This window comes from Erpetoichthys calabaricus, chromosome 8 (genome assembly GCF_900747795.2).
Source record: "Erpetoichthys calabaricus chromosome 8, fErpCal1.3, whole genome shotgun sequence".
Lineage (NCBI taxonomy): Eukaryota > Metazoa > Chordata > Cladistia > Polypteriformes > Polypteridae > Erpetoichthys > Erpetoichthys calabaricus.
Window position 1 is genome coordinate 106,279,905 of NC_041401.2, and position 72,089 is coordinate 106,351,993.

At 38.1% G+C, this 72,089-nt stretch overlaps 1 protein-coding gene across 2 annotated transcripts; it reads left to right on the top strand.

Moving 5' to 3' along the window:
• The first annotated feature begins 35,644 nt into the window (after positions 1-35,644).
• LOC127529002 (PWWP domain-containing DNA repair factor 3A-like) lies at positions 35,645-36,461 on the top strand. 2 transcript variants are annotated; one of them, XM_051931222.1, is made up of 3 exons: positions 35,645-35,837; positions 35,922-36,010; positions 36,339-36,461. In XM_051931222.1, exons 1-3 carry the CDS (start codon positions 35,706-35,708, stop codon positions 36,400-36,402), a joined length of 285 nt encoding a protein of 94 aa, XP_051787182.1. In that variant the 5' UTR covers positions 35,645-35,705; the 3' UTR covers positions 36,403-36,461. The 2 variants fall into 2 exon arrangements, with proteins under 2 accessions (XP_051787182.1, XP_051787183.1); XM_051931223.1 differs by having other exon boundaries at positions 35,943-36,010.
• Positions 36,462-72,089: the final 35,628 nt, after the last annotated feature.

Below are 72,089 nucleotides of genomic sequence, written 5' to 3' on the forward strand. Positions count from 1 at the left end.
ATAAAATCTCAAGGCATTATAATGTTTTAAGGAATTGGTGGATGCAAAGAAAAAGCAAACTCAGATAAAACACCTGTCCACTACTGTCCACTTTCACACTAAAGCACACACCCACACTTACACACTCAAGATTAAGTGTGAGATACCAAAAAATCTAACATGCAGATTTTTGAAATGAGGAAGTAACCCAGTTATCTAAAGAAAAGTGACACAAGCACAGGGAGAATGTGCACACTCCACACTCAAGATCAAAACTTGCTCTCTGGGTGAGGTGGCGGCATTAACTGCCAATCTACTTTAAAAAAGAATGTGTGTCTGTGTTTCTGTCTATGTGTCTGTCTGGTCACTATGTCTCTGTCATTCTACAAGATGGTACATCAGAAACATTCGTAGTAATAAAACGGATTGCATTTGTCATTCCAACAGATGGCACATCACAAACATTAACACATTAGCAAATGGCATATAATAAAGACATATGCAGTGCATTTGTCATATCAATGGATAAGGAATCACAAACATTAGCACTCCTCTTACAAATCCCATACAAAATGGCATATAACATAGACCATATCCATTGCATGGTGAACGGCACATATTAATGCTAAAGACTACGTTGATTACTTAGATTTCTATTCATTTCAGCTAGTATCCCCATAAAATGTGTCCCATTTTGCAGTAGTTTGCCTGCATGCCTTGTACATAGAAGAATAATGTGATAGATTCTCTAAGCAGATATATGACTGCAGCATGATACGGAATAAGACACCTGCATCATGTACTGTCACGTATATGTTATACCATTAAATGGAATTAAGTTATCATTCCTGTTAATGTATTACAATTTACAATTTAAAAAAAATGTAATATAGATACTGTATAAGTGGGGGCAAGAGTTCAAGGGGCACATTAACATCCATCCATTAATCAATACATTCCTCTGCATTAATCTGCTTCAGGTTTATCTGCAAAGCATTCTACAGGCACATGTCTAACTGCTTGCTTCTTGGTTGTAACATTTATAAGTCGTATATTTTGTTAAAGCTGATGTACCCAACGTCTATGTTGGACTCCCCTACATTTAATAAGTCTAACCTATTTCCAGTGCTTTTGTAATATTCACATTTAGCGTTCCTATTATCTTTGTGTCAAAATAACCTGCTTTTGAGTTTAACAGCAGGGAAACCCCTAAAAATCACTTTGCAACTCTCCTTAGTGTAATAATTGTACTTTTGACCAAATTTTCAAATTTTAGATTTTGATAACGGTAGTACACAATCAGGCAACAAAGATTGCAATATATTAGACCATTTAGAAAGTAATTTAAGCCATTATAAATAATTTAAACCAAACATAAAACATAATAAAGAAGCAGAAGGCTTTTTTTGTCTTTTCTCCATGTACAAAAATGAATGTATAGTACACCCAGACACTTCTTTAAACTACATTTTCCCTTTAAGAAATGCTCCATTTACTTTCCCTCAACTGACACTGAAGAGATAGAATCTGAACAAGAAGATAATATAGAATACAACCTAGGGGCTGACTCTTTTTCAGATAATGAAGAGATCCTTGGAGACAGAGAAAAGGAAACATTATTGTCCAAAAATCAGTAAATAACCAAATAATCATCACCATCAGGTCAAGGTGGCAGCATAATATTGTGAGAACCTACTGTGTTAGCAATTTACACAAGCATGAAGAAGTGTAGAATAGGATGGATTATTTACACCTACATATATATACTTGGGCCTGTTAATTTTAGCTGGAGTAAATATAGTAGGTCCAAAGGAGAGGTAACTTACAGCCTCAGAATGCTAAAACTGCAAGGCCAATTTTTCATGCCACAACATCTGAGGAGATATTTCACACTTTCTCCTGTATCAACAGATCTCACAACTGATATCTGAGACCAAATGGCAGCAATCAGAAATGTTTGGGACAAGTGTGTGTGTAGAGCGGTTGCCTTGCCTGTACAACCCTAGGCCTGAAGTTATAGTGCATTAACAAGTTTCACTGTTTTCATTCAGATGTAAATTATAATTATCATGTCTCTTACTATTGGTTTTGTTGGTTTTTGCTGTACAATATAACATTTTTGTGTCAAAACTGAAAGAAAACAACCTCTTATACAGTATATAAAAACAATTATTGGCCAAGTTACTCACAAATGGCAAGCTTTTTTAATGCAAAATTGATTTTGTATTGTCACACACGTGCACATAGGAGACAGCTAAAGGGCTCAAAAGAAGGTAGTTCTTTTACCTCAAAACAGGGGATGACAGAGTGCACTAATCCTTTCTCTTTTGTTCCTGAAGATCAAATGTGGGAAATCCCACCTGGACTCGATGATGTCACTTCTGGTTTTGGGACCGATGACATCACTTCCGGTTCTGGGCCTGATGACATCACTTCCGGTTCCTGTCCAGATGATATAATTTAACTTGCCTGACTTTAAAAACCACCATATTCCTTCTACCAATGAATTCTATTTTGGACTTGTATCTGTAAACAACCTCGTATTTATCTCATTTTTTGACTGTTTTGCAGCCATACTTCAAATATGCGGGGGGCTGTCCCAAACTTTTTTCTGTGTCAAGGCATACTCTTACCACAGTATATAAAAGGTTAAAAAAGAGAGCTTATAAGTGGAAAATGGGGCAGGTAATTTTTTTACTCTATGACACTGGATGTATTCAGATTTTATAAATGTGGCACACTCACCACAAAAACGACAGGTTTTATTTATTTAAAAATATTCTTGTTGGTTGCGTTCATGTGAATTGTTTACTTGTGCTTCAATATTAAAATCTGATTTAATTTATATCATGTTGTTGCAAGCATCTCTTGTTCAGGGATTGCATCAAATGTTTGGTGATATATATTGTTTTTTAATTGAAAATGTGTAAAATGGCAGCTTAAACTTAAATTGTAAATGAAGATGCTAAATATCAACTTGGCTTTTTAAGCTGGTTGTTTGGCACCTCATATTTAAATTAAAGTGGTGCAAAGACATCGAGGCAGTTTCTGCTCCTGGAAATCATTTTACAATAAACATATTTTGTATATGTTATGCAATAATTTATCTATGCTTGTTTTGCTGAATTATTGTCATTTTCTGACTTTTATTGGGCAGCACGGTGGCGCAGTGGTAGCGCTGCTGCCTCGCAGTTAGGAGACCCGGGTTCGCTTCCCGGGTCCTCCCTGTGTGGAGTTTGCATGTTCTCCCCGTGTCTGCGTGGGTTTCCTCCGGGCGCTCCGGTTTCCTCCCACAGTCCAAAGACGTGCAGGTTAGGTGGATTGGCGATTCTAAATTGGCCCTCGTGTGTGCTTGGTGTGTGGGTGTGTTTGTGTGTGTCCTGCGGTAGGTTGGCACCCTGCCCGGGATTGGTTCCTGCCTTGTGCCCTGTGTTGGCTGGGATTTGCTCCAGCAGACCCCCGTGGCCCTGTGTTTGGATTCAGCGGGTTGGAAAATGGATGGATGGATGGATGACTTTTATTTTTCAATCAAAAGTGACCACAGAATATGTGGATATGGTTTAAAAACAAAAATTGACCATTCAGTCAGCAGACCATTTCCAGTAACTAGTAATGGCAATAATGATGATAGATCATTTTTAACTTATGATTTATTCATTCTGGGTAATCTGCTCTAACATGTTAATCAGATTAGAAATTTTCTTTGCTTTAACTGGTGTTATGAATATTGCACTTACTTCTAAAACTCGTAACACATATATCAATTTTATAGCAGCATTTAGCCTTACACCAGAAGTGCACACAAGACTGTTAACATATGTTAGAAGTTGATTATGATTACCAATTATCTATATTGTAGGATTTTAAACATACAAATGCATATACTGTACATTCATTATATTTGACTTTTTATTGGGTTAGATTTAGAGTTAGGGTTAGCTGGTGCTTTATCACAGGTAATCGTAAATTTGTAACAATTAAGAATTTCATTCTTGTATAAAATAACCTCATATATGTTTTATTTTAAAACACCAATTTCTCTCTGTAAAAAAAAAATCAGCTTGTTTGCTCAGTTTCTTCAGCTAGTAGTGTTGACTCCTTAAGATTTGCTGTCCCCTGTCTTTTAGTGTATTTTGCAGACTTAGCAAGTTTACTTAATGTGGCAGAATCAGTACTGTTAAAATAAATTAGTGGCAGTAATGATCCTAACACAGACCCCTAAGGGACTCACTAATGACCTCACCCTATGTTGTGCATTTTTCCCTTATCTGAACACTGTTTCCTGTCTATTAACTGACTCACAATCCAATTACTGATGCTACCAGAATGCCTATAGCTACTGGCTTATCAATTTATTTTTTTTAAATTGAACTGCATTATACACCTCATGGGATTTCTTATTTTTCATTTTGTCCAGTATCTATTATGCAGAATTGTCCTTTACTAAATACATGTTGGGTGTCCTTTATAATATTAATGAATTACAAAGAGTTGAAGCTAAGCACCAAACTGATGTAACCCTTGACTAAAGATTACAAAGAATGTCACTTCAATTATAGGCATCCCAGCATAATATTCAAATTAGTTGTTACTTAATGTAATAGGGCTTCAGTAAGGCATCAGCTTAATAAAGTAAGCAGCACTTTAAGAACACCACAGCAAATACTAAAAAAAATATGCAATAGTGACATACTCCAGCTAAATTTTGGAAATATGCAAACAGAAAATATCAAAATGAGCACTACAAGCCAAGCAAATGTAGAATATAAAATGACAAAGAAAGGTACACTATATTACAGTAGTAATGGACAAAGTAAATGTGCAGGATAAACTGTGTGGAAGAAATTTATGAATACAGACACCCCCCCAACTGGAATGCCCCGATTTAAGCAATAAAACAGAGGCAAGAGAAAGCGTCAATCATTATTCTTTATCTAAATCTCTGAAGAGGCAAAAAGCATCATATCAGTGTTTTTACAAAGGAAAAAGTGTCATCTGCGATCTGTTTATACAATCCATTGATTAGGTCACTATTCTTGAAAAGGAATTCATTACAAATTCAGAAAACTTTTAACATGATTGGTTACACCTAGTTGCTAACAGTACAAGGCAGATGTTGATACCTTAGATGACCACAATTTGATTGATAGTTCTGTTTGTTTAGGATGTATATGACTTTTTAAATGTATTATTTTTATTCTTATTTTAGGAGATGTGTGAATTTCACAAAGAAGAGAAAAGAACAATGGCCTATATATATTATGATCCAGCTGGGTACAAGACAGGAAACAGTATTATAGAAGAAAGGTTATGCCATAAATATAGCACTTCTCTTAAGGGGTTATATAAAGGACAAGAAATACATTTTATCATAGTGAATAATAAAATAACATGTCAGCTTTTAAGCATAAGCTCAGAAGGATATGAGACTCAGACACATGCCAGGTGCACATTGGACCAGGGTTCAAATTAAAATCTTACAACTGATCAATTATAGTCTTTTACAAGGCTTAAATCGACATTTAGAATAATACACAACTTGATATTGACTGAACTATTTGGTTGAAAAGCAGGAACTGTTGACTCTTGCAAATGATGGAACAGCTTTTAAAAGGCAGAGAGAAGCACTGGTTATTCAGCCTGCAAGACAGAGAGAGCATAATGAAGAAAAGGAAGGAGTTACAAAGCTGACTGTCTTCCAAGAGTTGTTGAACTGTTTTGAACGGTACAAAACCAGAATCAAGAAATGTCAATTGTCCAAGAGAGTTATGTGATGTAAGTTGCATAAATAAGTACCTTAGTGTCAAAAATATTTTTTATACACTGGAAGCAGAAATCTGAAGATTAATTAGCTGAAAAATGAAAGTATAACATATGAGGAGGACTTAGGACTTGAGTCTAATCCCAATCAGACAGTGCATTGAAACAATTAAAAGGGTTAAAACATATCAAAGAAGGCAATGCTGAAGCTGTAACTCTCGTGAGACCCCCTCCGGAATACTGTGTGATCTACCTTATTACAAAAAGGGTATAATAGCAATGGACAACATCCAAAGAACAGCTTGGAAACTATTTCCATGACTGAAGCTTTAAAATGAGTTATCGAACAAGAATACATATATTGTACTTTGGAGACCTTTAGGTCTTAACTCGACTTTATTTTGAAAGAGTTAATTAATCAGATATTTATGAGCTATGTATCTTTGAATGGTGAACATATCTAATGTTCTTTTCCTCTGACAGAAGTTGTACACAAGCCTCCTGAGCAATAATGCAGTCACAAAGCAATGCCACAAACGAAACAAAAAAACAAAAAAAAAGACTGTGGCCCCTCTGGGTCTTACTACTCAGATATGTGTGCCACTCCTTCAGGTAGGTGACTACGCCATTTCTCCACCTCTACCACAGAGCACCCTTTAAACATGCTGCATGGTTAGGTTCTGTACCACACCATGGAATGTCTTCACATAAAAATCCTAACCAGAACAAATTACCCTCTAGAAACCCATGTAATATCTTTACATTGAGTTTACATGCGGTTTGAAAGTTCTAAAGGCCATTTTACAACTCTCTCTTATAAAAGATGAGCCTGCACATTTCTTCATCTGGTTCATTTTCTTTGAAATACTAATGCTCTTTGCAAATATATGCGTTACAAATCTCAAATTTAGGCTTTAATATTCAGCTTTTCTTCTAATCAAGCTCTTTCTAGTTGAAACGTGGTGGCCTGGGTTCATTTCAGTAATTTACTGTCAGTCCTCCATTGTCTTTTTCTTTTAACAGTGCCACTGACATGTTGACTCTTGGGGTATTTCTTTCTTCTGTATTTACTCTTCTTACTGCCCTCAGTGGCACTTGCCTGGCCACATTATCTCAAGCACCTCTTCTTGAAAACCTTGCTCTTCTGGTCAGTCAGACTTTACTGTAGGAACCTTACTTAGTGTGTCTTTTTCTGAAAGCCCTTGTAGTGCTACCTGATGCAACAATCACATGTAAAACAAATTAATGCAATTTTTACATTAATGCTAATTTATAATTTAACAACAGATTAGCTTTATGAAAGGTCTAAATAGTATCAAACTTTTCTTCTGACATATATACATTAGAAATAACGTGCTGTACATGGCAGTATTAGTTTTAACAATAGAAGTAAACCTGCATTTCATCTGTATTTTTATATCAGTATCCAGTTTTAGAAGAATCTTGCTTAAATAACTGCATGGCCAATAGAGACTTCCAATACAATAGTGTTGCGAAGTAGAAGTAAAACATGGAAGGCTGTAAAGGTAACATAACAACCATACACTAAGCAGCGTAGCAATGCTATAATAAAACTTTTGCTTAATCATGTTTAGAAATAATCAGATGCATCTGGAATAAATGCTGCATGTTGATCTGAGACAGCAGCATCCCTTTCAGACAAAAGTCTACTAAACCTTAAGTGATATTCATGCCTTCTTACCTACATGGTGGCGAAATATCGTGGGTTATCATTCTTTCCTTTAGGGATGCACCGATACCGAAACGGGTATCTGGTATCGGCCTTGATACCACATTTTCTAAAGTACTCGTACTCGTACTCGTTAAAAGTCCCCCGATACCAGGGACCGATACCACGGTCTGAGAAATGTCTATGTTTGAGCGGCATGTAAGGGATTAATCACAGGTGCCGAGTGCCCGCCCCCAGGCCCCGGCTGCAGCTCAGAGCGGGGAGAAGGCGAGGCGAGACATGTCAGCCGTGTGGAACTATTTCAAAGTGAATGAAGACGACAAAACAAAGGTGGACTGCAAATTGTGCTCAGCGAAATTGTCCAGAGGAGGCTCAAAAGGTAGCGCATTTAACACAAGTAATTTAATCAAGCACCTAAAATCCCAACACGACAACGAGTACAAAGAGTTTACCCACGCTTCTAAACCAACACAACCCACGCTGCAGCAAACTCTTGCAAGACGAGAGAAAATGTCCAGAGACAATCCACGTGCTGTGAAAATAACACAGGCAATTATCGAGTACATTGCATTGAGTGACCAGCCACTCTCGGAGGTAGAAAATGTGGGATTCCTGCGTCTCCTCCATGTTCTGGAGCCCAGATATGATGTCCCAAGCCGTCGCTACATGACTGACACGGAGCTGCCTAAACTACACGACTCCGTGAAAAAACATATCCACAGCCTACTGCAAGCCTCCTCTGCGTTTAGTTTCACCATGGATATTTGGACAAGCAGTGTTAGCCCCGTGTCGCTAATTAGCCTAACCTCCCAGTGGATAGACGAGAGTTTCCTGTTTTTTTTGTTAAATTATATGACTAAAGCTGTTACCTGTAAATTTAAATCATGTTTTTATTAAATATTCGGTATCGGCAAGTACTCGGTATCGGCGAGTACTGAAATGCAAGTACTCGTACTCGTACTCGTTTTCCAAAAAAGTGGTATCGGTGCATCCCTACTTTCCTTGATTGTATTTCCGCATAGTTAGTTTATATCAGCAATGGCTACTACAGAAACATGAATCCATTTTTAAAGAGGCAGAAGACATGTTGCAGAACTGTGATAAGGATAAGTTGAAACAATTCAAAGAGCAGGTGATCTCAACCCAGGCCTATTTTATAAGGAAAATGTGGCATCACACATGGACATATCTGGGGCCTCATGCATAACGCCGTGCATAGAATTCACACTAAAACATGGTGTACAGACAAAAGCGGAAATGTGCGTACACACAAAAAAATTCAGATGCATAAATCTGTGTGTATGCCAATTTCCATGTTCTTCTGCTACATAAATCCCGGTCAGCATGAAAAGTAATGCGCATGCACACGCCTGCTGCCACTCCCCAACTCCTCCCAGAATTACACCTGTTTGAATATGCAAATCAAAATAAATAGCCCTTAAGCTTCGAATCCTGTGAAAAGACAATGGCAAAAGCATGAGGGAAAATAGAAGAATTTCAGCGAATACCAAGTGGGGGCAAGGAAAAATTTACTATTTGTTGGTTTAAACAATGGTATAAACAACAAAAGGAAGTTGATCGACTGACAGAGTGTCGGAGAAACTTGAAAGCTCAAATTCACCAATTCACACAGTGCCTGAAATAAAAAAAAAGTTGTCAGATATCAAAGTCGCCATGAAAAGGCGAGTCATAGCCCAACATCTGAGAGTCATATGGAAGCTTATTAGGGCACAGAGAAAAGAAAAAAAATAGGCACACAGTTGGAAAAAAAGCTGGAAATGTCAACTTTAATCTTGACATTTCCACTTTAATCGGGTAGTTTATTTTGTCATTAAAGTAGAACATCACAAACCTCATCTTAAAATTGTTTAATTTACTAGTTTCTAAAATACCATCGTAAATAAAGTAGCACGTTAAACATGGGGACACGGTGGTGCAGTGATAAGTGATGAGCTGGCGCCCTGTCCAGAGATTTTTCCTGCCTCCCGCAAGATGCTTGCTGCACCGTGTGCGACCTTCAATGAAATAATTTATTGCAGCAGTACTGCCTGTACTAACCCCCAATTCCTGTCCTTCTTTTTCCTTCTCCAAGTAACCAATTGCCACACAATCAGCTCTGTAATAGATGTCAAGCCTTCTGTAAGCTTAGAACGCCAATTCTTCAAAATTTTTAAGGAACATTGAAATATCTTCATAGTATATGTTTAATTATTCTATTCATCTATCCATCCAGTGTCGTGCCAGCCCCAGCAATAATACAGCGCGAACAAGGAACAATCCCTGAACGGGGCGCCATCTCATTGCCAGCACTGCGACACCATATCCTCACATGTTTAATTATCAACAATGTAGATTATTTAAATGATGTTAACATTTTATCTGTATAATGTAATAAACATATTTTGATGCATTTCATCTTAAAAATGATATTGTCATCATATGTAAATACACGCTTTATAAAGTGGCTCAAGCTGTGCAATAGCATAACTGTAGTGCAAGTTTACAGTAAGATAGTGTACATATAAGTACACACAGTTCTACCAGGAGCACATGATGGACTGACTGAGTGCACTTATAGTTCTTGGGATGAAACTGTTTCTTAACCGCGAGGTCCCTAAAAGAAAGGCTCTGAAGCATTTGCTGTATGAGAGCAGTTCAAATAGACTGTGCTCATGGCTGAGGCAGCGTGTGCTAGATGCTGTATACTGATAATTCTCCTTCTGATCAGCTGCTGTGATTCCATACTCAGATACAGTGATATAAATACTCAGAGTGGTGCAGTGAGAGTAACAACGCTAAAGTAGCTATGGTATTTGGCCATTCCGTGGACCATTCTACTGTATTTTTACAAGCTAATTACAATCAGATGCCTTAAACTAATAAACAATATACAGTTAATTTCAGTGTATTTGATAAAACTACATCAGGGACGTGGATCTAAAAAAGAAAGGGAAACCACATTGGAACAATAGCACTGCTTTGATGCTGGGTGCTGCCAGGTTGCAAAACGGAGCGGAGAACTTGCATACAGCAGGGATTGAGCTAGCATGAAAATGTTTATATACATCGTGATGTGAGCGTAGAGACGGGCGTACGCAACATTTTTGTGCGTACGCACCGTTTATACATGAGGCCCCTGGACACATCCATGGTAGTAAGACCATGTCATAACAAACTTTCCAAAGAAAATAGAGGTAGATCACCATCAAAAGAAAATAACATTAAAAGCGAAATAATAAAATGCGTAACAAACTGGAAATTGAAGTCCACCAGCTGTTCAATTTAACAGAATCTGTTTTTGACATGCTGCATATATGTTGTTTAAAAGCAAACAATAATAAATGTTCAGAAATATACATAATACAGTGCTTTCTGTGTGTTTTGAGATTGCCTAAGGCTTTGTTGAAGTCTGTCAAACATTTAGTTCATGTAAGAACAATTTAAAAGTATTTTGTGTTTTATCTGTTCACCCTGCTTCTGACTCCTTCTGATCTCTTATCCCCAGTGTTCTAGCACAAACTGACCATACCCTGAAGGCTAAAAAGTCTTAAATATGAAGATCAAAGAGTTGCAGATCATATTTATGACAAAGATAAAATATAAAATCAGTACCAATTCAGAACAGCACTAATTCCAGCTTTTGCTGCTGGCATATGCCAAAGTTAAGTAAAACATTTTACTTGAATGAACTACCTTAGACAAATCAACACTGAAATTATACTTTACTCTGACATTTCAGTTTTGTCATATAGAATTCTTATGAATTCTAACAAAATACAGGTATAGTTTTATTGTTACATTAAATATTGTTACTTTTTTTTACCTTTACTTTTGTGAAGAAAATATCCACTTTGGGCATTTGTCACTTTACATTCCAGGTTTATTTGTAGCAGAAAATAGTTCTCCATTGACAAAATTTCAAAAAGACAAGTTCATTTACTCCCTGGTAACTTTGAATTATGAAAGTAAAAAAGACCTCCTAAGGAGCAATCTATTACAATGGCCAAGATGTATAATTCCATAAACAGTGCCACTGGTGTCTCTTGTCACACCACAACTGGAATCTTGCTTAATGGTTTACTGAATGAAATGACTTTGGTTTAATGCTACCAGCAAGAACAAAATCAAAATTATATCATTAAATAATCATAACCAAGCTTGAAACTAAAGAAACACATTTGTGCTTAATGTACATTGTCACAATTAACTAGTTAACAATACAACTAGAAAACAAAACAAAAATATTACAATAACAAGATGATTCTATATTCTGATTTTTGTTATTTTAGTTTTTCTTATTTTGTAATTACATTAAATCCCACACACTGAAATGCTGGTATAATTGTTTTTATGACTGTATGCACTGATTGTGGCGGTTGGGGAACATATAATAGCAGAAGTGCTAGAACATTTTCATTACAAAATAAAAACTAAAATATCTCCTTGCTATATAATGTTAAAATAAGACATGACTGTAGGCATTTTGACCTTCTGAAGAAGATACAATGTTCTATAAAGCACAAGGTAAAAAACTTTTAATGAAACATGATTTGAAACTGTAAGTGTTAAATGATCTGTTCAGGTCCTGAAACAAATACTTGAGAAACTTAACAAAACAAACTAATGATGCATAGACACTTGTGAGATGTATTGTGAATTGTACCACTAAGCAAATGTTTTTCTTGCTACATACACTTCTGTAAGTGGCATCATTTGTATTTTTGATAACAGTTCACATGAACCATACACACTTTAATTATGTAGTACTAATAGTTCAACAGGCCCTTTTAAAATTCTTTAACCTTATGTGTTTATTGGTGATGTTTATGCTCTGAGTGTCACTGAGCTCTAACCTTACTTTATTAAAAATTGCCTTCAACTAATTTTTTTTTTCTCTACCATTTCTTGTATGTTATAACATTCATAATGCTTACATCTTACACTGATCCTTGCAATCCGCTAAATCTTGGAACTCATTCAGTACCTAGGGTTGAGCTTACAGATTCCCATGTTTCACTGACAATATTACAATTTTTGCAATAATCAGATGTTCTATGATGAAATATATGCTTCAGCCAACTATAGGTAGGCATATTATTTATTTTGCTTCTGTATAAATTAAACGTAATCCTGTATTATGTAAACTCTCATAGTACTCACCTCTCCAGTTGACTCACAATGATAAGATGATGATTGTTTCTTATGTGTGTATGCTAAGCAATGTATACAAATGATTATAGAGACAGTGGAGAAATATATGCAATACCACAATGGATTTACTATTGCAAAGAATTTAGTAGTGTCTGTAAATCTGCAGGGTAGATAAGTCAGCACACTTTCACAAGAAATTCAATCTACTAATGCTTTCAGCTATCATTGCAGTATCTTACATAATTTTCCAATTGAGTTCTGATGAAATGACTAAAAGGATCATAGTATAGACATTTTATCATACAAATTTCATGGTTAGTGTCCAGAGTTTTGTTTGAAATTCTGTGCCTCATTGTAAGTGTGGACTAGATTTTGGAGGCAAAACCAATCTTAAGCAATTTGTGAGCAAGCAGATCAAACAAGGCTTTTGTAAACAGCACAATGATGAATCACCACTTTTAAGATCGACACAATAATTAAGTGTGACATGTATAAATTAACATGTGCATACAGAGATTTTCGTAGTTGGTAGTTGTAGTTTGTTCATAGTGGTATTTACGTTTTATGAAACAGGAAGATTGTTAGAATTACAATTATTTGGCTAAATTCTGATGAGTAGCTTAGACTGCTGTTGTTTATGAACTAGAGGAGCTGACTTGTTTGTTTTCTTCATCCCTCAATTGTTCCTCAGTGTTAGTGTATGAAACAACTGAAAAAACAAAAGATATTTTTATGCTCTTATTGTATAATATGCAGGCTGCTACTTCATACCCATGGACTGCTTGTTATTTACTTCATGTAATAACTCTTAAATCTTTTTGAATATGGAAAATTCATTCAGTTTGCAAATTATTTAGTAAACAATGTAAATTTTGGGTGATGAAATACATTTTTCAATGAAAAATAGATGAGAATAAAGACTTTTATTACAATACAACATTTTGGTTGAGCCCTGATCACATACTGTGGTGTTTAATACATTGTGATGGCCCAACATATTACAAAAGGTGTTTTTTAAATAAAAATGTTTAATTAAAATTAAACTTGGACATCTCTATGTATACATAAAATCCAACATCTGTCTGTTTGTCTGTCCGCTTTTCATGAGAGAACTACTTAACGGATGTAGATCTGGTTTTTTTCTAGAATTTGCTTGAATGTTCCAGTTGATTTTGCGACTTCTGTCATCACACTTAGTATCATAGTTAGCTTACAGGAGTGATTTATTTGTGCAAATCTGAGACAGAGGCTGCGGGCTGAGGGAAGGGAGAAGTGTGACGGCAGGAGTGGGAGCCCTAATCACTCACGTGTGGCCTCCATTTGAATATGTCAACCTCTGGCAACGTTTTGGAGTGTACCTTGCCTCTGCTTAGCTAGGAATACCTGTTTGTTTATTGATTTTTAAAGTTTGTCTTTTTTCACTACTACGTGAGTGGAGCCACAGGGGACAGCTAGTACTGATTAAAAAGTATATCATAGAGCATCTGTGTTTGTACTGCTAATATTGTGTGTTGTAATTGTTTTTAATGTGCACATTCCTAAACATCAGTCTTAAAACTTGTTGAAATCTGATTAATTTAGTGACATATTACCATTGTGAAGCTTTATTATTCTCCTGTTATTAAGCATGTTCATAAGCAGTGTTCAAAGTGTATTTATTTTCAAAAGTTGGAACAGATGAGTTAGTTATGCTTTAACTGGATTTTGTGTATTTTGCTTTGACCTAGTGAAATATAACAGTTCTAGCAGAATTAGAAAATTCTCAACACTATCTGTCTGTTTTGTTAATCAAATTTGTTTTTTTAAGTATAATGTCAAGATGTGTAGGAACAGCGGAATTGTGAAATCATTGCTTAGCTCAACAGTAGATGAGTGCATGTCACATTCATAGGTTTAGTTCTTTAATAATAATATGGAGTATCTGCAGATGGATATGTGGATATGTGAAAAGCTGGAAGTGACTTCATTAATTAATAAGCCTTGCAGCTCTAACTCAGACCCAGAGCAAAAAGTATGTAGAAGACCTAAAGTTTTACCGTACTGGTTTTTTTTGACCAAGTTTAAATGTAAGCATTGTAACTTTTGTATGTTTTTTGAAAGAGCTGTGAATGACATAGGTATGTAATACTACATTCCTTTATTTAGCAAGCTTTCAGCTCAGATTCCTAATATAGTGATCAAATACATTTTCAGGGGTCCTCTACATAATAATTAAGAATTGAAGAACAGATAATTGTTTTGGGAGTATGATATCACTTTGTAGTAGTATTATTAAGAATTATTTTAATTCTTGTTTTTTCAGCTTTAAGATGATAGCAGTGTTAAGATAATATGTCTTTAGTAAGTAGATCATACAGATGTTCAGGTAGATCCTACATTTGAAAGTTTTTTCAAGTAATGTATTTTAAGACTTTAAAATTATAGTTATGTATGGACTATGAGAGAACTTTGATATGTTTATTAAAGGTTTAGAACTAGTTTGAACTTGCTGATTGAGCAGAACTACATGCACAGTGAAAGCTGTTCAGCATACATACATACATATTGCACAAGCACCAAATATGTCAAATAAATGGTGACCACTGCCAGATTTGAATGTCAGTAACATGGCTTTGATCCGAACAGCTCACAATTATTCAGTAAAAGGAGATGAATGGACCATTTCATGAACTCAACCACTTTAGACCAGCTTTAAAAGATCAGACAATGAGTTAACCACAGCATGCAGCAGGAAGAACTGAGTCAGTAAATAATCTGTATTCCATGAGTCACCTAAACTATGTACAGCAGCTTAACTGCAAGAACTGAGAATCATCTAAATGTCTTTGCACACTGGGCGCTTGGGTCAACACCTTCTGTAACAGTTGCTGAATATTCAGGTTGTGTGATGTGATTATCACACTCACATTGTTTCCTTCCCCTTTTGGCATATTAAGTAATATTAAAGGTTATAGTGACTGAATAAAGTATTGAATCCTATTGCCCTGCTTGACTTGTTCCTCTGTTCTGCCAACTCAGGATAGATAATAACTGAAAAAGTCACTTGATTGCTTATACTCTATCGTTGTGCTATATTTTTCATTATTTTGCAAAGATACTGCCAACTGCCTCTGGATTAATAATGCATGTGTGTGCTTTAGTAAGACAGAATATTGAGCAAGCATGTAGCATCTAACAGATGTTATAAGCATCCATCCATCCATCCATCCATCCATCACTCTTCCTAACACACTTATCCAGGGCAGGGTTGCTGTACAGTTGCAGCCTGTTCTAACAAGCATCGGACACAAGTCAGAAGCAACACCCAGACAGAGCGCCAGTCTATCGAAGAGAAACCACACACACACACACATTAGGGAAAACTTTGGCAATGCCAATATACCTACGTTTAAACAGCCTGAAGTTTGATAAGCTCAGTACAAATGTTTTAACATAGTTAAATGAGTGGAATCATTTCTACCTCACAGTGCCAGGTATTAAATGGCATCTACATGTTTTCCCCTTCCATTTACAGATTGATTGGTATTTGTGTCAGTGAATTTACTTACTCAAAAATATTGTGCTGAATTGTTTATTACCATATCTTCAACAAAAGTAACTAAGTTTAAAAAAGAAAAAAAGATAATTGGTTTGTGGCAGTTAAATTGGATCTTTCGCACACTGTGCCTTTTTCATTTTCTGATTTTTTTTTTTGTTTGTTTTTGGATCTTGTGTGCACAGAAAATGTCATAGAAAAATTGGATCGGCTGTTTCAAAAATCTAGCAGTGTAATCTGTTCAATTCATATCTATTGTTATGTGTACTAATCATTCATATGATCTTTTCACTACGCTTCCACTTGGTGTGCGTCTCACTTCATAGTCTATGTAAAGCACCAACACAAAAAGTAAAGGAACAGTTGGCATTGGGTTGTCATAACTCCACCCACAAAGGCCACTGCAAGCAGACAAATGAGCCAGAAATTCATCTGTGATAAAATAATTCTTGTTAGCTTCCTTACATTATCAACAGGATGCCTCAGAAGTGGCAAGTTCTCTTAAATCAAAACCTATGGCGTTTCAAAGTGGTATATTTGGTAAGTTTTACAGCCTTTTCATTAATCAATGGATCCTTGTAAGCTGCAAGAACAGGTAATGTATTTCTAAAATTTATACACCACGATCATGAAGAAATAACTTCGAAAAATACCGAACTGTTCCATCAAGAGAAATATCTTTTTTGTTTTTTTAAGTGTTAAGTTCATAAAACGAGAGAATTCTTAACTGGCAATGAAAAGCCTAAAAGCACTTTAAATTGCTACTAAGAAATTACAGTCCTAAACAGAGGTTTAAGTGAAATAAAGTGAAAATAAAAAGGACATGATTAAAAGTTAAAAGGAGTCATAAAGCATCTAAGTTACACTGTAAGGCAATTCAGTCACTTTGATGTAACCTTCAAAGATAAGTCTGGTCTTCTTGCAATTATTCAGCACTTTAAAATGATTTTTAAAAGGTATAAGGATTTATTTCAAGTAACTATAAATAGCATCTGATCAAGTATTATAATACATATAAAATTTCATTTTGAAATATGCTAATAGTATATTTTTGTTTAACATTTCAAATATATTTATTAATATTAAATGATGATGAAGTTTGTGATCTTCTCCTTGTACAACCATCAACTTTACTTATTCTGCTTACTCTGTCTCATAATATTAAAATACTTGTTTGTCTAAATAACTTTGGAGTCTCTAATTTGAACTTTACATTATTCCTTGTGATATGGACATCAAAAGTGTGCAATTGTAATCCATGGTGTATCCTGACACATCGTTAATTTATGATGTAAAGAATATCCATTCCAGACTTTTTCTCTTAGGTCTATATGAATGCATAAACTGAACTTCTATGTTGGTACATTAATTCTGTATAAACACTTCTCTGCAGCTTATGGTTTGAGAAAGGCAGAGGCCCAAATTATGTAATAATATCTAATATCCATCCATCCATCCTTTCTTGCTACATTTAAAATATTATTAGTATAAAATTTCATTTGGAACATATCTGAAAATGCATTAAAAGTCATACTAAACTATTTTCTGTTATGGTTCTGGACTTCAAATTTCTGGTGCTGTTTGGAACTTTTAAAAATATAGTTTTGTAAATATTAAGATATATTTTCTTTCAAAGTTGAACTACTCAGCGACCAAGGAGAAATACTGTGTGAGCAGTGAATCTGAAAAGATTGATGCAAAAAGCTACGTAATACAATGTGCATAGCATAAAGTTTGAGTGTTTGATGATTGATTATGTATTAAGTCTACAGCCTAGTTCACATGCTGTAACATTATCTCTTTAATATAAAAGCATAAAATCAATTTAAACTTTAGTTCTTCACACTCATCTGATGCATGTCATTTTTACCCACAAGACTCTTAGTAATCAAGGTGTCTAGACAATTGGCTGCATGCCTTCCTGTATCTGATTAAAAAGCTGTCAGTTATTAATACAAAGAGCGTTAAAAATGTAAATTGCCTTTTTATGTTTCATAAACTCACACTTGTTTATAACTTAGCGTCCGTTTGCAGCCCCCTAAGACATTAATGAAATCAAGAAAGCAACTTGCAACACCTCTAAAGTCATAAATGATTAAAACAATACAGTTGACTGATTAATTACTGATTAATCAGCAAAAAATATGACAAGTGAAATGGAAGGTGGTTAAAAGTGCAGAAAACACTTGAAATCCAATGAATGGATACACTAAACGTTTAAACAGCATAATGATTAAAGCGACAAATGTACAATCAGAGCCACTATTGGGGCTATAATGAATTCCTGGATTTCAGTTAATACATTTTCTTTCTTTGATGAAAGCTAAGGTAAAGCTAAATCTTGCATTTTTATTCACAGTCAATTTCCACCTATTGTCACTTCATGTAAAGCATTTCTGTTACAAAAATAAAAAGTTGGAAAAATCTTCAAATATTTTTGTTATACTATACAGCAGATAAGAAAGTGAAAGAAACACAGTAAAAGTGGAAGAAGTTTCAGTCTTGCTTAAGTGACTGAAAATAATGCTTACAGTAATAATGGATAGATACAATAAATATTAACATGCACGGTATCTAGTGTGCTTAACACCATCCAAGGTAAGCAGTACAGTAGAAAGTGTACAATTTTTTTAATGAGTTTTCTATTTTATGAATGTGAAAAATTTTCCCCAAGTTGCCCAAATAGACTTTACCTTTCCTAACCCTGTAGTGAAACATAGGGCTGTAAAATGGATAGATCACTGAGCTCCCAGAGGTTCTGTTACCTTTCGACATAGGAAGAGCGTTAGTTAAAATTAAATGAGGATATCTTTTCACTCACCTGTGAAAGCCTAGGGTCAAACCCAATTTATATGCATGAATTAAAGCTACAAACATCAGCCTAGAGATCTCCTTTTGTACACATAAAAGAAAACTATTCTACTTAGAAAGAGCTGCCCATTATCACTAATTCAGTATATTACTGTTGAACCCCTAACCACCTCCCTTCGTAAACAAACAGCCAGAGATCCATATTTATCACTATGACGTCTAGTGTAAAAATACAAATGTTGCAGGGTTTTTGCAATTTAGAATCAACTTGAACAAAAGAATAGTTTTCAGTAAAAAGTCTGGAATGTCAGCCTAAACTAGAATAGGTTTCAGTAATTGTTTCCAAACAGTTACATACTTAGATAATTATGCAGTAATGAACAACTCTGATTTTCAATGTCATTTACATTGTGTTGATATTTATTCTTCTATATAAATTAATAACATCAAGATAAAAAAAGAATACAGTCAGGACTCAAACCACAAAGTCTGACTTTTCGCAGGTCTCCCTTTCCAACTATTACATGTAAACAACATTAGAAAATATTTATTTCTATCAGAAAAGAAATGCTGTCAGTCCTTTGAACAATTACACCTTAAATCTAGTAACGCAGCAATGTAGAGACTCTGTTGAAAGAAACATTTCCAACTTTCATAATCTCCCTTCATTACAAGTGGTTCAATCAATACTATCTAATAATAAAAGGCATAAGCAATACTTCTTCTTCTTCTTCTTTTGGCTGCTCCCGTTAGGGGTTGCCACAAAGGATCATCTTCTTCTGCATCTTTCTGTCCTCTGCATCTTGCTCTGTTACACCCATCACCTGCATGTCCTCTCTCACCACATCCATAAACCATCACTTAGGCCTCCCTCTTTTCCTCTTCCCTGGCAGCTCTATCCATAGCATCCTTCTCCCAATATACCCAGCATCTCTCCTCTGCACATGTCCAAACCAATGCAATCTCGCCTCTCTGACTTTGCCTCCCAACCATCCAACTTGAGCTGACCCTCTAATGTACTCATTTCCAATCCTATCCATCCTTGTCACACCCAGTGCAAATCTTAGCATATTTAACTCTGCTACCTCCATCTCTGTCTCCTGTTTTCTGGTCAGTGCCACCATCTCCAACCCATATAACATAGCTGGTCTCATTACTGTCCTGTAGACCTTCCCTTTCACTCTCGCGGATACCTGTCCGTCACAAATTACTCCTGACACTCTTCTCCACCCATTCCACCCTGCCTACACTCTCTTTTTCACCTCTCTTCCACAATCCCCATTACTCTGTACAATTGATCCCAAATATTTAAGCTCATCCACATTCACCAACTCCACTCCCTGCATCCTCACCATTCCCTCTCATTTACCCACATGTATTTTGTCTTGTTCCTACTGACCTTCATTCCTCTCCTCTCTAGAGCATATCTCCACCTCTCCAGGGTCTCCTCAACCTGCTCCCTACTATCGCTACAGATCACAATGTCATCAGCAAATATCATAGTCCAAGGGGACGCCTGTCTAATCTCGTCTGCCAACCTGTCCATCACTATTGCAAATAAGGAAGGGCTCAGAGCCGATCATTGATGTAATCCAACCTCCAACTTAAATGCATCCGTCACTCCTACTGCAGACCTCACCACTGTCACACTTCCCTTGTACATATTCTGTACAACTCTTATGTACTTCTCTGCCACTCCCGACTTCCTCATACAATACCACAGCTCCTCTCGAGGCACCCTGTCATATGCTTTCTCCAGGTCCACAAAGACGCAATGCAACTCCTTCTGGCCTTCTCTAAACTTCTCCATCAACATCCTGAGAGCAAACATTGCATCTGTGGTGCTCTTTCTTGGCATGAAATCATACTGCTGCTCACTAATCATCACCTCACATCTTAACCTAGCTTCCACTACTCTTTCCCAAAACTTCATGCTGTGGCTCATCAATTTTATTCCCCTGTATGTAGTTACTGCAGTCCAAAACATCTCCGTTATTCTTAAATATCGGCACCAGTACACTTCTTCTCCACTCCTCAGGTTAAAAACTCCACTGCCATCCCTCTGAAAGACCTCCTTTCCTTACTTCCTCCTTACTAATCAGTTGTACTTCCTGATTCGCTATCTCCACATCATCCAACCTCTTCTCTCTCTCGTTCTCTTTATTCATCAGCCTCTCAAAGTACTCTTTCCATCTGCTCAACACAGTTTCCTCACTTGTGAATATGTTTCCAGCTTTATCCTTTATCACCCTAACCTTCTGCACATCTTTCCCAGCTCGGTCCCTCTGTCTAGCCAATCGGTACAGGTCCTTTTCTCCCTCCTTAGTGTCCAACCTCTCATACAACTCATCATACGCCTTTTCTTTAGCCTTCGCCACCTCTTCCTTCACCTTGCGCCTTATCTCCTTGTACTCTTGTCTACTTTCTACATCTCTCTGACTATCCCACTTCTTCTTTGCCATCCTCTTCCTCTGTATACTCTCCTGTATTTCCTCATTCCACCACCAGGTTTCCTTTTCCTCCTTCCTCTTTCCAGATGTCACACCAAGCACCGTTTTTGCTGTCACCCTTATTACATCTGCTGTAGTTTCCCAGCTGTCTGGTAACTCCTCACTACCACCCAGTGCCTGTCTCACCTCCTCCCTAAACTCAACGTTGCAGTCTTCCTTTTTCAACTTCCACCATTTGATCCATGGCTCTGCCCTCACTTTCTTCCTCTTCTTAATCTACAACGTCATCCTACAGACCACCATCCCATGCTGCTTAACTACACTTTCCCCTACCACCACTTTGCAGTCTTCAATCTCTTTCAGATCAACTCTTCTGCATAAGATGTAATCTACCTGTGTGCATCTTCCTCCACTCTTGTACGTAACCCTATGTTCCTCCCTCTTCTTAAAATATGTATTCACCACAGCCGTGTCCATCCTTTTGGCAAAATCCACTATACTCTGACCTTCTTCATTCCTCTCCTTGATACCATACCTACCCATCACCTCCTCGTCTCCACTGTTCCCTTCACCAACATGCCCATTGAAATCGGCTCATCACCACTTTCTGTCCCTTGGGTACACTGTTCATCACTTCATCCAACTCACTCCAAAAATCTTCTTTCTCACCCATTGCACACCCAACTTGCGGTGCATATGCACTAACAACATTCATCATCACACCTCCAATTTCCAGCTTCATAATCGTTACTCTGCCTGACACTCTTTTCACCTCCAAAACACTCTTGACATACTGTTCCTTCAGAATAACTCCTACCCCATTTCTCCTCCCATCCACACCATGATAGAACAATTTGAATCCACCTCCAATCCACCTGGCCTTACTCCCCTTCCATTTAGTCTCTTGCACACACAATATATCAACCTTCCTTCTCTCCATCATATCTGCTAACTCTCTCCCCTTACCAGTCATACTGCCAACATTCAAAGTTCCTACCCTCAGTTCCACTCTCTTTACTTTCCTCCTCTCCTCTTACCTCCGGACACATCTCCCCCCTCTTCTTCTCCTCCTTCTTCTTCAGCCAACAGTAGCCCTATTTCCGCCAGCACCCTGTTGGCTAACAGTGCTGGTGGCGGTCGTTGTTAACCCAGGGCTCGACCGACCTGTATATTGATTTGGCAAAATTTTACACCAGATGCCCTTCCTGACATAACCCTCCCCATTTATCCGGGCTTGGGCCCGTCACGAAGAAACACACTGGTTTGTGCATCCCCTGTGGCTGGGTTACATAAGCAATATTTCTACACTCTACAAATTTACTTCAGAAAATACTCCCCTATTTGATGTGAGAATCCTGGAAAATTAATGGAACTCAACCACTGAGTCAATCATGTATCTTAACCTGAATTATGTTAAATATGTCTAGAACAAGAATCGAAAGTGTTAATAATGTCAAGTGCCTGTCATATTTTACACTTGGGCCATGCCAGAAACAAAATTTCTTATTCATCAGATAGTTTTGGTTTTACAATTACTGCTAAACTTTTGTTAGCATTATTTGGAATAACATTAAATTGCTCAATATTATTCCTTCAAAAATATATTTGAATATTTTTCATTACACTGCTTTCTCAATTTCTTGTTTTCCTTTGTAGAAAGAATCCCAGCCCTTTCTATTTATATCTCAGTGTAAAAAGAATTCCTTATTTACCTACAATAAATTTCACTATGGGGAGAGCACCACATTTTTGAGAATATGGCTATAATTTAAAACAAGCAAAATGGATCTTTTTAACCTTAATGATTCAATATATAAATTAAATTAATTTTTATTAGGCTTTCTGCTCACATTTCTCTTCAAACACGGTAGCAGGGTATTGTTGAAATATTAAAAATATCTAGAATGTAATTACTGAATTATTTTATTGTAATTTACAAAGGCAATAAAATTAAAAAGCAGAGAGAAAATATGTACCCATAGGTGTCTCATGACCTTTAGAAGAAACAGCAATGCACAAGAATGGTAGGCTGAGAATGTAACAAATGATCCAAATGATCAAAAGAGAGGACATTCTTACTGTGCTTCTAGGCAGCCATTCTTTTGAAAACTATAACATGATGTGAAGACCCTCTTGAAAATTCCAAAACATCTATTCAGTAAATTAATCGAGAAATTCTGAGAACCACAAATAAAATGAAAGCTTGTATGTACTGTGTATGATGTTGAGTTCATTTCTAATAAAACAACTGATTTGCCTGAAAGGTAAAAAAGAAGAATGCACTGCTTCAGAACTGACTATACTACAAGATAGTGGCTATAAATTGGTATAGGCCTACCCAAAGGAAGCACAGAGCACCTCAGCTGGGCACACATTAAAGAGACGTTTCCTCAAATGGCAGGGTGCTATGCCTTGACTACGCAGGATACTGAAGGTCAGTCAGGTGAAAGTAAGACAAATTCAGCAGTTGATGGTGGTGATCAAGGTCAATACTAATCTTTGATCTCCTCTGTGAGCACAGGGCTAGCAGTAAACAGCAAATAAATGCATGGGGTGAAGAAGGGTGAAATGTATTATATACAGATTGGGAGTCTTATGTCATTTTTATGGTTCATTGGGCCAGATCTATATTTTTCTTTTTATTGCAGCTAGTGATGAAAATACACATTCAAAAATAAGTGGCAGAAAATGGAAGCATTGATAGCTTTTTGGGAGCAAAAACACATACTGGCCAGCTCAGTGTGATACCTGTTTATCAACATAAGGAGATGAGAACAGCACAGTTAATTATCAGACATTCTCAGGGCATGACATCAATTTACAGTGTTAGACTGGTAGTGTTTTAACATGGAAATGGGAAAACTCAATCATTAACATAAGTATATAAACATAAAAGAAATGTTATGAGGTGGAATGCACACCTACAGTATAAAGCTTTCAAAGTCATATTAGCATTGTTTATGTTTTCAAAAAAAAGTATATGGCATTTCCATCTCCATAAAAATATATATATATTTCTAAATATATATAACAACTTATTTCAACAAAAACTTACCGTAATATGTGATCACAAACTGGGACTGTATTTATCATTTTTGTAAAAAAAGGACTTTCATTTGAACTATAGCAGCCTATAAAATATTGATAAATTTATCATGCAAGTCCAGTTTTACTAAGTAATTTTCATCCAACTGTATCTACACTTATTAATAGTATCACTCATAGATTTCCTAATCTTTGCCACTTGAACACTATATTAATGTTTTCATTAAATCAATTTTTGTACTTTTATTAATAACGACTTTTATCTCTGTCTGAAGTCTGGCAAAAAATGTAATTTGGTAATCATTTGTAGCAAGTCCTGAGAATTTTCCTTGTTTTTATTCTGCTTTTGCCTTTCTTCTCTGTGATTTTCATTTACCCCATGTTTACAAAAAAATATGAATCTTTTTTATATTTCTTAGCACCAATCATATTGCCAGATGATATATACATAAAGTTAAACTGATAAACTGATGGGAGAATCCACTAAACACCCCTCTTAACGAAGTGGTGTTCAAAATAATGGGAGAATCAACATCCGTCATAAAATACTGGTGACTTTAGTTGATTGGAGGAGGTAATAAAGTTCTGCATATTAAGAGTCAGATGACGTGATGTAGTAGATGAGGTAACAGTAATTAGAAAAAAGTACAAAAGCAGATGACTTGCTTAATGGATTGCTTGCTCCATTGATTGAGACAATAGTGCATAACTATGTGCAAATAAAGAAATGTTCTGCATTCTCATCTGGGATCCGTGACTGCCTTCTTTGAAGACAGAGGAAAGTTTTTTCCATGACAGTACCCAGGCCAGTGGATTTTAGCAGAGGAGTGGGTCTCGTAAGTTCTGATGTTTAAGAACTTGATCCTCTTTCTCTTTCACTCTCTTTCTGTCTCTGTTTCACACCTTATACAGCTTCTCAGGATGGCTCTGTTCCTTCTAACAATGTCTCTCACCTAGGTTCCTCACCAGACGTTTCATGTCAGAAAGTCCACTGATGGCTGGTTAAAATGATTACATCTACCTTAGTGTATTTTAGGAAAATCAGTAGTTGTAAAACTTGCATTTTGTTGTAACACCCACCTCCCCATTTTGTAATACATTTAATACTTGTAAATCCCTGCTCCACATCACCATCTCAATATGTACAACTATTTCCAAAAATATTTTCCAGCTGTTGAAACAGACTTCCAATTATTTTGCTGTAGTCTTGGGCATTAACCTGCTCCATGTATATCTATAAATTACCCAGTATATACAGTATCTGCTCTGTTGCTAGCTTCTCTGAAAATGACTAAGTGCTTTTCATCGATGGTACTGAGTTTAGATTTTCTGTGTTTTTTTAACCTTTTTTGAGAGCTAAATAAATTGAAGTTCAATGTTAGTCACTGCTTTGCACCATGCTGTGTTTAATGGAATCTGGCACTGCAATCCTGAACTGTATTAAGCAGTTTCAATAATGTATATGTGGATGATCATTGTATTATATTACACTCTCAGAAGAGATTCCAGCCTATTACAGGATACACACATACAGCACATGTAGACAAACTGGCTAGTAGCTCATTTTAGGCATGTTAACAGCCCAAAAAATCTATTTAAACTATACGGACAGCAAAAAGAAAATAAAAACACAATGTTTCCCAGCCTATAAATAGTCTCTGAACACCAAAAAGCTATGGAGCAGCTGTCATCAGACATCAATGCAGTTTACTCCTCTGTAGTATCAGTATTTCTCTTTTAGTAACTAGTCTGACGAAGTAGATACAATTCTTTTTGTTAGACATAGAAATTTTGTTCTCCCTTATGCATCATGCACTACAACACTTGGATTAACACAGGGATTCTGATAACCAGCTTCCATTTGTCTAAATTGCTTTTTCTGTTCTTTTACTATAAATTGCTAGAATGGTTTTAGAGAACTACATCAAAATTGATTTTGTGATGCTCTGTGATAACATTGAAAAAAATGAATATTCCTGTTCATGACGCCATGAAATAGTTTTAAATCATAAAGGTATTTTATACTTTCAAATAATCCCCAAATAAAACTTGAAATATCTTCACATAGACAAAACTGTTTTTCACTGTTATGCTGCCTTCTATGCGTGTACACCTATGAAGATTAACATAAATCTTTGTATATTTTATCATTCATTTTCTAATAAGTGATTTGCTGTGGAAGACATTGTGATTGGATCTAGTGCCAAAGAAAACTAAACCCAACAAAAAGAATGACAATAGACCCATAGCTTTAATATCTTACATCATGAAAACGCTGCAAAAGCTTGTATTAAGTCACCTCTGATCTCAGATAAAAATAGCACTATCAGACACACATTGAGGTGAATGATGTTAAGCAAGGAGTTTTCCTGTAAGGTTCAGGCAAGCATTTATGTGAGAATTTTTGTTATTACTTCTCTAGTATCTTTAACATCATATAGCCCTTAATAATGGGAGTTAAGTTTAATTCAACAAAACTGGAAACTCCTAGTTCTTGGATTATTGACAACTTGACAAGCAGACCACAGTTTATTTGGCCACAGAGCTCAGCATCAGAACAACTGGTCAGCAGAACAGGAGCCCCCCCCCCCCCCCCAAAAATGTTTCCGTATGCACTTCACATTACAAATACATTTCTAAGAAATGCCAGCCTGAAGAAGTTTTCAGATGATTATGCAGTTAGGTGGGTATATAAGTTATGAATGGGTGGAACAGCAACATCCATGCCTGGTGGAAGCAACTCAGGACCCTTGATGGAAACTCCTGCATATGTTTTGTCACTTGGTTGTTGAATGTGTGCTGATTTATATTGACACAGCAGCATAAAATCAGATCCCAAAAGTAAAAAAAAAAACCTGTATGGTCAATAGAAGGTTGTTGGTTAAGCTGCTGGTTACATAAGCAATGCACAACAAACACCCTGCAGGGTCATCTTAACAGCATTATAGGCACCCGGGCAAAGCAGTGCACGGGGACTCTTACCTGCACAACCACTCACAGGAATAAAAATGTAAATGGTCAATAACAGTAAACATATATTTATTGTATTGAAACTTCCAACAAAATCAGTATTTGAACATTAAAAAACATATGTGTACAGCAAAGATTAATCAACACAAACATTTGATCAATATAACATGAGCCTCGAAAAACACAAACATTTCAACATATAAATGATACTGAATTGGTAAACCATACAGCAGTTATATGGAAAAACCCATCAAAAACTTCAAATGACTTTGTTGAACAGTCATCTTATGTAAAGATCTTCAATATATCTTGCTAAATGAATCTTAGCCTGAAGAGGTTTATAAATTTTTTACATTTAAGATGTCTCACTTAAAGGTTTTTCAATGTTATATCTGTCCTAGTGTCTGTACAAACACAGAAAAAGTCATTTCTGTATTACATCTGGCTGAAGAAGGTGCCTGAGTTGCCTTGAAAGCTTGCATATTGTAATCTTTTTAGTTAGGGGGTAATTTTACTTGACAACACCCTAGTACTACTGATTGAAGAATTTATTATGTTATGACTTGGGTTCTATAAATGGCAGTTTAGTCCATGCCAAACATTTTTGTGTTTTATGATAGTGTTTTACATCAACTGATGGGATTCAAAGAAGCTCTAAAAATTCAAAAAGAGATGAAGCTATAATTAAATTTTACAGTTCATATACTCAATATATATGTTTTAAATTTTGTTTTTATTTTTGCTTATTTACCATTTCTTCATTCCTGCTTATGTAAATCTAAAATAACAGATTGAATTTTGTTGGCATGCATTTCTTTGTTTGTTTTAGCTTATGTAATTGTAATTTTATTTTGCTCCAGGCAAGCTCATTTATCGTTGTAATCTGGGATGCAAAGAGAGAGCGCACTATCACTACTTTAAATGCACTGTCACAGTCCTACAAAGGAATGGATTTCTAGCACATTTATGAAGATGTGTTCCAAAGGAAGGACCACCCCCACCCACCTCTTCAGTGTCCTCTTCCTCAAGTCCGCTGTTATTTGCCTTGACCCCATAAGCTTTAGCATTAGTTACAACCCAGCAAACACCAATACCTGCCTTAACCCTAGGTGAATCAGTAATTTCCAATACCCAGCCAATAAACGAACATGCATCATATCTTCAGAAATCCACACTTGATTTCACCAAGAATACACCAACAATATTGTCACCTCTACAAGAGTCGTCACTTGCCACAAGCCAGCAAAGTTTGTTTACCTCAGCCCCGGAAGAACCATTACTTGCTGTAGCCACGCAGATGTCAATGTTTACTTCACACCTGGAAAAATCTGTGCTTGCTAAACATCAAGCCCTGTTTCACCCCTGCAAGAGTCCACACCCTCCTCAGCTAAGCCAATTTTGACTACACAAGCTAATTTAAGAAAAGTTATAGTGCAGTGTCCTCATTGGAAGTTAGCTTTAAATCGCAAAAATCTTAAAAGACATGTGGATAGGCAGCATATGTCCACTTCAGATGATACAACATTATCACATAATTTAGAAAGCCATTGTATTGATCCTAGACGTGGCAATAATGCAGTTCGCAAAGCTTTCAGGGGGCCCCCATTTGCTATTCATGTAAGAAGAAAACTTGGGGTTTGATGCAGGACACTGTATGTGAACTTGAGTAATGTGCAGTAAATCAGGAGACTGCAGTTAGGAGTGGACTTGTGGCATTTCATTGCATCCATTTACGCTCACTGGACTATTGCAAAACGTATTCACCAAGGATTCACTTGGAAAAAGAGGTTTTGACTGAGATGGTGCAGGCAAAATGGTTTGGGGAGGCCAAAAAAGATTATTTGAGAAATTATACTACAAATCTATTGATGAACATACACCTCTTGTAGTCTTGGTTGACACTGGAAAGACCTCCAAGCACTTTGTTTCTGTTTTTGATAAAAAACCATCATATTTCAATAAGGTTGGAGGGGTGCTTGTCACATACAATAGCAGACAAAACACTTGGCACTGTCCATGTACAGGTGCCAAACTGTCTTGTTTACACAAATATATTTTTAAATGGTATTTATTTCAAACTAACAGAGACCTTTTTAGGAGTTTGCCATGTAAAGACAGGACTGTGGAGGAATATGTTGAGGAAGAAGAGCATCTTAATCAAGAAAAAGTATACCCACCTGAGAGAAATGTTTTAAAGCAAATTTTGAAGTACATTTTTTCCAAGAAGAAGATCCTAGCCACCCTACCTGAACATTTGAGAGATGCAACGCATCAAGAATTTCCAAACATCTTCATGCCACAGGAAAACATTTGCATGGAATGTGAAGGCCATATTAATTTAAGTGAGCCAGTATTGATCACAAGAGTAGCAAAAATCATTACATTGACCAGAGTCTTTGAAGGTGATTTCAGACTTTATTTCTTGTTTGTCTTGCAATTTCTTAAAGTGGCATTTGAGTAATAAGCAATCTAACCTCTCCCCCTGCAGGTGTACCAACCTTTTACAAACAGTGCCCATCTTGTTGAATGATGTACCGTTATCAGAAGTGGGAACAAGGAGTTCATAATAATGATGACCATATCATTCTTGGCTTACATTTTTACTTGTATTTAAGAGGCCTCACTCCAGGTATCAAATCCTTGCTGGTGTATTTTTTGCAGGGTGGGTTTTTTTTTCCTTTTGTTTAAGGTGGGAGCAGAAGAGCAGACGTCTAATTAGTATATTTTGTATGTTCCTTTTAGACACACAATACTTTGAGCCGGGTGTTTGAGGCCATGAAGAAAGCCAGTGGGTTCACACTCCCAAATCATAACCGGCTCCTTCACGCATACCTGCATTTTGAGGCACTTACTGCTCATGAGTATGGGTTCTCGTGTGTTAAATGTGGGCATAATCCCCCTGTTGTTATAAACGATCTCCACAAAAAAGGAGTTTTTAGCATGCCAGGCAAGTACATTAAGTTTCTAGTTCAGATTACTTCAGTGTGATCCTTATAAACAATTTCTTTTTTTTTCTTGATGTAATAGTGGTAGTTTAATTCAATATCTTATATCTGATTTAACTGCATTAAATTTTTTGTTAGTGACATCCATGAGCCTCCTGAGGACTACAGAGGAGAAGTAAATATTGTGGAATTTTGGGATTCTGTTTGCCTTGAGATGATTTCCCATGGGTTCTCCCACAGTAAGTTTTTTAATTTAATTTATTTTTCTTCTTACATGTAATTATGATGACAAACAGCTTGGCTTGTATTTCTTGTTACTTTCAGGCACAAGAGAAAATCCACTTGCAGTCCATCTTTGTTTTGAATTCTGGGCTCCTTGGATTGGCCCCCATACCAGAAAGTCTAGCATTGTGTTAAACACTGAATGCGAAAAATTGCACCATCCAAAAACCTGCTGAATATGCTGATGTCGTTGTAACAGAGGACAGACTTTTAAATGAAGTCATGAAGTTTAAGGTTAGAGCAGTTCAACCTTTTACTTTCTGTAATACTTGTAGCAATAATTTATAATGTCTTATGGACTGCAGTGGCATTGGCTGAGTTAATACTCATTTTCTGATGTTTAACATTGATGCTGTGAAGCAGCTGTGTAAGAAGAATGGTTTGGACAGTACAGGCTCCAAAACGGACCTAATTCTCCGACTGCATGAGGAAATTAGGGACAGACACATGTATGATAAAATATTTGAAAAAATATGGGGAGCTTCAGATATGTTTCTTTTGGATATACACAGAATTCTGTACATTTTATCTGTAACATACCATAGTACAGGATGATGTTATCCTAATTTTTTTTTCCCCTGTCACCTTTTGACCTTTGCTAGAAATGTATTAAATGACTTGCTTGAATAAATGGGCATGTAAAGTGTTTTAAATGTTTGTTGCTGGAAGATTGTTGAAATATTTACAGATGCAACATGTTGGGTTCTTCAATGACTGAAATGGTTAAATAAGTAAAATAACGTTGATAGCTGTTTTAGTTATTGCATAAATAATGCAAATGTCTACATAAAAATCCACTTCATTATTCTCAATATTTCTATAGTGTAAACCTGTTCTTCTAAGTTTTATGGTCCTCTTGACCCTCCCTGAAAAAGGTGCAAGCTGTCTGGTTGAAAGATTCTGTGTTTTCTTTTTAAAACATTTCAAAAACAAATGTATACATAGTTTAAATATTTTGATTATGTGTACATAATTTGTCATGGATTCACCTTTGCATCAGCTTACGTTTATTTGCCTTGTATAGGTGGTTGGGCAGTAATAATGTACCCATGTGGTATCATCTACAGTGTGAAGTTTTGTCTGTGAGCAGAAAGCCCAAGAGACTACATGGACCTGCTTTTATCTTGGAAATACATGCCCAATATCGTAGTTTATGATTTTGCTGGAGGTTTAGCAACATATGGTAATTTCCTCATGAGAGAAGACTCGTGGAGCATCAGAAAACAACATTCTGTTCTAAATGTTTGTGCTATTTCTTAGTTTATTTATTTATGTATGTATTTTTAAGGTGAGGGTGCAGTAGCAGCAACTCTTTCAGAACAGACAAGTGAGGTGCTTGACAACAGCCCTAGTGTAACACCTACCAGTATGCCAACAGGTTAGTACTAAGGGGACAAATTGCCATATTGGCCTTTTTGCCTTTTTATGGACTTACGATTATTAACTTTCTCAGCAGCTGGTACATATGTGAGGGAAGGCCAGGTCCAGCTGAAGTCGGATAACATCCGTGCGAGAAGGGAGACATGGAGCCAAAGTCTCTCTCCAAGCCAATTGAGTTTGGTATGTAGCTAGTTAAAATGTGTTTTCCAAAAACTGCTGTGCCCACAATAAAGAAATAAAAAAGTATTCTTTTTTAATTTTTCCACTGAAATCTAAATGAAGTCTTGCGTGGTCAGAAGCCTCATGATGAGATCATTGTGCAGTTAAACAATGTTACCTTAAAAAGGCTGGGTTTTTTTACATTTGGATGTAAGGAAGAACTAGAGGAAACAGTAAGTAAATAAGGCTTTCTTGCACAATTTATCATTGCTTTATTTCAGGAAATGCTCTCCACCCTTTCATTTTTTCCTGTCTTTGATAGATTGCCAACTGCTGCTTGTAGCTAATCGGTGAAATTGGCAGATTTCAGGTATTTTTTTAATGCTATTTTAAGGGATGATTACTACTTTGCTTAAACAGAAATTGGATTTGTTAATGTAAGAATTTATTTACGGAAAGGATGTGCACGTTGTAGACGCATATGTGGTTGTAACATGGAAACCACCTTTGAACCAAGATCCTTTTCTCTCCCTACCTGTAAGTAACTTTTTAAAACTATTTCCTAATTAGTGACATAAGGCCAAATGTTTACTATTCACCTAAAATAATATGAAGTTAGAGTTTAAATATTTCTCTATTTTATTTCCCAAAAATTACTGTGGTGCAGCCAGATGTGGGATCAAAGAATGGTCTTTTGCTTCCAGCTTGGCAGCCAGGACACTGGGTGATATGTTTGAGTTTATCCAGACAACATAGTACAATTCTAATTCTCCATTTAAATCGATCATCAATTGCTGTTGACCATTAACTGTGTTAACCATTTTGCTCTGCCACAATATATGTTTGAACCATGCTACATGTTTGTGGGGAAACCTTCATAAAATGTACTTTTACAGGTCATGAGATACTTTTTGGATTCCAGAAATACCTCTGATTTTCAAGATAACAGCTACATGGAGCTGTTCAAGTTACATTTAATAATTATTTTGACTTGTTCCAGAGTTGGCCATTTGTTTTTTTTATTCTAGTATTGTATTTCACAATGAGGATTGGGCTAATTGACTATCTACCTGTTCAAAAAACACATTTTATTCTTTGATTTAATTGTGATGGTTCCTTCAGACTGTTAAATAATTGATCTCCTATAATAAGTGAGAAACTTAACGCTCTTCCCTATGTGAAATACAGTTTCTTTTGGTTCTTAATTCTAAAGCCTGATTCACATTAGGTGTTTTGTTTTTTTGCCCCTTAGGATGACGCTTTGTATCCTAGTCAGTTAGGCATCCCAATGGTAAATAGGAAACGCTAGGTCATTTAGTACATTCAACAATCATTTCTTGTGACACGCAAGACTTTTTAAATTGTCTGAGCACTCCTGGACTGTGCATGGAAACAAAAAAAAACACTTTCACCAGCATCTTGGAAATGCTTGATAGTCATTCTGTTGTGAACCAGGCTTTTGACAAAGCTCAGATTAACTGGAATGATGCATGATATTACCTTTTTTTCCTTTTCAATTGAGTTCCTTATGTTGGAGCACTTGGAGCAATGTGTCTAAATTGTAATACCAAGTAATCGGCCATGTTTTGGCACAGTCAATTTTAACAAACTTTCTTGGTAGTTTTCTGCAGGTGATACATGACATTTCTAAACTGTTAAGACTTTCAAGCAATAGGCAATGCACAACTTAACTGTACTGTATGTGACTAAGACTGACAGTTGTGATGTACACAGGACCTTTTCAATGTAATTACAAGTGACATTTATATATTTTTTTTCCTTTCACCAAACTTGCAACAAGAATATCTGCTGAAAATTGGATATTAATGAAAAATAAGCTAAATTGCATTCAACCATTTGTTAAAGTTGTAATTTCACTTGTAGTTTCAGACTTTCATGTGTCTTTTTTATTCCTTCCTCCTTTTCATAGGACATCCCAAAGCAGCCTACTGGTTCAGTAGACTGTGGAATTTACATGTTGATGGTATTTAATTATTAATTATAGGCTTTATGTAACTTTTCATTTGTGTTTAGATTGTCTATGATTTCAGTACTTTTTCTCTTATCCACTGTCAGTATGCACTTTATCTGACCATGGCAGAACCCTTTGATTTTACTGCTGTAAGTCCTTTAAAGATGATGATGATTATACATATTTTTTTTCTTCATATGTGGCATACTTTTAACCATGGCATTCACTGATATATCCTTTTTATCTTAGGATGACATGCCTGCCATTAGAAAGTGGTGGTGTTTGGCTCTTCTGTAGAATGGCTCATATGGGTGGTAAATATTCAGTATTTCCTTTTTGCTTTGTTAACAATTTTTCCCATAATTTTATGTGGCCATCTCCTATGGTCTGGTTTAGCGGGTGCCAAATGGCCTTTGCCTTCTTAGAATAATTTACAGATATTGGTACTTGTTCTGAGTGTACCATTGCTGAGTGCCGGTGCAGGTACCCTGCTTTTGGAGCTGCTCCTTTTTGGGATGCTTGGACAATCAAAGGTGACACCTCACATCCAACCAGGGGAAAATATTTAGTTTAAATAAAACTTGGAATTTTAAATTCTTTACTGTCTAAATGAGGTCATATAGTGTTACTTTAAATACACCAGTGTGTGTTTTAGTATGTACAGGTAAACTTTTACTGGCACTCCTTTTTTTCTGTTAAATGAATAACATCAATATTGTAATGTCTAAAAGTCAGGACCAAGAAGATCATGGCAGCAGTGAACACGTTGAGGAATATACTTATACAGCCACACCATGGTATTAATGTAGAACTTAGTCTACCACTGTGGTTTGATACTTGGTTCAACTTGAGTGAAAACCTTAAAATTGAACATGGTATGAAGGATTGTCATAAGCTTTGGGACCCGTTGTCATATAGGGAGTGTTAGATTGGTTATTTTGAGGATTAGAATAAAAGTATCTTCAAAGCTTTTCTGTGACTTGCATATTACTTTAGCCAGTGTCCAAACTGGTGCAATCATAATACACTGAAGTAATGGACGTATTCAGAAAAACTATTGAGATCACCTCCAACAGGAGTTTTTGTAGTGATCCATAGAGTAATCCTCACAAGTTCAACTGTCTTCCAATGTGTCCATTTTTCTGAGGAAACAGAAGTGTTCAGACCAAAACCAGACAGCTTGCCCAAATACTATATGTGACAATTTGTTGTGTTATTTGTGTGTGTCCACAGTGTAGGAGCGCAGGTTGGCTGTGTGGCTGCAGCAGGGCAGCTGACTGAAAAACAAGTGGCTCAGGTTTTTGCAGCTGCAGAGATCAGCAGGACCTCCAGGAGGACTCAACATGAAAAATTGTTAGAGTTCATAATAAAGTACCATGGAGCAGATGATCACTTACTGGTAACTTATTTCAGATAACAAGTAAAACGTTTGTATTGTAATCTATCAGGCAGCAAAGAGCTATGATGACTTTATAGCGCCAAACTCTTGTATTTTCTTGTCCAACAGGCTGTTGCATCTCGAAAGGTATCGTCCAAATGATTAAAAAATTATGAAGATCCTAAAGGTCACCAGGTAATGACTTATATAGAAGATGAGGAGCTGATAAATGACCTCTACAACTTCTTGGATGAAGTGCTGTCAAGAGCTGTAGGCACTTTTGAGAGGATTGACAGAGTTCGCATCATTCTGGATGTGCTGATGCCAGAGGTTAATTTGCCTTCAGTAAATCTCTAATGAGTACAGAAAGTGTCTCTATGAGTAACATCCTCTCTTTTTCTCTGTTTGTGATAGGCTCTTATTAAAGCGCTACAGACAGTTGAGAGGATTTCTTTACCAGAGGCAGAAGATCTGTTCATGGATGGACCAGCATACAGTGAGTGGTACGTCATGTGCAAAATAAATAGTCCTTTCTTTTTCTTTTCAGCACCATTATTCTGTTAAACAGAATACCCTTGTTGTTGTGTGTTGTGAATTTAGAGAAGAATACAAAGTAATATATATGTTTAAAGTGACATTTAAACTATACATTAGTACATTTTTAGTATTGGTAAAATTTCATTTAGAAGTATGCCATATGTAGCATTTATTCTAAATTTTACAAGGTCAAGAGTTGTGGTTTCAAATGACAAATGCACAAGTGTTTCTGGTTGGTATGATTAGAATTTGTTCATTTGTGTGGTTGTTTTTTTTTGTTTTGTTTTTTTTAAGTGAAAAGGAAGAGTTTGACATACTTGTTTTGCAACAGTTGGAAGCACAAGGAAAGAACCGCTGAGGCATTTAAACTCGGAATTACATCTCAACCCTACTCAAATAAATGTGTCTCTTTATTTACTTCTCTTTTGCCTTTTTTATTTCTGTGTGTTAAAATGACTGTGCATAATGGAGTTGTATATATTTGATGTAACTATTGATGTAAATAATAAAGGACACTTTCTGTTAAAGATTGTTAATTAAGTTCTGTATATATGAAATTGTCTGTGTGTCTGTTTTTTAGCCAATTGATGTCATCTGCATTTTTTCTTTAATTATTATAACTGCATTTTACAGTGGTTTTGTATTTTACATTGCTGTTTTATTTATATATAATATATAGAAGCGGGCATGCTGCAGTTTTAATACTTCAGCTTTAGTATATTCCTTGATCAGTCTGTTTGTTAAATTAATCTTCTTTGTGCATTCTTTCTTTCAATTCCACTGACCAATCATTATTGATAATTGTAAATATTTCTTGAAATGGTTGCACAATTTAAACTGAATAATTATTAATAAAATCCTGTTTTTGGTAGTGATAATACTGAGTGTTTTGTTTAAGTGGTGCAGGTCCAATCACCTTGCGTATTAACACTATTAGAACTGATAGATATGACCAGAGCCTCCACTTGTATCCACATGAGTAGTATAATGAATGCGGCTTCTGTCAAAATGTCAAAAAATGATTGATGAGTTAAGCCCCTCCCCTTTTGAATCGACGTCATAAACTCCCGCCCCCTTCCGGTTTTCCCGGCCGGAAGTCCGTCACTTCCGTGACCTTCGCCCTGCCTGTTTTTACCCCAGGAAACGGCCAAGATCCGTTTGGCGGATGTCCGGTCCTTCCTTGAACCCTCCCATCCTGTTTTTAAACCAGGAAACACCTGTCCCTTCCTTGAACCCTCCCATCCTGTTTTTAAACCAGGAAACATCTGTCCCTTCCTTGAACCCTCCCATCCTGTTTTTACCCCGGGAAATGGCCAAGACTTTATTTGATGGATGGGTGCCCCCTCCTTGAATCCGCCCCCACCTCTCCCGAGGACAAGTTCAGGCAAGTCTGTAGCAGACCCTGCCGTCCGCACCTCTTGGTGGTCGCAGGTCTTCTGACTTAGAGTTTCCTGCCCACAGTCGGTTAACCCTGAGGACGCCCCCTTCCGATCCCCCGCCCCTAGAGGAAGAGACCGCCCACACACACACACACACACACACACACAACGGATGGCCATCATAGTCATTTTGACTCTGAGTCCAGCCCCAGGCCAGTCCTTGATCATTTCTCCCCGAGGAGAGACAACCACACACATGTTTCAGCCTGTCCATTCTGCCTTATAGCCATTCCTGACTCTAGTGCTTTGGGTAAGAAAATCTCTGTATCTATTATTTAAAATATCTAACCTTTTATTTAAGTCAAAATGATTTTCTTCAACTCACAGACGCTCTCTAAGCTGAAAAAGCCATTACTTCACCCCAGCTGGGTGCTGTCCGGCTCTCTGTCTCGGAGCAGGAGGCCTCTGCCTGTAGCCCGAGGAGAGATCGCCTCCACAGACACACACACACGCACACGCACCCCAACATGTTAAGGAAGGGCCCCTACCATCCAAGCCTCTTGGGTCCATTCCTGACTCTAGTGCTTTGGGCAAGAAACTCTATGATTTAAAATATCTATTCCTTTATCTAAGTAAATGATTTCTTCACCTCACAGACCGTCTCTAAGCTGAAAAAGCCTTTACTTCACCCCGCAGGGTGCTGTCCGGCTGTCTGTCTCGGAGCAGGCTGCCTGTAGTTTCCAAACACAAGCTGCCCGGTTCTCTCCATCTACTGTTGGAGCAGACTGCTGCGCGTGCACGCAGAGCAGGCAAACTTTCTGACCGCACAGCCCCAGGAAACTGACTTGGACAGAGGCAGTGGTGCTGTAAGAATTATGTTTCTAGACTTCTCTAGCGCCTTCAACACAATCCAACCTCTGCTCCTTAGGGACAAGCTGACAGAGATGGGATTAGATTCATACCTAGTGGCATGGATCGTGGACTATCTTAAAGACAGACCTCAGTATGTGCGTCTTGGGAACTGCACGTCTGACATTGTGGTCAGCAACACAGGAGCGCCACAAGGGACTGTACTTTCTCCGGTCCTGTTCAGCCTATATACATCGGACTTCCAATACAACTCGGAGTCCTGCCATGTACAAAAGTTCGCTGATGACACTGCTATCGTGGGCTGTATCAGGAATGGGCTGGAGGAGGAGTATAGGGACCTAATCAATGACTTTGTTAAATGGTCCGACTCAAACCACCTACACCTGAACACCAGCAAAACCAAGGAGCTGGTGGTGGATTTTAGGAGGCCCAGACCCCTCAAAGACCCAGTGATCATCAAAGGTGACTGTGTGCAGATGGTGCAGACCTATAAATATCTGGGAGTGCAGCTGGATGATAAATTAGACTGGACTGCCAATACTGATGCGCTGTGCAAGAAAGGACAAAGCCGGTTATACTTCCTTAGAAGGCTGGCTTCCTTCAACATCTGCAATAAGATGCTGCAGATGTTCTATCAAACAGTTGTGGCGAGCGCCCTCTTCTACGCAGTGGTGTGCTGGGGAGGCAGCATTAAGAGGAAAGACGCCTCACGCCTGGACAAACTGGTGAGGAAGGCAGGCTCTATTGTTGGCATGGAGCTGGACAGTTTAACATCTATGGCAGAGCGAAGGGCGCTCAGCAGGCTCCTATCAATTATGGAGAATCCACTGCATCCACTAAATAATGTCATCTCCAGACAGAAGAGCAGCTTCAGTGACAGACTGCTGTCACTGTCCTACTCCACAGACAGATTGAGGAGATCGTTCCTCCCCCAAACTATGCGACTCTTTAATTCCACCAGGGGGGGTAAACGTTAATATTTAACATTATACATAGTTATTGTCTGTTTTTTTCACCTGTATTATTATCATTCTTTAATTTAATATTATTTATTGTATCAGTATGCTGCTGCTGAAGAATGTGAATTTCCCATTGGGATTAATAAAGTATCTATCTATCTATCTATCTATCTATCTATCTATCTATCTATCTATCTATCTATCTATCTATCTATCTATCTATCTATCTATCTATCTATCTATCTATCTATCTATCTATCTATCTATCTATCTATCTATCTATCTATCAGACCCACAGGATGCGTCCTTCGAGCAGAGTGCTTTAGACCCTACCCCCAAGGCTACGAGCCTCAGGCGCTGCGTTCTCAGCGCATGCGTATCAGGAGCTAAACCCCACGAAATGTAAAAGTTTTTAATGATAACGAGATCGATATAAGATCTGTAAAATAATAGGCAACAGGATCCTTTTAAATAACGTTTGAGACGTATAAATTTTACCCCCAGGAGTTATATATTTAAAAAATCCCTGCCAAGTGAAATTGTCTTAAGCCCCTCAGCAAGGCTCAGATCGTTCGGGGGCAGTGTAAAAATGGTCTCACCTTGTGATATTAAAAGATTTCGAATGCTTACAAAGTTGACTTTTCAACCCGAACAATACACGGATGTTCACGGTCATCAGCTCTGACATCCTGAAGCTAAGGGGGTGGGGGTGTAGCTATTAGGACGGATCAATCCTTATACCGACACAAAAGATGTTCACACATAATTACTTTAACATAAGGTTCAGTTTGAAACACACTTAAAGTGAGGCCACACATTTGCTAAAATAAATCTATGCATAACGAAGGACCTTTTTTTTAAAAATACAGGACTTTTCGGTGTCCGGCCATCTACACAGGGCACCGACAGTCAATATAACGGTAAGGACCGTTCAGGATTATTATAAGTGTTAAACGAGCATGTTTTAAAACGGAGGGATGAATCCTTATATTTTATACTTAATATTTTCCAAGTTGATTCTCCGGTAATTCCATTTTAAAAATATTTGTTTAAAGTGTGCAGGAATTATCAGCATATTAATTTACACACAGCGCATGTGTAGGAGCGTGAGCGCGCTCGTGTGTATATAAATTGTAGCATTTTATATTTCTATCTCTCTATCTACGTGTACGACGATTAATGTTCATAGGACTGAAGCAAGCAATATTAGTTTTTTTTTTTCTCTTACCGAAACGGGCTTTACAATCAGTTAAGTTTTGTCTCGGCGTCTGAAATTCAAACAGGTTCTCTCCTCTGAAAATATTCAGGCCTGGTTTAAAAGAGCAGGCCGGGTGTGTAATAGCTCGGACATAAGACGTCAGTATTCTGAACTATGTGCTCGGTTATTTTTTGTACGGAGCCGCCTGTTTTAAAAGTCTGATAACGAAACATTTATGCTTTATAAAAATTCTCATTTGGACAGCCGGCTGGAGACAGATTGACTGAACCCTGAACACAGACCCAAGAATTTATATCTTAATACACGGGGGCTCTGAGATCAGGCTGTCTGTTTTTATTTAAGTCTTTAGATTTTAAAAAGTTTGCTTGCGAGTGTATTCATATTTATACCCGTGATCCTATTAAACTAGTAATGAAAGGAATGGACGCGTTTAATAGGGGTACGAGAAAACCCTCCCTTCTGATTTAAAAGGGTTTTTAACGGTAATTTTCTATCGCAGAGTTTTTAAACGGTGCAACGAGCCATCTTCAGCAGAGGGTTGAGTGCGTGTGTTACTGGGATATGTTTTAAGATACTTTACCAGGCACAGAGTATCCAATATATTAACACGGTACTAATCAGGATTTCACTATGTTTTTTAATCTGGTACCTCCTTTTTCCATCTTGTGCATTGTTCAGTAAACCTTATTTTGGTGGATCAGAAGATTTTGCTTACACCCCAATCATTATTCTCTTTAGGTTTTTAACTGTTATACCTACATTTTATAAGTTTCAGCAGTCCTTGTTTCTGTGACAGTAACTTAATCATATGGTGTAAAAATCCAGACTACTCACTTTTTAAAAGCTCTGAATTTACCAATTCAATCAATATGTCAGCTTTGGATCCATTTCACCAAGGCAATTGGGGGCTTCCTCTTTGTAGATTTTAGTTTGAAGGGACAGCATTTCTCAACCTTTAAAACTGTGTTATGAAAACTTGGGTCGCAAATACGTAATCGTGTCCCCCTAACGTTTTTCTTTTTTTTTGAAAGGAGCCCCTAATACCAATTTGTTCTTTTTAAGTAATGATATAACATAGAGGCACGTTTTATTATACCTACTTAACTTTTAGCGACATTTATCCATCCATCCATCCATTTTCCAACCCGCTGAATCCGAACACAGGGTCACGGGGGTCTGCTGGAGCCAATCCCAGCTAACACAGGGCACAAGGCAGGAAACAATCCTGGGCAGGGTGCCAACCCACCACAGGACATTTATCTAACTCTATATTTATTTTTCTAGCATCAGAATGTAGTTTGAGTTAATTTGTTATGGTTTCAATAGATGTATTTTTCATATTTTCGATTCTTGTTTTCTTTTTGTTACGTCGCGCCCCCTCCCCCTAGGGGGACAGCTCCACAGTTTGGGAATCACTGTGTAGGGGATGATTTGTAAAACACTCTGCTTCACTTCAAGTTAAAGTAGATTTGCTCGGTTATTCAGCTGTCCATCAGTGTTCCATTTTTGTTATAAATTGTATTTAGTCTCTCTTTATTTACTAAACGTTTTATATGTTGAATAGAAAACAGTTATCTTGTTCAGGTTTTAACTTAAAACAGCATTTTCATCATCAGGCTATGAGCACTTTGATACTCAGGGTGCTTTGTATAATACAAAGTTTTAGAAATTCTCTTACTGCTTGGTAATAGCCTTCCATTTTATCGCAGTTATAAGCCCCTGAAAAATAAGAATGGCTGTAGTACGTTATATAAGCCTATACACTACAGGGCTGATCAGGCTTATTTTGGACATGTTAGGCAAATCAGGAAGGAAAATGTTTTAGTGAATAGTTACATAATATCTATTACCAGTAACGGCGTACTGCACGATAACGTGCAGTGAATACACTTGACTTGAGCATTCATAGTATTCCTCCTCTTTCTCTGGACGTGTAGCATTCGTCTGCTCAGAGGATGAGGGGTTTGCTGCTTCCTGAGCAGCTCTTTTTTTTTTTCTCCACCCTAGAGGCCCCCTGCTTCTCACGCATGCACAGCACGGCCGCCCTGCTGCGCGGTGCCGAGAGTTGATTCAACAATAAAATAAAAAAGAGTAATAAAATCATCACCCGAAAGCGGATAGTAGCCGTCATGTAGTATATGTGTAACAAATTTCAAATCAATAGGTTTGCGAGCTGCAGGTGATGTAAAATCCTGAACAGACAAACAAACAGCTACGTTAGCTTATTATAGAAGAAGATATGTGTTAGCACAAGGATTACAAGTTTACTAAAACTGTGAGGTTTATTCTTTCTTTTAGGTAGTCCAAGTTACGTAGGACATCTAGCCTTGAAAACGGCTTTTTCCCCCATCTGTTTGTGAAAAAAAAAACATCCTTTGTTTGAGTCGCATTCAGGGTGAAGGGGATGTAAGTTTGAACTGTGATTCCAAGAGTCAAGAAGTGGTTGCATTCTTCTTGATTACGAGTCAAAGGCCCCGGGGTTTGTGCGGTGATCATGGTCAAGGGCAGATTTAAGCTAGACATTATTATTATTATTCCAAAATGAAACATTGACTCGCCCATATCCACATCAAGCAAGTATCACAAATACAAGACAGTAAAAAACTAAATTTACAAACAATAAGTCGCAGAGGAAATTAAAAAACATATTAAGAACGGATCAACAGGGGATCAACCCAAACTCACAGCACACTGCAACTGAACCTATGTGTTTTGCAGTATATTATTAGCTAAACGGTCATCTATTTAGCCCGTTCCTCGGATTTGCAATGAGTTGGGCAAAACATTATTTAACATCTGAGACTATGAGGCTAATTAACATTAGACTGGTATTGTTAGGACCTTATCCGGCACTAAAATTTGGGTTACTCCAGAGTCAGGAAGAACATGAAAAAGTGGAGTTATAAAGGAGTTATTACAATTTGAAAAATTGTCATAAGGTATAAAAAACATTGATATGGGGACAAAGCCAGCATGAAAAGAAACCTTTTTGAAATAAATAATAAGCTTTTTTGACGTGAACAGTCTGGAATAGTCTGAAGATGTCTTAAAGAGTTAATTTTTAAATAAAGCTTGCAAAAGTAATATTAAAAATATTTAAACTAAATAAAAACATAGAAGTACCATTTAATGATATCAACTAGTGTTAAGTATATTATCAAGCACTGGGCGCTGTTTATAAGGTTTAATTAATTTTGAAATTAACCATAGTTTGATACAGCTTTAAGAATGAGAATGCAAGACAAACCTATACATTAGAACACTCTAGACGAGAACAGGCCATTCAGCCCAACAAAGATCGCCAGTACTATCCACTTATTTGCACTTAATAACAAATGTTGCCGTTTCGATTAGGGGTATCTTGGATCTGTGTTTTATTTTAACCTTTTGACAAGAAACCCCTGGTCAGCGAAATATACCCCATATATTGAAAATGAACCGCGTCGACATGCTAACTAAATAGATATAAGATATTTTAGAATATGGACCTGGGCTCTACCCAGATGATTCTGACAAACTAAGGGGTCTCCACTTCATTGCCAAACTTTCTGCAGGTGCTACAGATCTTGTAATGGAGAATGCAAAAGATTCTATAATCTTTAAGGGGCATGTGTCCACAGTGTTAACCAACCATAGTACGTGATGTTCAAAATTCAATTAGTGTTTTTCAGAAGAGATAGGACAAGTGCGGCGTGTGTTCTGTATTCTCTTTTCTGTATTAACAATTCACAATGACCAGACTCCCGAGACCTTAGGTTTTTTTTTTATGTAGAAGTACATTTCACAAACATGAATAAGAGACAATCCATCAAACCGCTCTTGACCCAAAACAGGACCAAGCAGGGGGTGGGACCGACATCCCTCAAAATGCTTTTGACACAAAGAAGGGCCAATCAGGCGGGTGGGGTGGGACACTCTTTTCAAAGAGTCTTTGGCCGCCCCCAAGCGGACAGGATTTGCCGGGCTATAAAACAACTTTTTCAGCGACACTCCATCCTCGACGGTGAAAGAAATTAGGGTTAAGGTTTAAAAATCAAATGTTACTTTATTGGTCATTTTCAAAAACAATACTAAAATTCAGAAAGGTTTTACCAACCACTTCAAAACAATATTACAACTGAACAGCCTGTTTAAAAGCCTGGGATATCACCGGTACATTCTGTTCAGACACTTCATCTGATTTTCCATGTCATTTACCCCGTAAAACCCTAAAGGTCCATCAGACCTATCCAGTACAGAAAAAATGTTGTTTAGAGAAAGCATCGGCTATTTACCGTATTTTTGAGTAAGAGGCTTCGTCCATGTTATGAAAGTCTTGTACGTTGTACAATCGACTCCTTAATAGAATGTTCATTTTTCAGTTCGTCAGCAGCATTTTGTACAAAGGCATGAATCTGGTGAAACGGCCGAAAGATGTTGAAACAGTCCAGAGTCTTGATGACCAGGCTCCTGAGCCACGGTTTGCGGAAAACAGACAGCAGCTGCTGAACCGGTCAGTCTCAAACAGACACGTAGTCCGTGTCTGGCCGGATTGGTCTATTCAACATCCTTGACAGGTACTTTTAGGTACCAATCCATTATTATATCCGGCAGAGCCGCCATCCAACTCTGGCCCAGCTTCAGAGCCTTTGGAAATGTTTCATCCAGGGGCCGTCAGTTTTTTCAAGGGTCATGCCCGCATAATCCGCATCCTTGGTTGATATTTTTCAAGAGGCCGGAGCCTCTACCAGGTTGTACACGGCCTGGCCTGAATGGCTCTCTCCTCAGCCCCTGCTAGGCTCCCCGAAACATCATTAGCAGGTACAAAAATGTCAGGTACTGCGCGGTTCTCCAGGAAACTATCCGACCCAGACATATCACCAGGGGCAGGTAACGGAGGCTCAGGCTCCTAGATCTGGTCAGTTGAAGACATAAGAAGGAACGGCCAAGAAGACTGGTCTGGAGGCTAGCTGTTAGGCGCAGAGTCCTCGGAGTCGGGCACGATAGCCTCACATCAAAACAGGTCATCGTAGGGACCCGTCTGGCCTGTAGACCATCATGCCTGATCAGGAGCATAGCCTTAGTGGTGCCGATTGTTAACCGTTCAAAACACGTCGTTGAAAAAGTTGTTTTATAGCCCGGCAAATCCTGTCCGCTTGGGGGCGGCCAAAGACTCTTTGAAAAGAGTGTCCCACCCCACCCGCCTGATTGGCCCTTCTTTGTGTCAAAAGCATTTTGAGGGATGTCGGTCCCACCCCCTGCTTGGTCCTGTTTTGGGTCAAGAGCGGTTTGATGGATTGTCTCTTATTCATGTTTGTGAAATGTACTTCTACATAAAAAAAAAACCTAAGGTCTCGGGAGTCTGGTCATTGTGAATTGTTAATACAGAAAAGAGAATACAGAACACACGCCGCACTTGTCCTATCTCTTCTGAAAAACACTAGTTGAATTTTGAACATCATGTACTATGGTTGGTTAACACTGTGGACACATGCCCCTTAAAGATTATAGAATCTTTTGCATTCTCCATTACAAGATCCGTAGCACCTGCAGAAAGTTTGGCAAAGGATGTTTTTTTTTTCACAAACAGATGGGGGAAAAAGCCGTTTTCAAGGCTAGATGTCCTATGTAACTTGGACTACCTAAAAGAAAGAATAAACCTCACAGTTTTAGTAAACTTGTAATCCTTGTGCTAACACATATCTTCTTCTATAATAAGCCAACGTAGCTGTTCGTTTGTCTGTTCAGGATTTTACATCACCTGCAGCTCGCAAACCTATTGATTTGAAATTTGTTACACATATACTACGTGATGGCTACTATCCGCTTTCGGGTGATGATTTTATTACTCTTTTTTATTTTATTGTTGAATCAACTCTCGGCACCGCGCAGCAGGGCGGCCGTGCTGCGCATGCGTGAGAAGCAGGGGGCCTCTAGGGTGGAGAAAAAAAAAAGAGCTGCTCAGGAAGCAGCAAACCCCTCATCCTCTGAGCAGACGAATGCTACACGTCCAGAGAAAGAGGAGAAATACTATGAATGCTCAAGTCAAGTGTATTCACTGCACGTTATCGTGCAGTACGCCGTTACTGGTAATAGATATTATGTAACTATTCACTAAAACATTTTCCTTCCTGATTTGCCTAACATGTCCAAAATAAGCCTGATCAGCCCTGTAGTGTATAGGCTTATATAACGTACTACAGCCATTCTTATTTTTCAGGGGCTTATAACTGCGATAAAATGGAAGGCTATTACCAAGCAGTAAGAGAATTTCTAAAACTTTGTATTATACAAAGCACCCTGAGTATCAAAGTGCTCATAGCCTGATGATGAAAATGCTGTTTTAAGTTAAAACCTGAACAAGATAACTGTTTTCTATTCAACATATAAAACGTTTAGTAAATAAAGAGAGACTAAATACAATTTATAACAAAAATGGAACACCGATGGACAGCTGAATAACCGAGCAAATCTACTTTAACTTGAAGTGAAGCAGAGTGTTTTACAAATCATCCCCTACACAGTGATTCCCAAACTGTGGGGCTGTCCCCCTAGGGGGAGGGGGCGCGACGTAACAAAAAGAAAACAAGAATCGAAAATATGAAAAATACATCTATTGAAACCATAACAAATTAACTCAAACTACATTCTGATGCTAGAAAAATAAATATAGAGTTAGATAAATGTCCTGCGGTGGGTTGGCACCCTGCCCAGGATTGTTTCCTGCCTTGTGCCCTGTGTTAGCTGGGATTGGCTCCAGCAGACCCCCGTGACCCTGTGTTCGGATTCAGTGGGTTGGAAAATGGATGGATGGATGGATAAATGTCGCTAAAAGTTAAGTAGGTATAATAAAACGTGCCTCTATGTTATATCATTACTTAAAAAGAACAAATTGGTATTAGGGGCTCCTTTCAAAAAAAAAGAAAAACGTTAGGGGGACACGATTACGTATTTGCGACCCAAGTTTTCATAACACAGTTTTAAAGGTTGAGAAATGCTGTCCCTTCAAACTAAAATCTACAAAGAGGAAGCCCCCAGTTGCCTTGGTGAAATGGATCCAAAGCTGACATATTGATTGAATTGGTAAATTCAGAGCTTTTAAAAAGTGAGTAGTCTGGATTTTTACACCATATGATTAAGTTACTGTCACAGAAACAAGGACTGCTGAAACTTATAAAATGTAGGTATAACAGTTAAAAACCTAAAGAGAATAATGATTGGGGTGTAAGCAAAATCTTCTGATCCACCAAAATAAGGTTTACTGAACAATGCACAAGATGGAAAAAGGAGGTACCAGATTAAAAAACATAGTGAAATCCTGATTAGTACCGTGTTAATATATTGGATACTCTGTGCCTGGTAAAGTATCTTAAAACATATCCCAGTAACACACGCACTCAACCCTCTGCTGAAGATGGCTCGTTGCACCGTTTAAAAACTCTGCGATAGAAAATTACCGTTAAAAACCCTTTTAAATCAGAAGGGAGGGTTTTCTCGTACCCCTATTAAACGCGTCCATTCCTTTCATTACTAGTTTAATAGGATCACGGGTATAAATATGAATACACTCGCAAGCAAACTTTTTAAAATCTAAAGACTTAAATAAAAACAGACAGCCTGATCTCAGAGCCCCCGTGTATTAAGATATAAATTCTTGGGTCTGTGTTCAGGGTTCAGTCAATCTGTCTCCAGCCGGCTGTCCAAATGAGAATTTTTATAAAGCATAAATGTTTCGTTATCAGACTTTTAAAACAGGCGGCTCCGTACAAAAAATAACCGAGCACATAGTTCAGAATACTGACGTCTTATGTCCGAGCTATTACACACCCGGCCTGCTCTTTTAAACCAGGCCTGAATATTTTCAGAGGAGAGAACCTGTTTGAATTTCAGACGCCGAAACAAAACTTAACTGATTGTAAAGCCCGTTTCGGTAAGAGAAAAAAAAAAACTAATATTGCTTGCTTCAGTCCTATGAACATTAATCGTCGTACACGTAGATAGAGAGATAGAAATATAAAATGCTACAATTTATATACACACGAGCGCGCTCACGCTCCTACACATGCGCTGTGTGTAAATTAATATGCTGATAATTCCTGCACACTTTAAACAAATATTTTTAAAATGGAATTACCGGAGAATCAACTTGGAAAATATTAAGTATAAAATATAAGGATTCATCCCTCCGTTTTAAAACATGCTCGTTTAACACTTATAATAATCCTGAACGGTCCTTACCGTTATATTGACTGTCGGTGCCCTGTGTAGATGGCCGGACACCGAAAAGTCCTGTATTTTTAAAAAAAGGTCCTTCGTTATGCATAGATTTATTTTAGCAAATGTGTGGCCTCACTTTAAGTGTGTTTCAAACTGAACCTTATGTTAAAGTAATTATGTGTGAACATCTTTTGTGTTGGTATAAGGATTGATCCGTCCTAATAGCTACACCCCCACCCCCTTAGCTTGAGGATGTCAGAGCTGATGACCGTGAACATCCGTGTATTGTTCGGGTTGAAAAGTCAACTTTGTAAGCATTCGAAATCTTTTAATATCACAAGGTGAGACCATTTTTACACTGCCACCGAACGATCTGAGCCTTGCTGAGGGGCTTAAGACAATTTCACTTGGCAGGGATTTTTTAAATATATAACTCCTGGGGGTAAAATTTATACGTCTCAAACGTTATTTAAAAGGATCCTGTTGCCTATTATTTTACAGATCTTATATCGATCTCGTTATCATTAAAAACTTTTACATTTCGTGGGGTTTAGCTCCTGATACGCATGCGCTGAGAACACAGCGCCTGAGGCTCGTAGCCTTGGGGGTAGGGTCTAAAGCACTCTGCTCGAAGGACGCATCCTGTGGGTCTGTCAGTTTCCTGGGGCTGTGCGGTCAGAAAGTTTGCCTGCTCTGCGTGCACGCGCAGCGGTCTGCTCCAACAGTAGACGGAGAGAACCGGGCAGCTTGTGTTTGGAAACTACAGGCAGCCTGCTCCGAGACAGACAGCCGGACAGCACCCTGCGGGGTGAAGTAAAGGCTTTTTCAGCTTAGGGACGGTCTGTGAGGTGAAGAAATCATTTACTTAGATAAAGGAATAGATATTTTAAATCATAGCGTTTCTTGCCCAAAGCACTAGAGTCAGGAATGGACCCAAGAGGCTTGGATGGTAGGGGCCCTTCCTTAACATGTTGGGGTGCGTGTGCGTGTGTGTGTGTCTGTGGAGGCGATCTCTCCTCAGGCTACAGGCAGAGGCCTCCTGCTCCGAGACAGAGAGCCGGACAGCACCCGGCTGGGGTGAAGTAATGGCTTTTTCAGCTTAGAGAGCGTCTGTGAGTTGAAGAAAATCATTTTGACTTAAATAAAAGGTTAGATATTTTAAATAATAGATACAGAGATTTTCTTACCCAAAGCACTAGAGTCAGGAATGGCTATAAGGCAGAATGGACAGGCTGAAACATGTGTGTGGTTGTCTCTCCTCGGGGAGAAATGATCAAGGACTGGCCTGGGGCTGGACTCAGAGTCAAAATGACTATGATGGCCATCCGTTGTGTGTGTGTGTGTGTGTGTGTGTGTGGGCGGTCTCTTCCTCTAGGGGCGGGGGATCGGAAGGGGGCGTCCTCAGGGTTAACCGACTGTGGGCAGGAAACTCTTAAGTCAGAAGACCTGCGACCACCAAGAGGTGCGGACGGCAGGGTCTGCTACAGACTTGCCTGAACTTGTCCTCGGGAGAGGTGGGGGCGGGTTCAAGGAGGGGGCACCCATCCATCAAATAAAGTCTTGGCCATTTCCCGGGGTAAAAACAGGATGGGAGGGTTCAAGGAAGGGACAGATGTTTCCTGGTTTAAAAACAGGATGGGAGGGTTCAAGGAAGGGACAGGTGTTTCCTGGTTTAAAAACAGGATGGGAGGGTTCAAGGAAGGACCGGACATCCGCCAAACGGATCTTGGCCGTTTCCTGGGGTAAAAACAGGCAGGGCGAAGGTTATGGAAGTGACGGACTTCCGGCCGGGAAAACCGGAAGGGGGCGGGAGTTTATGACATCAATCCAAAAGGGGCGGGGCTTAACTCATCAATCATTTTTTGACATTTTGACAGAAGCCGCATTCATTAAATGGTTAGATATTTTAAATAATAGATACAGAGATTTTCTTACCCAAAGCACTAGAGTCAGGCATGGCTATAAGGCAGAATGGACAGGCTGAAACATGTGTGTGGTTGTCTCTCCTCGGGGAGAAATGATCAAGGACTGGCCTGGGGCTGGACTCAGAGTCAAAATGACTATGATGGCCATCCGTTGTGTGTGTGTGTGTGTGTGTGTGTGTGGGCGGTCTCTTCCTCTAGGGGCGGGGGATCGGAAGGGGGCGTCCTCAGGGTTAACCGACTGTGGGCAGGAAACTCTAAGTCAGAAGACCTGCGACCACCAAGAGGTGCGGACGGCAGGGTCTGCTACAGACTTGCCTGAACTTGTCCTCGGGAGAGGTGGGGGCGGGTTCAAGGAGGGGGCACCCATCCATCAAATAAAGTCTTGGCCATTTCCCGGGGTAAAAACAGGATGGGAGGGTTCAAGGAAGGGACAGATGTTTCCTGGTTTAAAAACAGGATGGGAGGGTTCAAGGAAGGACCGGACATCCGCCAAACGGATCTTGGCCGTTTCCTGGGGTAAAAACAGGCAGGGCGAAGGTCACGGAAGTGACGGACTTCCGGCCGGGAAAACCGGAAGGGGCGGGAGTTTATGACGTCAATCCAAAAGGGGCGGGGCTTAACTCATCAATCATTTTTTGACATTTTGACAGAAGCCGCATTCATTATACTACTCACATGGTTACAAATGGTGTGCACTTTGCTGGATTCACCGGTAATCCCACAAGATAAAACAGATTGGAAACTGAGCATCCTGATCAAGTCTTTGCTGTTCACTTACAAACATAGCCTAGAACAATATGGTTCTTACTTATCTTTTTTAGGAGTCACATTTTCAATAAAACTTGTATTTTTTAACTGAAAATACAGGTTTTACATATGGGAACACAATTAAAGGAAAAGGATTGTATACGCCTGGTAAATAGTCAAGACTCTTGAAGATCAGTATTCTAAAACCACGACTCGCAGCTAGGACCTTATTATTCTAAGGTCTTGACATTATATATGCAATATATATACTACTCAAAAATGAAAGGAACCCTTTTTAATGAGAGTATAGCATCGAGTCATTGACACTTGTGGGGTGTTGATCTTCTCAGTGAAGTAGCAGAGGGGCTTGTTAATCAGTTTCATCTGCTTTGGTGTACTAGAGGGGCAACAAGGAGACAACCCCCAAAACAGGAATGAATGGTTTAACAGGTGGAGGGAGGCCACTAACATTTTTCCCTCCTCATCTGTTTTTTCACTCATTTTGCATTTGGCTAAGGTCAGTGTCACTACTGGTAGCATGAGGCCATACCTGGACCCTACAGAGCTGACACAGGTAGGCCAACTTCTCCAGGATGGCAGTCACATCAATATGTGTCATTGCCAGAAGGTTTTCTGTGTCTCCCAGAACAGTCTCAAAAGCATGGAGGAGATTCCAAGAGACAGGCAGTTACTCTAGGAGAGCTGGACAGGGCCGTAGACGGTCCTTAACCCATCAGCAGGACCCACCGGTATCTGGTCCTTTGGCCAAGGAGGAACAGGATGAGCATTGCCAGAGCCCTACAAAATGACCACTAGCAGGCAGGCCACTGGTGTTAATGTCTCTGACCAAACAATCAGAAACAGACTTCATGAAGGTAGCCCGATGTCCTCTAGTGGGCACCGTAGAGCTCGATTGGCATTTGCCATAGAATGCCAGAATTGGCAGCTCCACCACTGGCTGGCACCCTGTGCCTTTCACAGATGAGAGCAGGTTCACCCTGAGCAGGGTCTGGAGAAGCCATTGAGAACGTTATGCTGCCTGTGACATTGCTCAGCATGACCGGTTTGGTGGGGGGTCAGTGATGGTCTGGGGACGCATATCAATGGAGGAACAAACAGACCTCTACAGGCCAGACAACGGCACCGCAGGACTGCGATTAGGTATCGGGATGAAATCTTTGGACCCATTGTCAGACCCTATGCTGGTTCCTCCTGGTGCACAACAATGCCTAGCCTCATGTGGCGAGAGGATGAAGGAATTGATCCTATTGAATGTTTTTTTCCCATTGAGGTCTCATGTTTTTCAAAGTGTTCCTTTAATTTTTTTATATACTCTATATATAATATATACTATTGAAAACTACACTGATGTAAACCAGTTTTTCAGTATAAACTAATGAGAAATGAGAATAAAAAATGTCTTATCAGAAATATCATTGCTAAAATAAATTCCCAGCTGTTCAGATTGAATTATTTAATGGTTAAGACTAGATAGATGTTTTGCAGTGTGTGCTAAAATGTACAGTAAAGTGGTGTCATTTACAGCTTGTACAGGTTGTTATGTCAGGGCCATCTGGTCAGTTCTACTGGAGTATACACAACTCTGTGTGCTCTTAATATTCTGTTTGCTTGTGTAGTCATATAGGATTATGCCCAGCTGAAATATCTGCCATCTCTATCTTGTTAACAGTCGTGATGCTGATGCACATCAGTGCCTGCTATACAGTTGGACTTTTGGCCTCCTCCAATCTCAGAGACATTAAAGACAGGCCGATGTGTTTAGCACACACACTAGGACCTGATGGAATCAAATGGAGGCTAAATGAGATATGAACTACAAACAAACATCTGTCAAGTTTTAATCTCTAAATGTAACTTTTGCATAAATAATATGTATTACAATAAACATGTATTTGATTGTCTTACAGAGGTATTTAAAATCCGAAAAGTAATAAAGATCCAATTAATTCAAATAATTGAATATCCTGATTAACAGGTGCACAGTCACAAAAACTGCAAAATTATTACTCTTTTTAAGGCATAATATTTGCTCTTCACAGATCGTTTAACATAGTAAACTTCATTATAAAAATAATAATTGAAATGTGATTATTAGCACTATGATAACTGTCTTTCTTACATTTAACATTGATAATATGCAGAGACAGCCAAAGGATTCTGTAAAGTCACAATTTTATTGCCAGCTTTCTTAACGTTCTGTATTCCCTGATACATGAACGTGAGAGTGTCAAGTATGTGATTTGTAATATTCTGCAATCATAATACAGCGAAAAACAAACTTGAATACGAGATCCACAGGCAAGAAACTCACTAGAGCTGCTGGCATGTTGAGAACAGACATGTAGCCCGCAGAATATTTGACACACATCAACAAATAAAGAACAGAGGCTGATCTGCAGGCAGAAGGGGCTACAATAGAATATTAGGAATACATAAATAAACGTTGATAAATAGTAATGAAAGTAATAAAACACATTTTAGGGTTGTGTATTATAGAAGTAAAGATTTAACTCTGACAGTTTATTCAAAGTTTAAAATTGTAATATGTTTATAGCCCATTTTTAATGTGACTTGTTCAATGTAGGCGACTATTTCATTTGGACATTCGAGTAAACAACAACAGTCAAACATTTGTTTTAATCTGACTGACCCAATCAAGTATATCTCATGCTTAAGTCTACATCAAACCATTAAAATTTGGCGGACACAAATTTGTATCAATATGTTCATTTAAATTTCCTTCAGACGTTGTTTAGTAACGATAAATATCTCATATCCAAACTATTATCATCATTATTTTTTTCAGAACCACTAGTCATAAATGACGGTGGTAAAAATACACTGCAGTCTTAACAATGCACTTGACAGAGTGCTATAGTGTAAGATTTTGGCAGTAGTAAACTGCCGTCGGAAATGTTTTTTTATGAATATACACTTTATCTTGACCGCCCACCTTTAGAAATTATCTTACATGTCCACCTTTAGAAATTACTCCCACCTTTCTTTTTACGTATCCATAAGGCAATTGGCTAAAGTGGAGCATGAATGACAAATAACACCGATTGGCTGATCAGTGCCTGAAGTACGCAAATTTAATATATGATTGGCTGAAGTCGAAAATGATATGTCATGCCCATTTTACTCCGGTCTGCAGCAATATCTACTTGAAACTCTCACAGCAGATGAGAGACAAGGCAACAGGAGGACAGAGAGCAAAGGAAGGTCAGCAGAGATTTCAGTTGGTTTTTAGCAAAAAAGCAATGCCTATATAGACCCTGCATCTTTGAATAATAGAGTTAATGTTCATTTAATGTTCAAATACATATCAAAATGAACACATGAGTTTCAAAATACAGGTATTTGGGGATTGCATGGAATGGAGAAACAAAACAAATTCTATGAAAGGATGGTGTCACCTCAGAGACATTCTAATTCATGAGATTTTTATCCATAGGAAAAAAGGATTTTCCACAGTAGAGAAAAGATAAGCAAAACTGTGAACCAAGAAAAAAGCAAAAAATTTGAAACTGGAATCAAATAAGTGTAGGGAAATTTAAGAGATAAACTGTAAAATTATAGAATACTAAGTTCAACTATTGATACTAAGATAAAGAGTAAAGACTTTTCCTGTAATAATACTCTGTAAATAACAAAATGAATCATTTATAGTAAACGATAAATTGAAATTCATAAAATAAGTAACTTTACATTTAAAAGCAGAAATCAGGGCAGATTTTCCAATTGTAGAGTCTAGAGGTGTTTTCACTTCTAGTTCGTTTCGACCAGTTTTTTCAGACTCTGGTGTTCTTCCCTGAAAGTTCAGTTCCTTTAGGTAGATGTGAACACACCAATCACACTCTAGTGTGAACCAAAACAACCATACAAAGCCCCTTTGGAAAGTGTGTTCTCTGTAATGTAATAAGCCAGTGGTAGTCAACCTGGTCCCTACCGCCCACTAGTGGGCGTTCCAGCTTTCATGGTGGGCGGTAGCGGAGCAACCAAACGGCGCTGCGATTACATACTAATCGACTAATTTAACTAAAGTAAGTTGTTTTATAAAGATTTATTCTGCCATACTTAGCGAAAATCCGACATAAAGTACTTGGTAAGTAATTATTATTATATGCTTTAACTTGCTGTAACTCTGCTTTATAAATTTTATAAAGTAAAGTTACTTCCCTATTTTATAAATCACCATTACTGTGGAACCGGTGGGTGGTTAGAAAATTTTACTACTAACAGAGATACAAAAGTGGGCGGTAGGTATAAAAAGGTTGACTATCCCTGTACTAAGCAATCCCCACAGCAATTCATATGAGGTTTCAATGGGATCTGGCACAGAACAGATTTAACTACATGAAATCCTTTTCATTATGCAAGTCATTTTGCATGCTCTATTAGTTACTCTGAGCTTCTGCTCTGGGTAATTGGAAATCTCATTCATCGAGTCAAGGAGTAACATAGAGCATTAAAAACAATACAAATGCAAAATAATTAATTACACAAATATGCACATGTACAAATTTAATGCAATTCGCATAAAACAACTTGCACAAATACTTGTTTATTCAGAGCAGCGTCTGATTCAGTCTCTGAGCTTCTCACAAGTGTGACTGGAGAGCAGTCGACCATGTTTAAAAAAAAAATAATAATAATAATCATGTCAATAAGTACACATACAGAGATGACAAGTAGCAAACAACAGTGCCCTGTGAGACCCTGAATCAAATATCCTAATTTTACACCATGAATATACCATGGCGCAGTTGAGGAGTCCTCTCAATGCACATACTAACATTGACATGTTAGTCAATGTTAATCAAGCATTCCAAAATAAACATTAATACTAAATATGTACAGAGTTAATACAGTTTACATTTTTATTTGTTAACTTCTCACATGTTATTTGAGATAAATAGTTCATATTATGGCTATTAGAGAGAAAACATGCAAAATCATACAATTAAATGAAAATTATGTGATGAGTCTATTGTCATAAAACTGAAGCATATCAGTGTTTGCCATCAGCTGAGCTTGTCTTTTTTTGTAGACTCTGCTATTTAAAACGTGTCCTTCAGCACATAAACTTGGTTCAGCACATAATTTTCAAGTAATCTTCCAGTTAATGATTTGGAAAATGCATTGGTGCACAAATACCTGCCATTATATTTTTTTCCGTGGAAAAAAAAAATTCTGACAAATAAAAGAAGTCCAGTACACAGCAATGGGATGTTATTGATATGTTTAGTTTGCATGAAAATTTACAGTGTAAAACAATCATTACCTGAAAATTGAAACAAAGTAAATAAATATCCCTAATTCGGAGCAAAGCAAATGGACTAGGAATATGAAAATGCAATAAAACAGAGTAGTCTGATGTGCTGCACTTAACTTCTGGGTTTGTTAATAATGAACAAAACCAATAAGCCTGTTTGAAGTTTACAAGTAATGTACAAGGAAAGGAAATATAATTAATTGTATAAACCTTTAGTAAAAATATTCCTGCCTTCTCTATAGATAGGGATAAGTACCTGTTGACTGGGAAGTTGTAAATGTAAATAATTACAGAAAAATAAGCTCTCTCTCTGGTCTATGTAAAATAATGCATAGGTAAAAATAAACTATGATGCCTCCTATTTGAAAATTGCATTCTAAATGACAGCCAGCATGTGTTTAGGAAAGAAGTATGCTGCAAAAATAATTGGTTATATTTCTTTGAACAGGAGCTGGAGAAGAAGGCAAAAGCAAAGTATGTGTCATGATTTCCAAAATCCCTCTGTTGCCTTTTCACTACAAAGCTACACTATAAAAATAATACTGTAAAAAAACAAAACATTTCTTATAATCAACAAAATATATTGACTACGTTTTAATATTAGTTACTAGCCATCCCCCGTGGCTTCACCCGCGTAGTAGTGAAACAGGACAAACTTTAAAAATCAATAAACAGGTATTGTTAGCTAAGCAAAGGCAAGGTACGATCCAGCACATGGCCTTAGGTAGAGTGAATCAAACAGAGGCTGGTGCGTGAGTGAGGAGTGCCCTGCCCACACCTGACATCACACTTCCCCATCTCCTTTGGCCCGCAACCTCTGTCTTGGATTTGTGCGAATAAATCTCTCCTGTAAGCAAACTATGATTCTTAGCGCAATGAGAGTAGTCGCAAAATCAACCAGAATGTTCAAACAAATTGTAGAAAAAAACCCAATCTAAATCCATTAAGTAGTTCTCTCATGAAAAGCGGACAGACATACAGAGAGAGAGACAGATGTTGGATTTTATATACTGTATATTTATAGAGAGAGATATCATCTAGAACAGGGGTCCCCAACCACCGGTCCGCGACCCACTACCGGGCCGCAGCCGTCTGACAGCCGGGCCGCGAGAGACCTGCCAGCAACGGAGACTCACTCAGACTTTTCAGAACGATTGGCGGGCGGGGCTTTGCAGCGGCACAGAGAGAAGAGAGAGACCATGGTAAGAGAGTATTACAACAAAGTATTTTTACGGTCCCGACAGTTTCCCCATATGACACGAGACTATAGAAATCTCGTTACTACGAAGTACATTCAGCAGATGCTTTTATTACAACGAGGTGACCTTGAAATGCTTAAATGAATCATCCACAGAGCAGTTAGATCTGTGGCCGCAGCTCAGTTGTACACATGTAGGCTACACAACGATCCCCAAACAGAAACATTGTAAAAAAAAATTCTTTCTTTGAACTTTCCTCGTACTGTTTTTTTTTTTGATGTTTTTGTTTTCTGTGGTTTTCAGTGATACCTTTTGCTTATTGCTTGTCAACATCTGAAAAACATCCATTGGAATTTAACTCATTGTCACCCTCCTATAGAAACGGCAGACATGAAAAAAACGATAACAGTGTTAATGTTTGTGATGTGCAGTCTGTTGGAATGGCAAATGCAAAGCATATGTCTTTGTTATATGCAAAAAAAGAAGAAAAATCTCGGGTTGCAAAGGCATGCGAACTGCTTAATAACTTAATAATAAAATAAATAAAATAATAATAAAACTTAATCTCCATTACTCAGTCACACAATTCAGTAGCACAGATTTACATTAATGCCTGAAGACCTGGTCAAAAGATGACACCAGGCCTTTGGACCCTGGTTTTATATCACAAGCCCTTTTGACCATCCAATCCACCTTTATGATACCCGTGGACTTCCAATAAACAGACACGTTGGGATGTGCACCATTTGTCTACAGCTGCTCAGGTGCAGTCCACCCTATTTAGATGTTCCTGCTCGCTCTCATGCACGCACGCATACCCGTCTGTCTTGGTGACTTGCGGGCTACCCATTCAGCCTCTGTTAAGTGAGTACTGTTTAACTTTCTTTGCTTTGCCACACATGCGAATTCCCTTTACCAGCTACTTTAAAACTGAGCTTTCTATCCTTCTGACCTGTTTCTCTGACTTTAAATATTGGACTTTCGCACTCTCTCCTCCAATGGTTTCGGGAGCACTCTTTGGCATTCGGCCGTCAAATACCATGAGCGTGCTTGAAAACCGTCCTCAGTCGAATGCCTCAGCGTCGGCAAGTCTGAGCCCCATGACTTGCTCTTGGAGCACCTGTAGCCCTCCAGGCAGCCCTTTGAGCATCCTGGTGTTCAAACTGCCAGTAAAACTTTGTGCCACTGTCGTGTTAATCTGTGTAAGGATGCTAAAACAGGTAAATGAAAACGTTATTTCTTTAACATTTTTTTTTCCAAAAGTCCGTGACAAACCAAGAGGCTGTCCCTTTATTTGCATTATCTACAGCCACTGAACTTGGCTTATCACAGCCTGTTGGAGCTCCTCATGCCTGCATACCACCTCAGAATCTTCAGCGACAGTGTTCAGCTCTACAAGGACCATATACGGTTTGACGCTTCCAGTTCTGGGGTTCATGACCACAGAAAGTGTACACCCTTTAGCTTGCACCTTGTGACCATGACCCACATATCTCTACTACTCTGGTCTGGAGTCTCCACCCATGTCACCTTAGGGGTGCACACTATCTCTCTAAAGGAAAAATGGGCCTGGTTCAACAATTCTGCGCCAGTTCAGCAACACTAAGCTCGAGGTGGTGGACCAGCTGGCATCGACTGCATCTAAAAATTCCAACATCCAACAGGAGTTGAATTGCATTGGCCTCATCATTAAAATTTGATTTACAATGACTAAAACTGCTTTAACCTTTTTTATTTTATTAAATATAAATGATTTAACTTAAATGGTAAAACTAAAAAAAAATTAAGTCAAAGAAAAGTAAAAACTGCTAGTTAGTTTAAACCTTCTGGACCCTTAAGTTCCTGTAATCTTCTCCCCCTCGACTGCCTGCTGTTTGTTCATCTATGAGGTTAACTTTACTGTTCTCTGTTCTCCTAACTTTGCGCTCATTATTATTATTAATATAAAAGCTCTCCACTAGCACCGTTTGTATTTCTTCATATTAATGAACCCTTATGCTGTTGCCCTGCTCTACTTTCCTGACAACTAAGAACTGTTCAATCTAGAAAAAACTTGCTTAGTGAATATCTGCTGCTAGTTAATTTCTTACTGCCTTGTCTGCTCCTTCAGTCGCTTCTGCCTAACATTGGCCACCTGCCTACTTACAGCTGAGCCCTTCTCTTTACCACTTTGAAGTCAGCCATTGCTTTTATCCTTTTGTACCCACTAAGGAATCACTGTTTCTGTTGCTTACAACTATTCGTCACTACGACACCCTTTATGTACTTACAGAGATGCCAGTGTCAGCTACTGCTGCTTACTGTTGTACCTCGTCGATGCTAGTTTGCATACAGATAACAGGAAGAAGTACATGTAACAAGTAACTTTTCCAAATGCACCCCCAAACACCCAGCTGCTTTTGCTCCTGTGCTGGTGAAACAAAAAGTAAAAACCCTTCTAAAGGGAAAAAGGCTTTAAAAAATTCCAGCATGGCTCCATAGTGCCAATCAAAACACAAGTTTATAGAAGCAAAACATATTTTTAATTAACTCTCACACCACAGAAAACAAAAACTCTCAGCAACTTCTCTCACTTTTTCAAAGATGATGTCAGCATGTCGGATCATCTCCCCAGTGACAGGATGTTGTCAGTTTATAGTGAGATAACAATTATCCTTGATTATCTTGTGTCAGACAAGAGATATCAATGTTGCATATGGAAGCATAAGCTTAAATCTCAATACAGATGTAGACTTTTGCAATTCCAATTGCAGCAAATATGATGGACCACTCTTGTAATCAACATAAACATAGTTGACTGAACAATTTAATTGTTTTCCAGATATGCAAATATGCCGTTTCAATGGAACATCAAAGTTCAGTCAGTTGTATTGTATCTAAATGTATCTAGATTAAAACCGCAGTTTGCTTACTTTTTGTTGTAGTGTATATAAATAAAATTGTAATGCTGTCTTACTTTTGAACTTTTTGGCTTTGCTTGATTATGTTATCTGTTTTACACACTAAAGACTTAATTTCAACCCTCAGATTGTATGTTGTCTATTTGTTTGTATGTCTGTTTGTTTGCAATCACACAAACATGGCTTCATCTGTTTTTGTGAAATTTTGCATATAGATTGCTTTTGGTCCAATTTAAAATATAGGCTATATGGCATTTCAAAAAATTTAATCAAGACGGGTGGTTGTGATGAGAGGATGCAAAAAAAAAAATTTCTCCAGAATTTACAAGCATATTTCTGATAATACAACTTAAAATCTAGTCTTTAAAAGAATACTTCACCAAAAATTGTATTTTGTATATGTTGGATACTCCAGTAAGTTTCGATTGATAGCCGAGGAAAATTTTAAATCTCATTTTTTCATGCAGAATGGAGATATAAACGTTTCTGGTACAAAATAAGTCTATGGTAACCAATGTTGGAGAACAGAAAACTATATCCAAAAGTCCATGAAGAATCTCAAATTACTCATGTCACATAATCTACATGTGGAGTCATCCAGTCGTAGGCTCACAATGTATTTTTACTGCAATTTATTTAAATAAATCACTGCCAGAAAATGCTCTTGTGATCTATAAGAAAAACAACAATTACAGGCCTTTCAAGATATAAAAAATGAAGTGTTACTAACTGGTAGGATTGATACAGTGAGCAATAATGCACTATCACTTTTTATTTCAGTAGGTCTAAATGTTATTTTTAATGAATTAACATGCAACCAAAGCATTAGCATTGATACTAGTCTGTGTTTTAAAACACACATTATAATGTTACTTAAAAACGTCTTTTTCCAGCTTTTGCATGTACTCCAAGCAGGAGGAGGAAGAAGTGAAGAGGTGAAGGAAAGTCTGGTCTCACTTATGTTGCTGTGACCTCTTTAACTTTAGTTGTCAGTCTAGATAAACACTAAGTTCTCAGTCAAGTGTTTTGGCCATTAAACCTGTAGAGGTGGAGTTAGGGGTCCCAGTTGTTGTTGGTGGTTTTTCCCTTGCTGTAATAAAGGTGACAGTTTTCTCTGTTTTTGGCTGGTGGCAATTATTTTGGGTGATGGCACTTCGGGTGGTATCTACTATGGCCTTCAAAAACCTGATTGTGCCACCCTGGGTATCCCTTCCCTCAAAGCCGTCTTGCAGCAATTGAAGATGTGCTTGATAATGCCTTTTTCTGGACACAGAGGGCAGGGTGGGGTCTCCACTACCCATCAGTTGAACCTGTTAGAAGGACTTAGTAGGACATCATAGACACCCTGAATCAAGAACTTTAAACCATGGAGCTCAGCATTTCAAAGCTCAGGCCGTGAGATTTTGTGCTCCACTACATGTTCTTATCTACTCCAGAATCCCAGTTGTCACATGCCAACTGCCCTGCTGACTTGCACCTCCTAAATCCCTGCCATTACCTCTTTTCGCACAAGAAACCGCCTCTTCTCCTCCCGTGCAAAATTGTGATGCACCTCAGATCAGTCCTTCCTTGCGCTATTGTGCCCACCAAGTCTCAATGCTTCAGCCAGCTCAACAACTCCTTCCGGCATCAACTTCCGCCCCAGCCTAACTTAATGCCAGCCTGGGAGACTTTAGAGTTGCAGGAACTCTTGTAATGTAATAGCTACTTTGCACTGATCAATTAGCCTTCTGGCTGTCCTTTTAATATTAGGCAATCTTTCTGTTTCAATTCTTTATTACTTTAAAATGAAATCCAAAATTTTCTTGGTGGAGCAGGAGATCTGCTAAAAATGTACTGTATCTAAAACTCTTGCTCATGGTTGATCAGTTCACAAATGCATAAAATTGTCATCTTGGATGCCTTTGTAAATTGCAGTTTCACACTCAGTGCAATTAATTAAACACAGCTTGATGAAAACAGCAGAAGGGGCAGTCAAGCAAATTAGTATTGTCAGACAGATCAGCTAACTGCTCTACTGGATTCAGGACTATAACCTTGGATCTTACTATTATCATATCATCTGCCCCTTTGATTAATATGTCTATTGTGGCTTTCAGATGCTTTATCAAAAATAATCTTAAGCAGTCTTGCTCTTTTTTGAGTTACAAAATATTCTTGATCTCAGATTCTCAAGTCTTGACAAAATATGATTAGAAGTTGTTTTATCATATGGAACCTTTCATACAATTAGTTGTACAGTTCATCCTTATTACAGCATCAGTATTCCTGTACCATTCACTAATTAGAAAATGTGTGAAGGGGTGGTAATTAGCATTCAAAAATAATATTTAAATTCAGTTAAATGCATTTTATATAATACATTTCCAACATCCAAGCACAGTGAGATGATCACATTTACAAATACTCAAATTAATTATCTGAATGCACTTAATTCAAATCTCTTCCTGACCAGAGTGAAAGCAATAGATGTTAGTCCATTACAGGACACACACACTCACACATACACAACCCCACACTCTTTTGTATTGGTATTTAACAGAAAGGCATCTGTACAATTATTTGAGCTATATTACATACTCCTAAAGATGCAGTGCAGAAGAAGGCATACTAACTCACACATAGCCATTTTAGAGTCATCAGTTTACATATCACAAGTTCTTTTGAGAGGTTGAAGGAATGTTCAGAAAGTCAAAGAGGACACAGGATGTAAAGGTATTTACCACAAGAAGCATTAAGCATATTTTGGTTTGAAAAACTGAAATGAGAGCTGAGCTCATTTCAAAAACAGGTTTTCGGCAGGAAGTTCTAGGGTGTCTTTACATTCTTTGTGCAGCTGTCCACCTGTAGCTCCAGGTGTTCTCAAGCTGCTAACAAATGGTGATCACTTGATAGCAACCGTCTGTGTCTAGAATATTCAACTTCAGATTATGTGGCACAATAAATCAACTCTTTACCTTTGGTCCCTTATTTTATAAGGTATTTAGGAACAATCCTGTGTTTGTACTAATGGGACAAGTGCACATAACACAGTCATTAAAAAAACATAAGCTATAAGAATGAGAAAAAAAAAGCAATTAGACATATGGAGAACATGCAAACTTCACTAGGACAATGTCCAGAACTGGATTTGAACCTGGGAAAGTGAAGCAGTAGAATTAATCAATATGTCACCATAATCCATTAATTTGTATCTTAAATAAACTTACATGGATATTAAAGTAAAATTCACCAGTTATTGTCATATAATAACAGAAACTTATTAATGTTGAACAAAGTAAACAAAAGTGTGGTTCCCCTGGTAAAAATTAAACATCTGCATTTTGCTGCTCCATGTGTTATTCTTATTGCATATTTCAGTGTGATCTACCTGAACAGTATTTATTATGAGTGTTTACCTATATTTTTTACAATGGGAACATAGACAGGTAAAGTATTTATTCAGGGTCATGCAGTGAGAAAGAAGCAAGGACTGAACCAGCAACATTCTTGTTCAAACTTTCAAGCCTTATCCTATACATATCCTAATGTCACAGGAAATCCTTGTGTGTACCCATAGTGCTTTACTCATCATCTACTCAGTTTAAGCCATCTCACATGTAGTTTACTCAAGACTGGGTGTTTTGTCATGGTTGGTTGGGTCCAAGGGTGATCTTATTCTCCCGTTTACACTCTTTATATAAAAAGTCCTCATATTTTAAACAACCTTTTATATCTATGACTTCAAGCAACCAGATGGAGAACTACAATGGTGTAGAAGAGAATGTTACACATTTATTAATGCATTACAGCTAATATACCCAACATAGCAGAGTACAATGAGTGTTGTTAAAATAATACAACCTGATCATAGGCTAGCAGGTGGCTCCTGTCTTACTATGTTTGTTGGTCTTTAGTCCAGCTTGGTCTTAGCTCCTGCATGGACTTTGAATGCAGTGTCAGAAACAGGCAGCAGCCAGAATGGAAAAAGGCAGAGAGAGGGGGTTTAGGACTGTGTACCAGCCTTTAATTTAATTTAAAGGAATCCTGTGGCTTCTTGATGCACCTCTTGAGTCAACATGTGAGCAGCTGTCAATTATTCAGGCAGATGCAACCCCCATTCCAGTTCAGTCCAGTTGTGGCCTGTTCATTTACTTGCATCTGACCTCACCTGTATTCCCCCAGGCTAGCTGTCCAGTCAGTTCCAGAAATTTTATCTACTAGCCAACCCGCGGCGTACCATACGCCGTATAATCAGGCCGCTTTTTTAATGATTTTTAAGCACAGGGAGAAAATTAACATTTGAAAAATCGGTAATGTAATAAATCACCAAGAAAAGTAACATTGTAACAATGCATGGAACGAACCAACATACAATTGTCCGTGACTGAAAACTGGCGGACCACCATCGTGGCTTCTCCTCCCAGAGCGAGGGATGGGGGTGGACGGCGCTCGGGCACGGAGGGTGAAACGGGAGGAGAGGGGAAGGATGCCCATTCCGCCCCCTCCGTCATGCTAGTCTGCAGTATGCACTGCCTGCTCATGTGCCCACCCCCAACTCGTCACCTGAGTCGTTTTCGTCTTTGCACAGTCCACATGCACCTGTGAGTCACGTAGACTTTTCATTGTTCTTTGCGGTTTTGGCTGCTTTTCTATATATAATCCACCAAGTCACCCGACCACGGTAGTAGCGAGGGGGTGGGGAGGGGGGTGTGTACAAAGGGCAGGGACATAATCAGTGCGAGCGTATGACTCGCACTTACTGGGAATTCCCCGGTTTGCAGCATGAATGGGGTTCAACGGCTTACCCACGCCTCTCTGCGCCGGGTAGACACACGTTGATCCATTCAGTGTAGCGCGCGTGCAGTTACTTGATGCAGGAATCTGTATAACATTGAAAGAAGTGTTGTTTCCATGAAATACATTTGAAGCGGTGGCCATGGAAGGCAAATGAACAGTCATCGCGGCTTACAGCTGGATTGACGCCGTGTTTTGTGTCACCCGACCATGGTAGTAGTGAGGGGGGGTGTGTGTACAAAGGGTAGGGACGTAATCAGTGTGAGCGTATGAACCGCACTTCCTGGGAATTCCTCGTTCGTGGGGAACAAATGCAAGCCCCGGTTGATCCATTCAGTGTAGCGCGCATGCAGTACAGGACATCCAAGGGCATCACAGACCTGTTAATGCTCAATCTCATGCATAATTATTTATTGAATGCTAAACACTTCCGGAAAGACACAGTTGTCTAAAACGGGTTGGTCTGAGAATACAACAGTAAGTGAATGAAAAGATGAAACTCTGGAGAGAGCAAAATACAACACAATAGTGAACCCACGGCATAACAAACGCTGCATAATTATTTATTGATGGTTGAACACTTCTGGAAAGATTGACACTGAAAAGAACTCATCAGGGAATGTGTTTTGAGATGGTTAGTAAGGTATTTGTGTGCGTGAAAGTGTTTGTCACAAATTCTGCATATGGTTGTGGAGATCTATCTCACCTGTGAAGTCCTCGTTACAAAATGTGCAATTGAAGGTGAGAGTGGAATGAGTTCGTAAGTGTTTCTTGAGAGCACGAGTTGTTTTGAAGCATTGTTGGCAATGTTCACATTGCATAATTCGTTTAGTGTTGTGTTTTTTTAAATGTGCGTTCAGATATCTCTGCACTTGGAAGCTTTTGGAACAAAAGGTGCATTGAAAGTCCTGTGTGGAATGCATGTGTTCAGGGGAGTGTGTCTTTAAATGTTTTTCAGGAAGAGGAGAGTGGGCAGGTGACGTCACATTAGTGTGGCGAGCAAGTGGGTGTGCACCCTGTGTGCACATACTGACAGCGTCAAAAGATGTCACCAGAAGGTTATCACGTGTATATTTAAGAGGCATGAGAACCTTGTAATGCCCATGATCCAAAGGACCGCTAAAGAGCAGGGATATGGAGAGACGCTGGGCCGGATTGTAAACTCGAGGAGAGGCATGAGGACATTCTTGGAAGTAAATGCTGATAGTAGCTGGAAGGATTTGGGACACTGCCACAATTTCTGCCTCGCCACCATAGACTCCGGTCGTATTCATGTAGTCAGCGTATTGTTGAGCAGACTGTATAACAATGCCTCTGTGACTAACAACAACGGACACCACGTCGCCGAAGTTATCCCAATGTTGGCAAACAAAGCCAACAGCCATGTTGCGAAGTTTGAGAGCAACAGTTTCGTCAATGACATTTTTCCAAAAAAACCCAACTGATAGAAACAAACAGTTACCTGATGTAGGAATTTCTATAACATTGAAAGAAGTGTTGTTTCCATGAAATACATTTGAAGCGGTAGCCATGGAGGGCAAAAGAACAGTCAACATGGCTCACAGCTGGATTTGGACAGCAGCACAGAGCAAAGCGAGTGAGTATGTGTTTGATGAGCTGTTTGAGTTGGCGGGCAGTGCTCTGAGGTGCGTTCCAGATCACGTGGGAGGAGGGGTAGAGTTTCCGGGCGGGGCTTCGTTGTTCCTTTCCCATGGTTTTCGATGGTGGACGCGGTCGGGTGTCGTAACCGAAAAGAATAATGAAAAGTCAACGTGGCTCAGAGGTGCATGTGGACTCCTAGCACAGACGAAAGGGACTAACTGGGTGGTCGGTGAGTTTTTGCGTCCGGGCACATAAGCAGGCAGTGTGAATGCCTAGAGAGCGAGGGTAGACGCGGGCCGGGGAAAAAGGAGCGTTGCTGGGCGGGGAAACGTCTTCTGTGTTCCTGCAGGACCATCTAAGAAGACGCATGTTTGTCGCAGATGCAGTGGACGCCGGTCGGGGAATAAGGACTGTTGGTGGGCAGGGAAATGTTTTCCGTGTTCCTGCAGGACCATCTAAGAAGACGCTTGATTGTCGCGGATGCGAATTGCTGTATGTAGCGTGTAAAACAGTTTGCTATGGTGCACGCGGTCGTGCGTCGTAACCGAAAAGTCAACGTGGCTCAGAGGTGCATGTGTACTGTAGCACAGACGAACATAAATGACGGCGTTTTTTCCGAGTTGTTGCGTCAAAGTTGGTGGGCGTGGCTCTGCGAGTTGTCGTCGTATCCAATGGTCTTAGAGTTGGTGGCCGTGGCTCCTTCCTGCGTGCGCCATGGGCATCTTACTTGTTGGCGGCTTAGTGAATTATATATATAGATACTAGTTCTAAATGGTAGTAAGTAGCAAGAATTGTTTTTTTTTTATTTATTAGAAGAAATTTAATTCCCTGTCGGGCGGCACGGTGGCGCAGTGGGTAGCGCTGCTGCCTCGCAGTTGGGAGACCTGGGGACCTGGGTTCGTTTCCTGGGCCCTCCCTGCGTGGAGTTTGCATGTTCTCCCCGTGTCTGCGTGGGTTTCCTCCGGGCACTCCGGTTTCCTCCCACAACCCAAAGACATGCTGGTTAGGTTGATTGGCGATTCTAAATTGGCCCTAGTGTGTGCTTGGTGTTTGTGTGTGTCCTGCGGTGGGTTGGCACCCTGCCCGGGATTGGTTCCTGCCTTGTGCCTTGTGTTGGCTGGGATTGGCTCCAGCAGACCCCCGTGACCCTGTGTTTGGATTCAGCGGGTTGGAAAATGGATGGATGGATGGATAATTCCCTGTCAGGTTAAACATTTTATAACTAGAATAAAAAAGTATGGCTCAAATATACTTGATAACAACAATCCACAAAAATATTAGTCATACTAAATATTAGCAATTATTTGTCTCCACTACACTTGGTAAATACTTTCACATATCCTAGGTTGTAAACTAGGTTGAAATAAAAAGTGTTGCACCCTTATTAGAGAGTTTTTCCATTATTAACATATACTGCTTCTTCTCCTTTTTGGCAGCTCTAATGTCCCTTTTGATTAAGCTTTGATATTCATAAGCCTTAATATTGCTGTCATTTTTCACATAAATCTTACAGAGCTGCCTTTTCTTCCTTAATTTGTTTTTATTATTCTACTTAATCATTGTGGCATTGTTTTAGTTGGCTCCTTTTATCTTCTGCATGATCTTTTCCTGTATTTTTAAAGTCTATCAAAATTCCCCCAAGCTGTTATTACATCTGTAAGTTTATCGTAGTTTTTTTTGGTTTCATTTTAATTTATTGATCCCTGCAATATCTGAAGTGCCATTTTGCATTACAAAGTTGCAGGAGACAGAAGTCAGCTGGGATACCACCTAATTAATAGGCACATTGGCACACAATGACATTCATACATACCAAGATAAATAATTTTACAAAATTCAACTTTACAATATAAAAGGAAATGGGAGTATTCGATGTTCACACACGTACACTCAGACTCCACTCAGATTACAACCGGAATTAGATTTCTCGACATGCTAGACATTATTACCCATCATTCTACCAATTGCCTACGCCTGCTCAAAATTTGCTTTTTTTTCCAAAGATACAGTTTTAGGTTTAGGTGATTAGCTCTGAGATTTGCTGAAAATCATATTATAATTGTTAGTTTGAATCACTTGTATACCAAGCCTTTATATTTTGTTGCTTAGTAAAATTTGATTTACTAGGTATTTAATCAAATACCCTGTGCTTTATTCAGAATTGTATCATCGTTTAAGATAACTCATTCATCATCCATTATTCAGTATAAAAAAATTCTGCTGTACCTTGGCAAATCTTTCCCATTTCAGTAATGTTTCTCTTCTTTTTAGAACAAAGTCAAATCATATCCTTTTCTTTAGAAAAGTGGAGTTTAACACCACATACCTGAAGGTAATCTTGCATTGGATGCTGAATTTGAAGTATCTCATTTAGCAGAAGGTTTTCCATCCATTGATGACTAACACTAGAATTACTGTTTTCCATGTTAATGGGTGTTGTATTTGTAAATTTTTAATTGTTTCCTCAGCGTCAGTGTGCATGTCACATGCACTGCAAATGCACATGTTGTTGTAACATTGAAATTCTATTTAGAAAAATAGATTAATGACATTTCCATCATTTTTTTAAAATGAAGAAGCCACAATATTGTCCCAAGAAACATTATTTAACACTAGTCCATATGTGCGAACACTGATTCTCTGCTCAGGTTTGCATTTAACCACATTTGTATATCTGTTTTACCTCAGAAAACTCTCTTCTGCTGCTGTTACTAACATTATTTAACATTGCTGCCCAAATGTGAATTGCTAACTGCGTTCTGCAGACAACTAATAGTCACTGACAAAATATAACACTCACAATCACTCACATTGTTTAACTTCATATGATTAAAATTATAGACAAATTTGAAAAAATTATTGGTACTCAGTTATTTCAGTCATGGACAGCAGAATGAGACTCTAGAAGTAGTGTTTGGTAATGCTGTAAAGGTGATTACAACAATTCAAAGCTGATTTAAAATTGCGACTAATCACAAGTTGGAAGTACTTAATTATATTATGGGCTTGAATAAATGTCTGTCAACAATACTTTTATCGAAAGTGCAATCCTCAGTTACTCCTGTTGTGACTTTAAAATAATCAATAAATGGTTTGTGGAGGTTTGTTTTTTTAATGCCATTGCTTAGTTTGGTTGCATTTTCTGCCTCTTTTCATTTCTTCAGTATTTTTTTTATTGTGCATCTATGTGACACGCCACAGAAACCATGTAATGCTGAATGTTGATTGGTTTTGTGAAATTAGTAGTGACAAGTAGGTAGATAGTAGAGATAGTTCTTTCAAACACCTAAGGCTTTGATTTAAAAAATGTAATCGTTCAGTTCAGAGTTGTTGTCATGTGTACAAAGTATAGTAAAACTCTTACTTAAATTTTAAATTCTCATTTTATTTTAAATTCAGTTAATTATTTAAGTACAACACGGCCACAATTTTATTTTGTTTGATCTCCACCATTTTGGGACTCCTGTCATTAGTGCAGCTGTCCACGCTGTTAGGGGCATGTTCTCTGCTGTCGTGACTTTTCAGTTACGGCATGACATGTTAAAAGTTTGGAGAAGAGTTTACTTTCTCATCCGAGCTGTGGACCTACCTATAAACTTATTTCAAAACTGTCGTTACGATCTTTAATTGAATAATTCATTAATTAATTTGTTTCTGCTTTGAACCCAGTGCTGCTGGGATGTGCTCCGTCCACCCTATGAATTGGAATAAGTGACTTTGATACTGTTATTTTACAGTATGCAATTTACATTTGGCTTGTTAAGTTTTCTGAAGTTGGAAGTTTAAGAAGTTCAGTGTCATTTGTGCTACGTAAATAGAGTAATAATAGATGCACCACATTTCTAACTAGAACATAATCCACATGCCCAGGGAGATCTCTTAATATTGTATCAAGCAGATAGATCCTTTTATTAATGTATCTTTTAACATAATAAGAACTTTCTGTTTATAAGATATTCTTCATGTATTAGACCATCCAGTGTTACAAGGTGCTGGATGTTGTTGGACGTTTTCAATTCTGAAACTGCTACCATTGGAGAATATGAATGCTCTTTGCAGTTATGCCCAGCAGTGATCCAAGTTCCTTTATTTGTACACAGCTGGAGTGCACACTATCTATCTAAAGATCATCAGATTAAGTTGCTTCAGTTGTCTTTTGCAGTGCAGGCCTACAGTCTTCTCAGGTTTGGGATTTTTAATTGTAAAATACTAGAGAAGCTCACATTCTTTTATGCTCACTATAGCACCCTAAATTTGAGTAGTATACTTTTGCCAGTGGAGAACTGCAATATTATTCCTCTTCCACAGGAAAGAGAAGAACGTCATAAGAAAAAGAGAAGATTTTTTATTATAAAAACAACTGTGCTTTGCAGACAAGAGAAGAAAGCACTATTGCAGGGATTGAAGCTAATATCCAGAATTATAAAGTTAGCACTGCTTATGTATTTTAATCCACTGCCCTATTAAATAACTGTTTTGCGCAGTACTGTTTTGGAAACTGAAGAAGTTAAGATGCTCCTGTTTCACTGAACAGAATCCAAGTTATAGAAGTGATAATGACCAATTTTTTCCAAGTCCCTGGCTTTCCATATGAAATTTGCAATAATTTCTTCAGCTTGGGTCCTTCACTTACACAAGTCACAAGTGCTGAGTGACAGCTGATGCATAATGAATACCAGTTCATGTTTAGTAATAAATTTCTTATCTTTAGGCTCAACAAATAATCACTTTCTTTTAAAGACTAATCAGGGAACATTCAAACCAAGACTCAGTACGTATGTATTTTACATTAAACATTTATACTGCACTACCTAATTTGAATTCCTTTTCTTTTCTATCAATTACATGATGCCTTGTAAACAGGTGATGAAGGAGAGTTATTCTAAAAGATTAGCATTTAATCAGAATTCATTGTAAGCTGTAAGTAATGGACAGGATGCAAAATGAGAAACAAATACAATGAGTGTATTTCAGGGA

Excerpts from the sequence above, each read along its gene's own strand:
- LOC127529002 (XM_051931222.1), top strand. The coding sequence starts at position 35,706 with ATGACTTATATAGAAGATGAGGAGCTGATAAATGACCTCTACAACTTC. Across the intron at positions 35,838-35,921 it reads TGGATGTGCTGATGCCAGAG|GCTCTTATTAAAGCGCTACA; the intron begins GTTAATTTGCCT and ends TGTTTGTGATAG. Across the intron at positions 36,011-36,338 it reads GGACCAGCATACAGTGAGTG|TGAAAAGGAAGAGTTTGACA; the intron begins GTACGTCATGTG and ends GTTTTTTTTAAG.